This window comes from Melospiza georgiana, chromosome 5, assembly GCF_028018845.1.
Source record: "Melospiza georgiana isolate bMelGeo1 chromosome 5, bMelGeo1.pri, whole genome shotgun sequence".
Lineage (NCBI taxonomy): Eukaryota > Metazoa > Chordata > Aves > Passeriformes > Passerellidae > Melospiza > Melospiza georgiana.
This window is the reverse complement of record NC_080434.1, coordinates 67161743-67229493: the sequence shown is the minus strand read 5'-3', so window position 1 is coordinate 67229493 and position 67751 is coordinate 67161743. Positions and strand designations below refer to the sequence as shown.

Sequence of the window (67751 nt, the reverse complement as noted above, 5' to 3'; positions counted from 1 at the left end):
GGGACAGGAGCCAGGGAATGGCTCCCACTGGGAAAGGGGAGATTGGGCTGGGATCTTGGCACGGAATTGCTGGCTGGGAGGGTGGGCAGGGGCTGGGCTGGAATTGCCAGATTTGCTGTGGCTGCCCCTGGATCCCTGGCAGTGCCCAAGGCCAGGTTGGATCCACCTGGGACAGTGGGAGGTGTCCCTGCCATGGCAGGGGTGGCACTGGGTGGGATTTAGGATCCCTTCCCACACAACTCAAACCATTCCAGGATTCCCTGATCTGATCTGGTCTCAGAAATGGAAGTTGAAGTGCAGATTACAACTTACACCATCCCATGGCTAGGATAAATCAGCTCAGGCTGTGGCTCCTCTTCTCAGGCCTTCCCACCTCCCACAATCCAGTTTTACCTGTTTATCACAGCATCAGCCTCCTTTGGGATGCAGGGATCCAGTGCCACCCCTGCCCTGTCCTACCTGGCCTGGAGCTGGAATTTGCTCCTTCCACTGCCTTGGGATCAGGAGGGATGGAATTGCTGCCTTGCCTCTGGAATTCTGTTCTGGGGCTGGAAATGAGCTTGGTGTGAAGCAGAAGGTGCTGAGTGTGCTGGGGCTGAGCTCTCTGATGGATCCTGAGACACACAGGACAGATTTGTTCCCTGGGAGAAGAGACTGGGGGTGCTGGAGCCCCAGCGAGCTCCTGCCTCACTTGGAGCTTGCTCAAGGCCACTCCTTATTTGTGCCTTTAAGCTTTCAGTGAGGAGATGAAGGGAGCTGGAGGGGCCTTGTGCTCCAAAATCCCCCTGAGATCCAGCCCAGTGTTCCCCCAGCACTGCCAGGGCCCCAAACCCCTCTGAGATCCAGCCCAGCACTGCCAGGCCACCCCTGAGCTGTGTCCCCAGGTGCCACATCCACAGCGCTGTGAAATCCCTCAGGGATGGGGGCTCCAGGGCTGGACAAACCTTCGGGGGATGGAATTTCCCCTAGAGCTGCTGGTGAGGGTGTTCCCATCCCTCCTGCCCTGACTGATGTGTCCCTGGGGATGCTCCTGAGCTGCTCCAGGGCTGTCCCTGCCCTCCTGTGCATGCAGAGCTCCCTTGCAGTGTCTGCAGCTCTGGGAAGGAGCTGTTAACATTTGCAGCCACTGCTTCCAGCACACCAAGCTGCTTTCCAAACACTCAGGAAATTGTGCTTGTCTTGTGCTGGCTCCAGAGTGGAGTCATCCCCTCCAAATCCACTGCACTCAGACTTCTGGGGTGAATCCTGCAGAGCTCTGGGAGGGGAATTGGGGCAGGACTGGTTTTTGTCAACACTCTTGGAGCAGATTTGTGTTTCAGTGATTCAGAATTGCCCTTTGATCAGCAGCACCCCCAGGGATTGCTGTGTAGGACAGATGTGTGTCCACAGCCTGACCTGCAGCTGGGAAACCTCCTGGATCAGATGGAAAAGGAGGAAATGGAAAAGAGGTGCAAAAATCCACTTTTGCTTTTGAAATGTGCTTTATTTCAAAATGAGAGGCTTTTTTCCCTTCAGAAGCACCTTCCATTTCTTCTTTTATCACCATTTCCACTCATTCTTCCTTTATTCTGTAAATTCCATCCCAAGGCAATCAGTCCTGACCCTCCTCTGTGGGGGCAGCCCTGTGGGGGTTTTGGGGGTCCTTCCTATGGAGAACCCCTCTCCAGCAGGTTTGGGTGTTTTGGGAACCCCTCTCCAGCAGGTTTGGGTGTTTTGGGAACCCCTCTCCAGCAGGTTTGGGTGTTTGGTAGCCCCTCTCCAGCAAGTTTGGGTGTTTTTGGAACCCCTTTCCAGCAGGTTTGGTGTTTTGGGAATCTCTCCTATAGAGAACTCGTCTCCAGTAGGTTTGAGTGTTTTGGGAACTCCTCTCCAGCTGCTTTGGGGTGTTTCTGGAACCCCTCCCATGGGGAACCCCTCTCCATCAGGTTTGGGTGTTTTGGGAATCTCTCCCATGGGGAATCCCTCTCCAGATGGTTTGTGTGTTTCTGGAGCCCCTCTCCAGCAGATTTGGGTGTTTCTGGAACCCCTCCCATGGAGAACCCCTCTCCCATCAGGGGCTGAGGGGCTCATGACACGTTCTGGCACTGCTGGCATCTGGAAGGGTTTCCATGGAAATGCCTTGCAGTGCTGATGTGAAACACAGCTCAAGTGCCCCATTAAAGGAAGTTCCCAAATCTGCAGTCACTGTTGTCCCTCTGCCTGTCCAGCATGCTGGGGACTCCTCCCAGGGTTTCTCTTGGCCCATTTGTTTTGTCACTGAGAGCACCACGGGAAGCCTTTGGAGAGGAGAAGATGAAGGATTTGTGCCAAAGCAGGTGAGGAAAACTCTTCTAGAATTCCAGGATGGTTTGGATTGCCAGAGACCTTCAAGACCATGCAGTCTACCCCTGCACTGGCACCTGAAATCAGATGGATTATGGATTATTATGGGCTTTATATCAGCCTTCCTCAAAGTCCATCTCATTTTTTCCATGAGTGCATCCTGGATTATAATTCACTTTTCCTGAAACAATTCCCTGAGGAAGAAATGACTTCCTGAGTGGCTGTTCATTAGTGCAGATCCCACTTGAATCCAGTGGAGCAGATTTTAAAATATTGTTTCCTTTGTGCTGCCTCTGTGAGCCCCCGGCTGCTCCTGGGGCCAGGGCAGGAATTCAGCCTGGGGCAGGAATCTGGCTGGAAATGGGAAAGGCCCGGCTCTCACACGAGCAAGGTTTGAAAGTCAAGCTTTTAGTAATATTTTTCTCCCTACATCAGCAGATAAAGTGAGTTCTGCTGCCAAATGGGACCCTGCGGGAGGGTGAGCGACCTCGGCGTGACAAATGGGAGCCACGCTGATTAATGCTGCTGGGAGGAGCTCAGATTCCAGGGGGATGAGGCACTGGGAGAGCCTGCCTGCCTTCCTGGGGACAAGGGGCTTTTCAAACCACTCTCATTTTATTCCCGTGCCCACGTGCTGCTGTCCTGCTGCTGCACCAGAGGCTCCTTCCAACTCCAAAGGCAGAGAGATCCGAGCTGTTCCCCCCAGGCTGTGCTGCTCCCCCACCTGAGATGGGTTCAGAGCATCCCATGAACTGTCCCGGCTGCCTCCTGCCAGCCCTCCTGACTCATCCACTGAGCAGCCAGCCCTGACCTTCCTCTGGCCAGGGAAGAGCCCCTGGGACTGACTGAGAGGGGACACAGCTGAGGAGTTGTGTGACACCACTGTGAGCTCTCCCTGGGGTGGCACTGGGGGCACATCTGCTCTGGGGGGGCTCACCTGGCTCTGCCAGGGTTGTGTGAGCAGCACAGAGGTGTTTGACTGGAACAGAGCTGGGAAGGGGCTGCACAGTCCCTGAGGGAGCTGGGAAGGGGCTGCACAATCCCTGAGGGAGCTGGGAAGGGGCTGCAGAATCCCTGAGGGAGCTGGGCAGGGGCTGCACAATCCCTGAGGGAGCTGGGCAGGGGCTGCACAATCCCTGAGGGAGCTGGGCAGGGGCTGCACAATCCCTGAGGGAGCTGGGCAGGGGCTCAGCTGGAGCAAAGGAGGCTCAGGGGGCCCTTGTGGCTCTGCACAGCTCCTGCCAGGAGGGGAACAGGGACAGGAGCAGAGGGAACGGCCTCAGGGGAGCTCAGGGTGGGCATTGGGGACATTCCTCATGGAAAGGGGGGTCAGGCACTGGAAGTGCCCAGGGAGGTTTGGAGTGCCCATCCCTGGAGGTGTCCAGGGAAGCCCTGGAGGTGGCACTCAGAGCTCTGGGCTCAGGACAAGGTGGGAATTGGGCAGAGGTGGGACTGGTGATCCTGGAGATCTTTTCCCACCCCAGCAATGCCCTGATCCTGGGACTGTCACACCCGAGGGTGTCCCTTGCAGCGGGACCTGGGCCAGGGTAGGGGTGATGGAGTTGGAGTTGAGCAAGCCCCAGGCTGTGGCTGCCCAGGGTCACCCTCCTGTGCCCGTGTCCATGGCTGGGGACAGGGCGTGCCTGGGAGGGGGAGCAGCCAGAGCCCCAGGGCCTCTCCTGTCTGGGACCCCAGCTCTGGGTGACCCCCAGTGTCAGTGTCACATCATTTATGAAAAATCCTTTCCTTAGGATTTTTCCTCCTGAGAAGCTGGGAGGCCTCAGGAACAAAATGTAAACAATGGTTATCTGCTGCTGTGGAATGCAACAGGTGCATCTGTGATTGGTCTCATGTGGTTGTTTCTAATTAATGGCCAATCACAGTCAGCTGGCTCAGACTCTCTGAGCCACAAACCTTTGTTATCATTCCTTCTTTTTCTATTCTTAGCCAGCCTTCTGATGAAATCCTTTCTTCTATTCTTTTAGTATAGTATTAATGTAATATATATCATAAAATAATAAATCAAGCCTTCTGAAACATGGAGTCAGATCCTCATCCTCAGACCCCTGTGAACACCGTCACACCCCAGCACTCCCCACGTGCTGCCCTGGCCTCTCTGCAGCCCCAGGCTGGGTGCAGCTGCTGGCTGTGCTGCTGACAGGGGATGGGGCCAGCGCCTGCTCCTGCCCACACAAAGGCATTTATAGCTCTGCAGCCTCCCCAGCTGCTGCTGCCAGCCTGGGCAGGGCCATCCCAGAGCCTGGGACATTGCTGGGGGAAGCAGAGACTCCTGTCTGTGCCCTGGGATCTGTCTTGTCTGTGTCCTGGGATCTGTCCTGCTCTGTGCCCTGTCTGTGCCTTGTTTGTCCCTGTCTGTGTCCTGGGATCTGTCCTGTCTGTGCCCTGGGATCTGTCCTGCTCTGTGCCCTGTCTGTGCCTTGTTTGTCCCTGTCTGTGCCCTGGGATCTGTCCTGCTCTTTGCCCTGGGATCTGTCCCTGTCAGTGCCCTGGGATCTGTCCTGTCTGTGTCCTGTTTGTGTCCTGTCTGTGCCCTGGGATCTGCCCTGTCTGTTCCCTGGGATCTGTCCCTGTCTGTCCCTGTCTGTGTCCTGTTTGTGTCCCTGTTTGTGCCCTGGGATCTGTCCTGCTCTGTGTTCTTGTCTGTGCCCTGTTTGTGTCCCTGTCTGTGTCCCTGTCTGTGCCCTGTTTGTGTCCCTGTCTGTCCCTGTCTGTGGCAGGCTGCTGATCCCCAGCCATGCTCTCGGGTTCCCCGCACGCTCCCACGTTCCCTCTTGGCAGGGATGGGTTTGGAGCATTCTCCTCTGTGTGTCCTCTCCTGGAGCTGGCAGGACCTGCAGGGTGGGGTGAAGCTTCAGTGGGGCCTGGGGCTGTGCAGAGGGACCCAGGAAAGGCAGAACTCCATGGAATCCCACCCAGTGCCACCCCTGCCATGGCAGGGACACCTCCCACTGTCCCAGGCTGCTCCAGCCCCATGTCCAGCCTGGCCTTGGGCACTGGATCAGCCCCAGCTGCTCTGGGCACATGTGCCAGGCCCTCAGCCCCTCACAGGGAGGAATTTCTCCCCAAAGGCTCCCTGAGGTGCCTGGGGAGGGCTCGTGGTGGCAGGAGGGGCAGCTCAGTGCCACTGACCCTCCTGGGGAGGGCTGGAGGCTGATGGGGAAGCTCTCAGCTCCATCCAGATGTTTGCAGCTGCAGGGTGCACCCCAGGGCCCCCTCCCAGCACCCCCGATGTTAGGTGCCAGCAGGGCTCTGACTCGGTTGCCACAGCTCTGCTCTGTTTGTCCCTTGTGTCAGGAAACCCCAGGCAGGTCCCCTGTGCCTTCCTGTCCCCAGATGTCCCCTCGGGCCACAGCTCCCTGGAGCTCTCTGGGTAGGGGGCCTGGCAGCTGTCCCCGTTTTCAGGATAAATCATTTGCAAAGCTTTAATTACTACTGCTAATCAATATTGCTATTGGGATTTTAATAACTATTGCTGAATCCTTGCCCTGAATGTGGCAGGAGAGCTGGCTGGCCCCAGGGAGGCAGCCAAGGGGCTGGGAGTGTGTGCAGGCAGGAAGGGAGCATCCCCTCATCCCCACACTCCCTGCTCCTGCTCTGGTGGGTCTGGGGTGATGATGGCAATAAAATCCATCCCTGGATGTGCCCAAGGCCAGGCTGGAGCACCTGGGACAGTGGGAGGTGTCCCTGCTAAGGCAGGGGTGGCACTGGGTAGGATTTGAGATCCCTTCCACTCAAACCATTCTGTGATTCTGCAGTTAGCAACATTTTTATTAATAGCATTAACATTTTTATTAGTAGTATTTATATTAATGAATATAAAATACTGATGTTAATAATCAATATAATCAATATTAACAATAACAGCAACTGTGGAGCAGATTTAAGGTCACAGAGGTGTCTCTGGGGTGGGATATGTGCAGTTATTGAATTGCTGTAATCAATTTTGCCCATCTCCTTGTGCAGGCAGCTGTGGGAACACCCCAGGCATTCCTTGGGGAGGAGAGAGGAGGGAAGTGGTGGTGGGGATGGATGGATGGATGGATGGATGGATGGATGGATGGATGGATGGATGGATGGATGGATGGATGGATTGTGGATGGATGGATGGATGGATGGATGGATGGATGGATGGATGGATGGATGGATGATGGATGGATGGATGGATGGATGGATGGATGGATGGATGATGGATGGATGGATGGATGGATGGATGGATGGATGGATAGATGGATGATGGAGGAATGGATGGATGGATGATGGATGGATGATGGATGGATGGATGGATGGATGATGGATGGATGATGGATGGATGGATGGATGGATGGATGGATGGATGGATGGATGGATGGATGATGGATGGATGGATGGATGGATGGATGGATGGATGGATGGATGATGGATGGATGGATGGATGGATGGATGATGGATGGCTGAGGGCTGATGAATGATGAATGATGGATGGAGCCGCGGCGGGCGGGGGAAGCCTGGGAGCCGCCGAGCCGCGGGTCTGTTTCTCATTAAGCGGCCGGGCCGGGCCAAGAAACACAGCAATAAATAAGGGCGAACAAAGCCGCCCCCTCCCCGCCGCCCCCCGGCCGGGCCGGCCGCGCTCGGGGCTCGGCGGCGGGGGAGGGACCCGCGGCATAAAGAGGAGGAGGTCGGGCGGAGGCGCCGAGTCGGGGCGGTGACAGCCCGGGAGCGGCGGCATGGCCGGGCCGGGCCCCCCCGGGCCCCGCCGCGGCTCGGCCTCGGGCTGGGGGCTGCGCCTCGCCCTCCTGGGGGTCCTGCTGGGGCTGCCCCCGCGGGGCCGGGCGGGGCCGGCAGGTAACGGGGGCTGCGGGCCGGCGGGACGGGGTGCGATGGGATAGGGATGGGGATGGGATGGGGACGGGATGGGGGATCCGGGCTGCGCTCGCTGCCCCCGGGGAGCCCCCAGAGCCCGCGCTGCGGCTCCGCTCCGCTCCCGGAGCTCCCGGCCCGGCCCCGCGGGTCCCGCTGGCCGCGGAGGAACCGGGCACCGGGCACCGGGCACGGGGCCGCTCTCAGCCCCAGAACACGGGGAGGCACCGGGCACGGGGCCGCTCTCAGCCCCAGAACACGGGGAGGGTCCGGGCACCGGGCACGGGGCCGGTCTCAGCCCCGGAGCTGAGGGTGAATTCAGAGCCCCCGTTCCGAGCCAGCCGCGGCTCTGAGCAGGAGCGCGGAGTCCGCCCTGCCCTGCGGGTCTTGCCCTGAAACGTGGCTCGTTCGGTCCGTGAGGAAATCCAGACTTTCCCCGGCGCTCCCATCGCTTTTTAGATGGGAGCCGGAGGAGGAGAGGGGCTGCCCGTTTCCCTTCGCCCCCCTGTCGCCTCTTCCTTATCCCTGTTTCCTTCCCCAGCCCTTCCAAGAAGTCAGGGCTGATGTTCCTCCAGCCAGAGCACATTTTTTCCTTGCAGCATTTTTCACTTCCGAGCTTTGCCGGGCTCTCGGCTGCTGCTGAGAAGTTTTCCAGCAACTGCAAGAGAGCAGCTGGGAGGGGAGCGGGAGGGCGGTGGGGCCGGAGCTGTGTTTAGATAGGGAGCAGAAGGGAAAGCTGCCAGCTCTGGGGGGACCCGGGCTCTGCGGGGCTCCCCGGGCTCCCCCAGCCCCGCAGCTCGGGGTGCCACCATCCCAATCCCCACAGCAGCGCCGCTCCCCACAGCGCTCCCTAAAAGGGCTGGGATCGATGTTTTCCAGGAAATCCAGAGGAGGAGGGGTGTGGGAAACCCTTTCTGCGCTGCCTTTGAGTTTATTTGAGTTCCATTTCGGAGGCCCCGTCTCGTGCTCCGAGTCTCTCAGATTCCCAGCAAAAGCTACAAACAAAACAGTGGGAAATTTAAAATATCGTAACTGAAATCTCATCTCCTAAATCTCCCTGCTGAGGGATTTTTGGGACGCGGCCGAAGCCCGGCCCAGCCCCTGGTGTCCCATCCTCTCCCCAGCCGTGGGAGAGAGCTGGGGCCGGCACAGCTCCCTGCCCTGCTCCAGTGGGAATTGAAGAGGGATTTATTGCTTGGCTCTGGAATGGGAGGCACCAAACCCCGAAATGGGAGAGCACCAAACCCGCCGGGGCTGCTCCCGTGCCTCAGTTTCCCCGCGGACAATGAGCTGATGCGAGGCCGGGGTGCAGGGCCTGGCTCCCGCGTTGGGAGGAGGTGAGGAGAAGGAAGCTGGGATGGTGCCACCCCTTATCTGCAGCTATTCCTGGAATCTGATCCCAGGCTATATTTAATGGCACTGATTAAATACCTCGGGCGATAGCGCCCGGCGCTCCCGGGGGACAAAGGTGGCCGGGCGGGGTGACCCGAGCCCATCCAGCCCCGGCAGCAATTCCCAGCCCACAGCTCCACCTTTGTTTTTCCTTTGTCTTTCCAACAACTTCATCTTCCCTCGAGCCAAAGCCCCGGAGCTCAGCACGGGGAACCAAAACAAGCTCTAAAACCAGAGAGCCCTGAGCCCTGTAATTCCACTCTCTGAGTAAATAACCTCGCTGGGGAAGATAATTCCACCCAAGCTCTCCTGACAACGTTTGGCTTGGCAAGGTGGCCCAACCCTTGACATTTTTGTTCAGCCTCGTCCCCTCTCTGCAGCAGCCTCAGATTTTCGTTTTTTGTTCTGTTGTCATCCGGGCTTAAGTCATCAGTGGCTGCTCCCTGTGCTGCAGTCAAATCCAGCCACATTGTTTAGGAAAAAAATAATCTTAGAAAGTCTGTCTGCCTTGGCTGGAGCCAAGGAATGGCTTGTGCTGCCTGCCCGGGGGGGCTGGGATGGCTCAGCAAACCCTGACAGGCACGGCCCTCGGGATCCTGCTGCAGCCCAGCCCTGGGGCACAGAGCTGCATTGGGGTGATGGAACCACCCTGCCTGCTGAGCACAGAGTCATGGAGCTCTTTGGGTGGGAAGGAACCCCAGAGCCCACCCAGTGCCACCCCTGCCATGCAGGGACCCCTCCCAGCGCCCCAGGCTGCTCCCAGTGTCCAGCCTGGCCTGGGACACTCCAGGGATGCAGAGCAGGCACAGCTCCCACAGGGCAGCTGCATCTCCAGGGGCAGATTTAGGGATTTGGGGCCCTGGGGCCTGGGTGGGAGCAATGGGACTGGGAGCTTCCAGGACCAAGGCTGAGCCAGCAGTGAGGGGTTGGGCTGGGGAGGGGGTGACACTGTCCTGGGGCTGGGTAGGGGATGACACTGGGGAGGAGGTGACACTGGGAGTGGCACTGGCTCGGGGCTGGGTCCATCCCCTGGAACACCCGTGAGGAGGCTCTGGGTGTGGGTGCCCATCTCTGTCCCTGTGCTGGGGCTGTGCAGGGCTGCAGCTCTCTCAGGCTCTGCTCAGCAACTCTCTCCTCTCTCCTCCACTGTCCCCAGGGTCCCTGTCCCATGGAGAGAGGGTCACCCCCCACTGGCTGCTGGGGGGCCGTGCCCGCAGGGCTGTCAGCCTGCAGGAGCAGGTAAGGGTGATCCCAAACCCCTCCTTCCTCCTGTTTCCTTCCTTCCTCCTCCCTCCTGCTTCCTCCCTCCTCCTTCCTCCTTCCCTGCTCTGCCCACAGCCTTCCTGCTGGGACACCATGGAGCCCTTGGGCTGCAGCATCCATGGGCAGGGTGTGGATTTCAGGATCCATGGGCAGGTCGAGAATTTCAGGATCCATGAGCAGGGTGTGGATTTCAGATCCATGAGCAGGGTGTGGGATTCAGGATCCAAGGCAAGGTTGAGAATTTCAGGATCCATGAGCAGGTTGAGAATTTCAGGATCCATAAGCAGGTTGGGGAGTGTCAGGATTCATCATCACCCTCAGGTGGTGAAGAGGTAAAGCAGAGGATGCAGCAGTGTGTTAATTAAACATGGTGTTAATGAGTGCTGGGCAGGAGGAGGATGGCCAGGAGCTGCAGGGTGAGTGGATGGGAGCTGGAGAGCTCAGAGGGAGGAGATGGAGGTGATCTGTCAGCTCCTGGTTTGGGATGGGAGGAGCTGGAGGTGATCTCTCCTGATTTGGCTGGGGTAGGAGGAGCTGGAAGTGATCTGTCAGCTCCTGGTTTGGGATGGAGGAACTCAGGTGATCTGTCAGCTCCTGGTTTGGGATGGGAGGGGCTCAGGTGATCTGTCAGCTCCTGGTTTGGGACAGGAGGAGCTCAGGTGATCTGGCAGCTCCTGGTTTGGGATGAGAGGAGCTCAGGTGATCTGTCAGCTCCTGGTTTGGGATGGGAGGGGCTCAGGTGATCTGTCAGCTCCTGGTTTGGGATGGAGGAACTCAGGTGATTTGTCAGCTCCTGGTTTGGGATGGAGGAGCTCAGGTGATCTGTCTGCTCCTGGTTTGGCTGGGACAGGAGGGGCAGCCAAGGGAAAGTGCTGCAGGTTTGGGAGCAGGGCCCTGCAGGGAGCAGAGGGCATCTCCTGCCAGGGCTGTCCCCCTCTCCCTGCTGTCCCCACATCCCTGGGGGGCCGGGGGCTCCTTAGGCAGCTCCAGCCTCTCCCAGCTCTGGTTCCGAGGGCTCCGAGGGGCTGAGAGCGCTGCTGGGAGGGGCCTCCGGGGCCATCTCACCTGAGATGCTCCAAACGAGCCTTCCTTGCCACAGGTGGAACCGGCCGGGCTCGGGAGGGGGCTCTGGGCTGCCCTGGTTGTCCCAGGGGAAGGAACCCGGGCTGGCTGCTCCTGCTGGAGCTGCAAGGGCCCGTGTGGGTGCTGTGCTCGGCCTGGGGAGATGTCCCTGACCTGGAGAAATGTTCCCCGGCCTGGGAGATGTCCTTTCCCTGCAGAGATGTCCCCAGCCTGCAGGAATGTCCCCTCCCGCTGGCAGCCCCGGCCCCGTCTATATTTAAATTGAAGCCACTTGAGACAGGGAACGCGTGGCAGGGCAGGATTATTGGGCAGGATTATTTCTGCTCCTTTATTTATGGGTGCCTCGGTGGTACCGGCGGTGCAAACGGCGCCCGGGGGGGTTTGGGGCTTTTAAAGGGTTTTGGGATTCCGAGGCTCGGGGCTGGGGTGTCGGGCAGGTCCCTGTGTTTGCTGCCATCCTCTGCGCCGCAGCCCCGCCGGGCTGGACAAGGAGCTGAGCAAGGAGCTGGACAAGGAGATGAGCAAGGAGCTGGACACGGAGCAGGGAGGGAGCGGGGCTGGGCAGAGCTGCAGGGAGAGGCTTTGGGGAGGGATGGGGACAGCCAGGCAGGGACAGACACAGCCCCGGTACTGCTGAGGCTCATTTTTAGGATCAATTTAGTCCGTTCAGTCCCCACCCCGTCTCCTGCCGCCCTCCAGCAGGGATTCTGGAAATAATCGCGTCTGTGGGGATGCCAGCTGTGCCAGGAGGCAGCATGCCAGCCTGCCGGGTGGTGGCTTCCAGCCCAGGCATCCCCAGAATCCTCCATCCCTGCCCGGGGCTGCTCCTCCTGCCCCTGCCCAGGATGGGGGCAAGGGCTGCCCGGGCTGCCAGGGGCTTTTCCAGACCCCAGAGATGGGAATGGGGCTGGAGCCAGGGATGGGAATGGGGATTGTACCCAGAGATGGGAATGAGGCTGTACCCAGAGATGGGAATGGGGGCTGTACCCAGAGATGGGAATGGGGCTGTACCCAGAGATGGAAATGGGGATGGAGCCAGGGATGGGAATGGGGATTGTACCCAGAGATGGAAATGGGGATGGAGCCAGGGATGGGAATGGGGATTGTACCCAGAGATGGGAATGGGGCTGTACCCAGGGATGGGAATGGGGCTGTACCCAGAGATGGGAATGAGGCTGTGCCCAGAGATGGGAATGGGGATTGTGCCCAGAGATGGAAATGGGGATTGTGCCCAGAGATGGGAATGGGGATTGTGCCCAGTGATGGGAATGGCTGCTGTACCCAGAGATGGGAATGGGGCTGTACCCAGGGATGGAAATGGGGCTGTACCCAGAGATGGAAATGGGGCTGTATCCAGCACTCCACCCTGGGCATCCCACCAGTATCCAGCCCTGGGGAAGGGCTCGATATGCCCTGTCCCAGCCCAGAGCCTGCTCAGCCTTGGGGCTCCCCCTGCCTCTTTCCCTTCCATTTGGAATTGCTTTCTCCAATTGGAGCAGGAGGAGAGGGGAGGATCAGGCTGCTCACAGTGGCTGGGATGTGCTGCGGTGCTGAGGGCACTTCCCTGCGCTGCTCCCTGCAGGGAAGCCCTTTTCCCCTTGTTTCCCCCTTGTTTCCCCCTTGTTTCCCCCTTCTTTTCCCTGTGCCAGATGTGGCTGCACTGAGCAAACCCTGGCAGTTCTGTTCTGAACCAGCCCAAACCCTGCCCTGACCCCTGGGCCTGGCTGCCCTGCTTCCTGACTCCCAGGGATGTTCCTGCCTCCCAGAGGTGTTCCTGACTCCCAGGGATGTTCCTGACTCCCAGGGATGTTCCTGACTCCCAGGGGTGCTCCTGGTTGGATGTTCCTGACTTCCAGGGATGCTCTTGACTCCAAGTGATGTTCCTGGCTGCCAAGGGTGCTCCTGGCTCCCAGGAATGCTTTTCCAGAAAGCAGTGGGTGTAAGAGCTTCCTTCCTGGATGCTGCTGGCATTGGCCAAGTGATGCAATCCCGAGCTGTGTTCCTCAAGCCTCAGTGCTGGCCCCTCCTCAAGCCTCAGAGCTGGCACTGGCTGCCTGGGGAGGCCCTGGTGCAGCCCAGCTGCTCCAGCAGCTGCAGATCCCATCAGCAAATCCTCCTGGAGCACCCCTGGTAGCCTCCATCCTCTCCTCCCTGTCACATCCGGGCTCTGGGGGCTTCCCTGGGAGCTCAGGGCCTGGGGGAGCAGCCTGAGCAGATGGCTGGGCTGGGAGCTGAGCTCTGGGAGCTGGCCTGGGTGATTCCCAGGGAACTCTGAGCTCCCTGAGCCTGCTCCTGAGCAGGAGCTTCCCAGCAGGGATGGAGGCAGCTGGATGGGCTGGGAGCTGTGGGCAAACGGGGAAGGGCAGCTCAACCCCCTGGCCCTCTGCACAAAGCACTGGGGTTTGTCTCATCAATGGAGTGAAAAGTTAAACCAGACTCCAGCTGGGCCTGCAGGGTCCCTGGGCTGGTCACAGGCTGGGGCCTGGCCAGGCTGAGCCATCCCAGCTGCAATTCCATCACTGCAGCCCCTCCCAGCCCCTGGGGACTGGCTGTGCTGGATGGCCTGGACAGGGCCACCCCCTGCACCTGCAGCAGGGCTGAGAGGGGATGCAGGGACTGGGGGGGACTGGGGCACTCCTCTGTTCGTGGTGGGGACTGGAGAAAGAGACTGGGGAGCAGGAGGAGCCTGTGAGGATGCTGGGACCCGTGAGGATGCTGGAGCCTGTGAGGATGCTGGAGCCTGTGAGGATGCTGGGATCTGTGAGGATGCTGGAGCCTGTGAGGATGCTGGAGCCTGTGAGGATGCTGGGACCTGTGAGGATGCTGGAGCCTGTGAGGATGCTGGGACCTGTGAGGATGCTGGAGCCTGTGAGGATGCTGGAGCCTGTGAGGATGCTGGGACCTGTGAGGATGCTGGAGCCTGTGAGGATGCTGGAGCCTGTGAAGATGCTGGAGCCTGTGAGGATGCTGGGACCTCTGAGGATGCTGGAGCCTGTGAGGATGCTGGAGCCTGTGAGGATGCTGGAGCCTGTGAGGATGCTGGGACCTGTGAGGATGCTGGGACCTGTGAGGATGCTGGGACCTGTGAGGATGCTGGAGCCTGTGAGGATGCTGGGACCTGTGGGGATGCTGGAGCCTGTGAGGATGCTGGGACCTGTGAGGATGCTGGAGCCTGGGGTCACAGTGGAGCCCAGGATGAAATTGGAACTTGCAATGTGCTGGAGCCCAGGGTGGTGCTGGAGCTTGGAATGTGCTGGAGCCTGGGGTGATGCTGAAACATGGAATCCCATGTTGGATTCTTGGAATGTACTGGAGCCTGGGATGATGCTGGAGCCCAGGATAATGGACTCTGGGATGATACTGAAGTTTGGGATGTTGCTGGAGCTTGGAAAGTGCAGGAGCCCAGGACAGTGCTGGAGCCTGTGAGGATGCTGGGACCCAGGAGGATGCTGGAGCCTGGGGTCACAGTGGAGCCCAGGATTAAATTGGAACTGGGGATGTGCTGGAGCCCAGGGTGATGATGCTGGAACTTGGAATGTACTGGAGCACAGGACAGTGCTGGAGCCTGGGGAGATGCTGAAATATGGATTATATTGGAGCCTGGGATGATGCTGGAGCCCAGGACAATGCTGGAGCCTGGGGAGATGCTGGAGCTTGGAATGTACTGGAGCCTGGGATGGTGCTGGAGCCCAGGATGATGGAACCTGGGATGACACTGAAGTTTGGGATGTTGCTGGAGCTTGGAATGTGCAGGAGTCCAGACAGTGCTGGAACACAGGATTATGCTGGAGTTTGGGATGATGCTGCAGCCTGAGACAATGGCAGAGCCCAGGAAGATGCTGGAGTTGGGAATCTCCTGGAACCTGGGATGATGCTGGAATGTTCTGGAATCCAGGATGATGCTGGACCTTGGGATGATGCTGAAACCTGATAAGTTGCTGCAGCCCAGGCTGATATTGGAGCCTGGGATGATGCTGGAGCTCTGGAGGATGCTGGGCCTTGGAATAATGCTGGAGCCAAGGATGATACTGGAACCTGGGATGGTGTCGGAAACGTTCTGGAATCCAGGATGATGCTGGGCCTTGGAATGATGCTGGAGCCAGGGATAATATTGGAACCTGGAAGATGCTGGAGGGCAGGAGGAGGCTGGAGCCAGGAGGAGGCTGCTCCTGGATCATTCCCAGTGTGCAGATCCTGTCAGGAGCCCCGGGGCAGCTCCCTGCCCGCCCGGGGCACGAGTAGCAGCGGTCAATCAGCGCCATCACCCTGCCTGCCCTCGGAGCCTGGCTCCTGCCTGGCACAGGGCTGCCCACATTCCCTGCTTTCACTGTGCTGATCCCTGCAGGAGCTGAGCTGGGCCCATCCCAGCTGGAACCAGGATCCATCCCTGCTCCCCGCTGCCCCTCCAGGAGCTCCCAGGGGAAACTGAGGCACGGGGGGAGGAGAGCTTGTGGTGCATCCCCTGCCGGGGAGGGGATACATGTCCCACAGCAGCTGCTTGTTCTCCAGCCCCTGGGAGATGGGATGGGATGGGTGGGATGGGATAGGATGAGATGGGATGGGATGGGATGGGATGGGATGGGATAGGATGGGATGGGATGGGATAGGATGGGATGGGATGGGATGGGATGGGATGGGATGGGATGGGATGGGATGGGATGGGATGGGATGGGATGGGATGGGATGGGATGGGATGGGAGCTGCCGGGGCCGGGATACCCCGGACACGCACGTTCCCTTTAAGACGGCAGCTGGGAAAGAACATTCTGCAAGTAAGGGCTCTGGAGGCGAGGCAGGGAGTAATTGCTGGGGAATTCTAAACCGGGAATGAGCCGGCCGGGACCTGGTGGGGAGGAGGAGGAGGAGAGGGCTGCAGGGAGCGGGTGCTGGGGAGATCAGAGACGGGGAGAGAAAAAGGGAGGGCAAGAGGCGGGGGAAAGGAGGGAAACGGCGAGAAAAATGTACAGACCATGTTTGGCCAGAGAGCGATGTTTGTACAAGATCGTGTTCCAAAAATACCGCCCGTTCCCAGCGCCGCCGAGCGGGGATGGAGCCGCTGCCCGCCGGGACCCGCTCGGTTCGGCACCGGGCCCGGCTCGGTTCGGCACCGGGGCCCTCTCGGTTCGGGCACCGGGACCCGCTCGGTTCGGCACCAGGCCCGGCTCGGTTCGGCACCGGGCCCCGCTCGGTTCGGCACCGGGCCCCGCTCGGTTCGGGCACCGGGCCCCGCTCGGTTCGGCACCAGGATCCCGCTCGGTTCGGGCACCGGGCCCCGCTCGGTTCGGGCACCAGGATCCCGCTCGGTTCGGCACCGGGGCCCTCTCGGTTCGGGGCCAGGCCGGGCCGGGGGAGCCGCCGGGAGGTGCCGGGGCCGGGCCGGGCCTCCCTGCGCTGCGGGTTTGTGCTCTGACAGTGCCGGGGCTGCTCGCCTTTTTTGGAGCTGGGCACATGGAGCGGGAGGCGGAGGCGGAGGGAGCTCAGCCAGCCCGGCTGCAGCTGCAGCCCTGTTCCCTGCTCCATTCCCGGCTCCATCCCCGCTCCCGGCTCCATCCCTGTTCCTTGCTCCACCCCCGCATCCCGGCTCCATCCCCGCTCCCGGCTCCATCGCCGCATCCCTGCTCCAGCCCTGCTCCCGGCTCCATCCCGGCTCCATCCCCATTCCCAAGTCTATCCCCATTGCCGGCTCAAGCTGTTCTCAGCTCCATCCCGGCTCCTTCCCCGTTCCCAGCTCCAGCCCCATTCCCAGCTCTATCCCGGCTCCAGCCCCGCTCCCGGCTCCAGCCCTGCATCCTGGCTCCATCCCGGCTCCATCGCCCCATCCCGGCTCCATCTCCGTTCCATCCCCATTCCCGGCTCCATCCTCATCCCCGTCCCCGGCTCCCTCCCGGCTCCATCCCCCCATCCCGCCCGGCAGGAGCCGCACCTCGCTGCCCTGTGCACCCGGAGCTCATCGCGGGGGCTCCTCGGAGCCGCAGCCACCCACGGGCACCCTGAGCACCCTGAGCTCTGTCTGGGACGGCCCGGCCCGGGGCTGCCTTCGGGGTGGGTGTGCAGGAACAGCCCCTCCGGCCGTACAGACCCCCGGCAGTACAGACCCCGCAGCCCGGGGGCAGCAGTGCCAGCACCTCGCTGCTCTGCACCCAAATGCTTTATCCCTTTGTCCCTTTGTCCCTCTGTCCCGAGCTCAGGGCAGGCTCCCCTGGGGCTCCCCTGGTGTCCCCCATAGCCAGGGCAGGGGGCCTGGGCTGGAGGAGCAGCAGCACAGCCAGCTCCACAGGAATTGGGGAATCCACAGGGAATCCAGCTCCACAGGAATTGGGGAATCCACAGGGAATCCAGCTCCACAGGAATTGGGGAATCAGGACTTAACCTCTGCTTCATCCCGGGCCGTGAATCACCCAGCTCCGCCCCTCCTTGCTGCATTCCTGTGTTCCAGCTGCAGGGATGGGATGCCAAGGGCAGCCAGAGCTGGGGCCTTGTGGGGATGGATTCTTCCTCTGTCCCCTTTCCCTGCAGAGCCAGGAACAGCTGCTTCCTCTGTCCCCTTTCCTTCCAGAGCAGGGACGGCTCCTTCCTCTGTCCCCTTTCTCTGCAGAGCCAGGAACAGCTCCTTCCTCTGTCCCCTTTCCTTCCAGGCCAGGGACGGCTCCTTCCTCTGTCCCCTTTCCTTCCAGGGCCAGGAACAGCTCCTTCCTCTGTCCCCTTTCCTTCCAGAGCAGGGACGGCTCCTTCCTCTGTCCCCTTTCCTTCCAGAGCCAGGGATGGCTCCTTCCTCTGTCCCCTTTCCTTCCAGGGCCAGGAAGAGCTGGCCAGACCCACGGCCATGGCAGTGATGGGGTCCTGTGGGCTGGCAGCCCACTGGGCTCCCTGTGTGCTCCATGGATGGGGACAGAATGAGGGGGACCTCAGAGCCCCGGGACAGACTGAGGGGGACCTCAGAGCTCAGGGACAGTCCAGACCATGGGCAGCAGGCAGGGCCATGCTTTCAGTGTCCTCAGAGCTGGGGACAGTGTGGGGACACAGGGAAGGGCAGCACTGTGGGCTCTGGCCCCTCCTGTCACACACAGCTGGGCTGGCTCCAGAGCCAGGTTCCCGTCCAACACCCTCCGAAGAGAGGGAATGAGTAAAGAATGAGTAAAGGCACCAGCATCCTGGGGAAGCTGAGTCAATGTTTCCTTTCTGTGCCGCCGCTCTGAGGTATTTTTAACGGCCCTCATCCGGTGCCCGGCGGGTATTGGTGGTGATTTCCATCCCCCCAGGGTACTGATGTCCCTCCCAGGGCTGAGGGCCCTTCCCTGGATCAGCCTCTGCACTGGGGCAGAGCTGAGCTGGGATGGAGCACACAGAGACCCTGCTCAGGGTGGTCCTGGTGCTGCTCCTCATCCTGGGGCCATCCTGTTCTGCCTTTCCCTGGGGGAGCTGCAACAGAGCTGGGGTCTGCTGCCTCAGCCCTGAATCTCCTGTGACTCCCCCATTATCCCTGCTGTAAATCCCCCATTATCCTCCTGTGACTGCCCCATTATCCCTGCTGGCTGGGAGTTCAGGGAGATCCCCTTCCCCAGGATGGAGAGGCTGGGATGCACCTGGAGCTGGAGCAGAGGAAGGTTCTGGGCACAGGGACCTTGTCTGAGCCCATCCCTCCTTTCCTTGCAGGTGGTGGCTCCTGCCCGGGCAGAGGTGGCTGTGACAGCTGAGGGCAGAGAGCTCGTGCTGGTGCTGGAGAGGAACCAGTGAGTGTGGGGCTGGGAATGGGGAGGGGGCATGGGGCACCCTGCCAGGGGCCTGCCTGGGCTGGGGAGGGGACATGGGGCACGGGGCACTCTGCCAGGGACCCACCTGGCCTGGCAGGGTTGTGGCCAGCAGGGGAAGGGACAGCCCAGTGTGGCTCCATTTGGGCTGGAATGCTCCTGTTGCCTCCTTGGTCACCTCCTTTGGGCTCCTGCTCTGGGTCAGTTTGGATGCATGTGGCAGCAGCTCCTGTCCCCTGTGCCCTGTGACACTCATCCAGCCTGGGACAAGGACACTCCCCTCCCCTGGGACACAGACAGAGCTTGTGTCCATCTGTCCTGCCCTCCTTGTCCCTCTGCCTGGGCCCTCGTGGCATTTTACAGAGCCCCAGAACCCCAGAGTTGTTTGGGCTGGAAGGGACCCTGAAGATGCAGTGCCACCCCTGCCATGGCAGGGACACCTGCCACCAGCCCAGGCTGCTGCAGGCCCCGTTCAGGGCTGGGGACACTGCCAGGGCTGGGGCAGCTCCAGTTCTCTGTCCCTTGATGGGTTTGTGTCCCGTGCTGAGCGGGGCAGAGCTGAGCCCTTCCTGCTGCTGGTGGGTACAAACCCAGCCCCACGGTGTCCCCTGGGCCCCAGTGACAGCTCCGGGTGTGCAAGAAGGGGAACTGGGGGTCCCTCTGCCCATCTGAGGGCTGTGGGCACTGGGGTTGGTGGTGGGGGATGAAATGTGATGGGCAGAGCTTGGCCTCGTGTCTGGCCGGTGCTCCAGGCCTGGCTACATTGAGTGTGCCCTCTGCCCCTTGTGCCACTGTGCCCTCTGGAGAGGGGCAGGAGGGACAGGGAGAGCACTGGGAGCTCTGGAGGGGGCAGGAGGGACAGGGGCAGCTCTGGGTGAGCTGGGGGACAGTGGCACAAAGGGGACCTGAGCACCCAGAGCAGTCCACAGCACCCAAGGCACCCCAGAGTGGCTGTGGGGACATTGTGGGGACGCAGTGTGGGGACACAGCATGGAGACACAGCGTAGGGACATCCAAACTGCCCTAGGGGTGTACACAGAGCGGGGACACAGCTTGGGGACAGTACATCCAAACTGCCCTGGGGGTACACGCATTGTGGGGACACAGCATGGGGACACAGTGTGGGGACACCCAAACTGCTGCCTCAGCCCTGTGAGTGAGCCCCTGGCCCAGTGAGCTGGGTTTGGCCTCAGACCTTCCTCCTGGCACTGGGAGCTCTGCTCGGTCCCCAGGAGCGTCCCGGGGTGTTTCCCTCACCCTGCTTGGTGGAGCAGGCTGGTCCTGCCCTCCCTGCCCTGCCTGGAGGGCACGTCCCTGCTGTGGGGCCAGCCCGGGCTGTGCCTGGCTCAGCCATCCCAGTCCATGGCAGGAGGATTTGCCATTCCTGTGTCCCCAGCCCAGCTGTCCCGTCCCTGTCCCCATGTCCCCGTGTCCCCAAGCTGGCCAGGCCCTGCCTTGGCAGCCACCCAGTGTCCCTGGCAGGAGGCAGGCTGAGCTGTGGCTGCTGTCTGGGCTGTGGCTGCAGTCCCTGGGGCCAGGCACCCACGGACAGGCTGTGGGGAGCCACAGCCGTGCCCACAGTGACATTTCTGGGGCCAGGCTGGCTGAAAGCAGAAAGGGAGAGGCAGGGGAGCTATTCTGGGAGTGCTGCTTTATTTTCTCTGCAGAATTTAACTTTTGGGATGGAGCCAAACCCCAAAAATGAGTCTAAACTGAGAGCAGGGGAAAACCTGGCCCCGTTTGTCCTTCTCTGGGTGGCTGAGCCCCACAGGAGTGCTGCCCTTCCATGGGGACCTGCCAGCCCAGGGGTGACCTGCCATCCCCACAGGGACCTGCCATCCCCAGGGCACTGCAGCCTTCCAGCAGATACCCATCACCCGGGCATCTGGGCAAGGTCACACAGATCTGGGCAATGCAGGAAAACCTGTCTTCTTTTTCTTCTTTTTTTTTTTTTTTTTTTTTTTTTCTTTTTTTTTTTTTTTTTCTTTTTCTTTTTCTTTTTCTTTTTCTTTTTCTTTTTCTTTTTCTTTTTCTTTTTCTTTTTCTTTTTCTTTTTCTTTTTCTTTTTCTTTTTCTTTTTCTTTTTCTTTTTTTTTTTAAATTTTTTTTCTTTTTTTCTTTTTCTTCTTTTTCTTCTTCTTCTGGATGGCCCAGCCTGGTTCAGGGGGCTCAGGGGATGTGTGGGTGGCTCAGGGGGTTCAAGGGGCTCAGGGGGATATATGGAAGGCTCAGGGGGCTCGGGGGGCTCAGGGGGATATGTGGATGGTTCAGAGGATGTGTGGATGGTTCAGGGGGCTCGGGGGGCTCAGGGGATGTGGGGATGGCTCAGGGGGCTGAGGGGATGTGTGGATGGCCCAGGCTCAGGGGCTCGGTGCGTTGCTGTGCCGGCAGCCCTGGAGGCGCTGCCCACTGTCCCCGCTGTGTCCCCGCAGGCTGCTGGCTCCGGGCTACACGGAGACGCACTACAGCGAGCAGGGCCAGCCCGTGACGGTCACCCCCAACCACACGGTGGGTGCTGGGCCCTCCCCTCTGGGTTTCGGGGTTCGGATGGAGCCGCGGGGCGCTCCCCTCTGGGTTTCGGGGTTCGGGTGGAGCCGAGATTCCCCGACGGCAGCGGGAATGCGGCAGCGCTCGACTGCTGCGGCTCCGGGCCCCGGGACAGCGCCTCGGGACACAAACACAGCAGGGCAGGGCCCTCCCTCCCCATGGCCCCACCGCCTTGTGTCACCCTTCCAGCGCCGCGCCGGGCGCCGGGCTCTGTCCCGGGCTGACCCCGTTCCATTCCCATTCCCGGTGCGGGGAACAGCGCTCGCCGGGCTGGGAAAAGAGATGGGAAATGGAAGTGGGGAGATGGAATAGGGGAAATTGAATAGGGGAAATGGAAAGGGAAAATGGAAAAGGGGAGATGGAAATTGGGAGATGGAAAAGGGGAGATGGAAATGGGGAGATGGAAAAGGGGCAATGGAAAAGGGGCGCTTTTCTGGGAGCAGCCCTCGGGCTGCTGGTCCCAGCCCGCTGAGGAAGGTCCCCCTGTCTCTCTCCAGGAGCACTGCCACTACCACGGGCACGTCCGCGGCCACCGCCGCTCCTGGGTCGTGCTCAGCACCTGCTCGGGATTACGGTATGGGGGAATGGGAATGGGGAATGTCAACGGGAATGGGGAAATGGGGAATGGGAATGGGGGAATATGGTATGGGGGAACAGGAATGGGGAATATGGGAACAGGGAATACGGTATTGGGGAATGGGAATGGGGAATGGAGGAACGGGGGAACAGGGAATGGGGAATGGGGGAATGGAGAATACAGTATTGGGGAATGGGGAATGGGAATGAGGAATGGGGAATACGATATGGGGGAATGGGAATGGGAAATGGGGAACAGGGAATGGGGAATGGGGGATGGGAATGGGGGAACGGTAAATGGGGTGATAGGCAATGGGGGAATAGGGAATGGGAAATGGGGGAATGGGGGAACAGGGAGTGAGGGAACAGGAAATGGGGAATGGGGGAACAGAGAATAGGGAGTGGGGAATAGGGGAACAGGGAATGGGGGAATAGGGAATGGGGAACAGGGAGTGAGGGAACAGGGAACAGGGAATGGGGGAACAGAGAATAGGGAGTGGGGAATAGGGGAACGGGGAATGGGGGAATAGGGAATGGGGAACAGGGAGTGAGGGAACAGGGAACAGGAAATGGGGAATGGGGGAACAGAGAATAGGGAGTGGGGAATAGGGGAACAGGGAATGGGGGAATAGGGAATGGAGGAAGGAGTAGGGAATGGAGGAAGGAATAGGGTATGGGGGAATCAGGGTTGGAGAAACACAGGGTTGGTGGATTGAGGAGCTGACAAAGGTGGGATGGATCCACTGCTCCCTCTCTCTGCAGGGGTCCCCTTTGGGACCACCCAAGCAGCACCAATGCTCCTGCAAGCCCAGCTCCAAATGCTTCATGGGCTGATTTTCCCATGACTCCTACCTTGTCCTTCCTCCTTCTCCCACCCTTCCCCCAGCCCCAGGACTGAGCAGGCTGGGCAGGGACGATATTCCTGGCAGTATGAGTTTATTCCCAGGAATTCTATCCCTGGAGGGGCAGGTCCCTGCACCCCAGAGCAGCTGTCCCAGACCAAGCTTTGGCCTGTGCTCTGAAGGGGGCAGGTTTGGGTGCCCAGGGTTTATTTGTCCTGGGGCTGTTTGAGCAGAGATCCCCAATTCTTGTCCCTGCTCCCAGCTTGAGTACAGACCAGGCTGGTGTGCCACAAGTCTGTGGGGCCTCAGGGGCTGGGGCAGTGCAGGGGGAAGCACCACAGGAGCCATCGGGGCTGTTCCCATCTCCAGGGGCCTCATAGTGCTGAGCAGCAACACCAGCTACTACCTGAGCCCCCTGGGGCCCCCCGAGCCCGGCCTACATCTCCTCCAGCGAGCAGAACACCTGCCTGTGCCAGGGGGCACCTGCGGGCACGGCCAGCACCTGGCAAGCACCGTGGCTGGCATGGCCCGGCTCTTCCAGCCACGGCACACACGGGTAAATCCTCAGGGGGGAATCCAGTTGGGTAAATCCTCATGGGTAAATCCTCACGGGTGAATCTCCATGGGTAAATCCGCTCAGGTAAATCCTCACGGGTGAATTTATTATGAATCCTCACGGGTGAATCTTCACAGGTGAATTTACCATGAATCCTCATGGGTGAATTCTCACGGCTAAATCCACCTGGGTAAATCCACTTGGGTGAATCTTCATGGGTGAATTTACTGTGAATCCTCACGGGTAAATCCTCACGGGTGAATCTTCACAGGTGAATTTACCATGAATCCTCACGGGTGAATCCTCACGGGTGAATCCACTTGGGTAAATCCACTTGGGTAAATCCTCACGGGTGAATTTACTGTGAATCTTCATGGGTAAATCCTCACAGGTGAATCCACTTGGGTCAACCCTCATGGGTAAATCCTTGTGGTAGAATCCTCACAGGTGAATTTACCATGAATCCTCATGGGTGAATCCACTTGGGCAAATCCACTCGGGTAAATCCTCATGGGTGAATCCTCATGGATGAATTTACTGTGAATCCTCATGAGTAAATCCTCACAGGTGAAACCTCACAGGTAAATCCACTTGGGTGAATCCTCGTGGGTGAATCCTTGCAGGTGAATTCTCAAGGGTAAATCCACTTGGGGAAATCCACTCAGGATCTGTCTGGGCACAGGCAGAGGGCTGTGAGGGGCTCTCCGCACTGCTGACAGCTCCCATGTCCCTGGCAGCTTGGCAGGCCGTGCAGGCAGGTGGGGTGAGAGGATCTCTGTGGGTGGCTTGTGTGGCTTGAATTTAGGCAGGAAACCCCAGGGGATGCTTGGGTTCGGTCTTGGTGCTGCATCCTATCATGGGGGATATGACGTGAGGTCATTTGGAGCCACCCAAACGTTCTCTGCCACCCTGTGCCTCAGTTTCCCCTCTGAGCTGTCCCTCCTGAGCAGCTCCATGGTGTCTGGAGGGTGCCCAGGGCCAAGGGCTGCCCCTCTTTGCTGAGCCCTGTGTCTGCCTTGCAGGCCAGAAGGGATGCCTGGAGGACCATGAAGTACATGGAACTCTTCATCGTTGCTGATCACACCCTGGTGAGCGCTGGGGGGCAGAAAACCAGGGTCCCTCTCTGTCTCTGCCCTGGATTGACCCCATGGGCCTCCCCATCCTCACCTGTCTCCAGTACAGGAACCAGAACCGCAACCTGGGCCACACCAAGCAGCGCATCGTGGAGATCGCAAACTACGTGGACAAGGTGAGGGACCTGCCAGACCCTTGTGTGGCCCCAGGGACTGTCCCCGTGTCACCAGGGCCAGGAATCACAGAATTATGGAACTGTTAAGGTCAGAAAGGATCTTTAAATCCTTTGAGTCCAGTCATTCCTCAGCACTGCCAAGGCCAGCACTGACCATGTCCCCAAGGGCCACATGCACGTGACTGTGAATCCCCTCAGGGATGGGGACTGCACCCCCGTCCTGGGCAGCTGTGCCAGGGCTTGGCCACCCAGGGAGGAGTTCAGGAGCTCTTTGAGCACACGGTGGGAAGGGCTTTGTCACCCGTGGGCTGAGCTCGGCAGGGAAGTGTTCACTGGCCCCTGCCTGGATCATTTTTGGATCATTTCCAAAGAAGGGACACACAGAGGTGTTGTCACTGAATGTCATCGTGCCCCCCTGGCTGCCCACACCTGTGCCTGTGGAGCCATGCTTGCAGGTGGGTATGGGACAGGTGTGTTCTGGGGTCACACAGCCACAGGGAAACACGAGGACCCCACAGCAGGGAGGGAGGGTGCAGGGAATTTTAGCCCCCATGCCCCCCTGGATGCCCTGCTGCAGTTTTACAGGCTGCTGAACATCAAGGTGGCCCTGATCGGGCTGGAGGTGTGGACGGAGCGGGACCAGTGCGCGGTGAGCAGCGACGCCAACGCCACGCTCTGGGCCTTCCTGCAGTGGAAGAAATCGCTGAGGGCGCGCAAGAGGCACGACAACGCCCAGCTGCTGACGTGGGTCTGGGGCTGGGGGCGCTGGGAGGGGGTCCTGGCTGGGGGTGGGCACTCCTGATCCCCAGTGCTGAGCTGGGCCCGTTCTCCTGCCCGGACTGGGGCTGGGCACTCCTGATCCCCAGTGCTGAGCTGGCCCCGTTCTCCTGCCCGGCAGAGGGAAGACCTTCGGGGGCACCACCATCGGGATGGCCCCGCTGGAGGGGATGTGCAGCGCCGACAACTCCGGAGGGGTCAGCGTGGTAAGGGGGGCTGGGGTCCCTGTGCCACCCCGGCCCGGGGGAGATCCCCCTGGGGTTGGAGGAGCAGCCCCTGAGGCTGGGCCAGCACCCCTGAGTTGGGCCTGGGGTGCAGCCTGAAGGTGATGAGGGGTGATGTTGTAGCCCTTGACCTGGGGGGCAGCCTGAAGGTGATGAGGGGTGATGTTGTAGCTCCTGACCCCCTCAGGTGCTGGCCAGGGGCACAGGGGTCAGGTGAGAAGGGGCTGCTGAAGGTCTCCCACCCCCAGCTCCCAGCTGGCACAGCACTCCTGTGCTGCTCCTGTCCCTCGGGCTGGAGAGCCCCTGCCTGTCCCTGCTTCTGCTCTGGATTTCTGCCCCCATCTCTGCCCAGATCTCTTCTGCTCCTCCAGATGGTGGCCCTGGGCATGATGGGGTGGCCTTGGTGACCTGTATTCCCTGGGCAGGGTGGTGGGGGGCACCCAGGTTTCTGGGTTTTGGGATGTACCCCGGGTTTTGAGCAGCTGGCCCCAGCCAAGAGCTTCCCACCAGTCCCACAGGGAAACATAGGAGACCAAACCCCGCTTGTGCCACCAACCTTCCTCCAACCTCTCCTCCTGCGGGACAGAGTGTTCCCTCCCATGTCCAGCCCCATTCCCTGCTGTGGGTGACCCTGTCCCTTGGTGCTGGCCCTGGTGACACGTCCCTTCCTGGCTGTGGGTGACCCTGTCCCTTGGTGCTGGCCTTGGTGACACATCCCCTCCCTGATGTGGGTGGCCCTGGTGACACGTCCCCTCCTGGCTGTGGGTGACCCTGTCCCTCGCTGTGGGTGACCCTGTCCCTCCCTAGTGGCCCTGGTGACACGTGCTGTCCCCTCCCTCAGGACCACGCGGAGCAGCCCATCGGCGCCGCCGCCACCATGGCGCACGAGATCGGCCACAACTTCGGCCTGGTGCATGACAGCCCGGGCTGCTGCACCGAGGCCACCCCTGAGCAGGGCGGCTGCGTCATGGCCGCGGCCACTGGGTGAGTGCTGCTGGCCCTGGAGTGTCCCCAGAGCCATGGATGTGTCCTGGGTGTGTCCCCAGTGCCCTGGATGTGTCCCCAGGCCATGGTGCTGGGTGCAGGCAGGGAATGCTGTCACCTCTGCTCTGGAGCCAGGCTGGCAGGGCTGGGAATGTTCCCCTGGCGAAGGGAAGGCTCCAGGCAGAGCTCAGAGCCCTGGCAGGGCCTGCAGGGGCTCCAGGAGAGCTGCAGAGGGACTGGGGACAAGGGACAGAGGGACAGGAGCCAGGGAATGGCTCCCACTGGGAAAGGGGAGATTGGGCTGGGATCTCGGCAAGGAATTCCTGGCTGGGCAGGAATTGCCAGATTTGCTGTGGCTGCCCCTGGATCCCTGGCAGTGCCCAAGGCCAGGTTGGACACTGGGAGCACCCTGGGACAGTGGTAGGTGTCCCTGCCATGGCAGGGTGGCACTGGGTGGGTTTCACAATCCATGTGGTTGGTGCCAGTTTCCTTTCCAGTCCTTCTCTCCCTTCTGAGGATGTCTCATCCCAGATGTCCCTGCCCCAAGGGAAAGTAGGGTTTATTCAGCTGTTCATTCCCTGTGTTTGAACCCACCTGCTCTTCCAATGAGGAAGGAACAGTGGGACCCCAGTTGTGCTTTCAGGGCTGCCAGACCCTGGTGTTGATCCCACAGGATTTAACCTCTGCCTGGGCGGGTTGTGGTGGGGAACAGCACATTTCTGGCTGTGTTTGCACAGCCATGTATATGAATATATATAAAAATACATGTGGGGTACATTGGCTTGCTCAGCCTCCGTAACCTGCAGGCTCTTACAGGTTTCCCTCCAGCTCAAGAGATTTCAAAACCAGTTTTAAAATATGTCCTCTGAGTCATCTTGAGAATGAGATGTCCTGGTATGAAATTTTTTTCAGCTTTAAGGGGAAATGAAACTCTTTTTCAAGAAGGAAATGCTTCCTTCTTCATAAACCACTGAAACCTCTGCAAACGGTGAAATTACAGAAGAACTTTGCTCAGAGGTTCTGTAGAAAATGAGTGTTTTTCCTGTTCCTCAGTTCCTTACACACTGTAGGCTCTGACTGTTTTATTTTTTGCTGCTCTCTGGGTAGTTTCTGGTATTTTTTTCTGTATTTCTTCAACTTTAGGTGATGTTCACCCATCTCAGCTGTGGGGCCCAGGTGGGTGTTTGCTGTGGGGTTCAGTGAGCACAGGAAAGGGTTTGCTGTGGCTGAGGGCAGAGGTGACACCTGCAGCAGTGCTGGGCTGGCATCAGTGAGAACAGGAAAGGGTTTGCTGTGGCTCAGGGGTGTCTGTGGTGCCCCAGGGCAGAGGTGGCACCTGCAGCAGTGCTGGGCTGGCATCAGTGAGAACAGGAAGGGGCTTGAGTGGGAGCAGAGGGCCCTGCAGGGGTGGGGACCTGCCCTGGGTGTGTCTGTGGTGTCCCAGGGCAGAGGTGACACTGTTTTGCAGAGATAATCAAAACTCCACAACTTCTTGTGAAAGTTGTAAAGCCAGTATGTGCTGGAGGCATGTGGGAATCCTTCTCTTCAAAATGAACATGGGTACTTCTGGGAACTTCAGGTCCTTTTTTATCCCCCTCTCAGATATATATGCATACAATTTCACAATAGGTTCATACATCTTCATTTTTACAAATTTTGCATAACATTTGCCGCTAGTTCTTCTTTATCAGAAAGAATTCCTAGGTCAGGTTGACCTCCTCTCACAGCAGTCTCTCTGTCTTTTTTTATCACACTCTGCCTCTTCTCTCTTCTCTTCTCTTCTCTTCTCTTCTCTTCTCTTCTCTTCTCTTCTCTTCTCTTCTCTTCTCTTCTCTTCTCTTCTCTTCTCTTCTCTTCTCTTCTCTTCTCTTCTCTTCTCTTCTCTTCTCTTCTCTTCTCTTCTCTTCTCTTCTCTTCTCTTCTCTTCTCTTCTCTTCTCTTCTCTCTTTCACTGAAGCAGTTTCTCTGAGCCTAGGCCTTGCAGTCAGGCTACATAGCTATGTTTGCTAACCACAGACTCAAAGATGTACATTTCACCTGAATCAAAATGGATTTCTGCTCTGGAGAATTTCCACTCTGTCTCACCTGGGTCACTGAGCAATGGGGATCTGCTCTGGGGAGGGTCTGTGCCAGTTGTCCATGTGCTGAATTCCCATTTCTCACCATTCCCCACCTCCTCTGGCCCTGCTCCCCTGTGTCCCCCCAGGCACCCCTTCCCGCGGGTGTTCAGCTCGTGCAGCAGGAGGCAGCTGGAGAGCTACTTCCAGAAGGGAGGGGGAATGTGCCTCTTCAACCTGCCCGACACCAAGGACCTGGTGGTGGCACGCAAATGTGGCAACGGCTTCCGCGAGGAGGGAGAGGACTGCGACTGCGGCGAGGTGGAGGTACAGGGGGGCTTGTGGGATGTGGGGGGACAGGGGGTCCTTTGTGGGATGTGGGGGGACTGGGGGTCCTTTGTGGGATGTGGGGGGACAGGGGGTCCTCCTGGGACCTGGAGGGACAGAGTGACCCTTGTGGGAGGTGGAAGGGCAGAGGGGTCCTCTGTGACGGCGTTCACAGGGGTCCCAGGTTGAGGGAAGAGATGAGGATCTGACTCCATGTTTCAGAAGGCTGATTTATTATTTTATGATATGTATTACATTAAAACTATACTAAAAGAATAGAAGAAAGGATTTCATCAGAAGGCTGGCTAAGAATAGAATAGGAAAGAATGATAACAAAGGCTTGTGGCTAGGACAGAGAGTCCAAGCCAGCTGACTGTGATTGGCCATTAATCAAAAACAACCAACATAGGCCAATCACAGATGCACCTGTTGCATTCCACAGCATCAGATAATCAATGTTTACATTTTGTTCCTGAGGCCTCTCAGCTTCTTAGGAGGGAAAATCCTAATGAAAGAATTTTCCATAAAAGATGTCTGCAACAGTCCTCCTCAGCTGAGAGAATTCCTGCACAGGGCATTTACAAGGGAAGGGTTTGCTGTCACCACAGGGACTCCATCCCAAGTGCTTTTCCCAGTCCCACCTCCCTGAATCCATCTATCCCAGTCCTGACTTTCCCCTGAGTGCCCATTCTCCCCCCTGCCCTCTGTGCCTCAGTTTCCCCATTGCAGGATGAGCAGGGTGCTCTGAGACGGGTGTGGCAGGGACTGGGGCAGTGCTGGGGAAGGCATGGAGCCCCAGCCCATGGATGGGTGTGGCAGGGACTGGGGCAGTGCTGGGGAAGGCATGGAGCCCCAGCCCATGGATGGGTGTGGCAGGGGTGGGGCGGTGGTGTGGCAGGGATGGAGCCCCAGCCCATGGATGGGTGTGGCAGGGGTGGGGCAGTGCTGGGGAAAGGATGGAGCCCCAGCCCATTGATGGGTGTGGCAGGGGTGGGGCAGTGCTGGGGAAGGGATGGAGCCCCAGCCCATGGATGGGTGTGGCAGGGGTGGGGCAGCAATGGGGCAGGGATGGAGCCCCAGCCCATGGAGCTCTGTGCTCCCCACAGGAATGCACCAACCCCTGCTGCAACGCTCACAACTGCACGCTCAAGGAGGGGGCCCAGTGTGCCCACGGTGACTGCTGCCACAGCTGCAAGGTGAGACCCAGCCTGAGCACCCTGTGCCACCGCCTGTCCCCAGTGTGTGCCCATGTCAGTGCCACCTGTGCCCAGTCTGTGCCCGTGTCAGTGCCCCCTGTCCCCAGTGTGCCCCCATGTCAGTGCCCCCTGTCCCCAGTGTGCCCCCGTGTCAGTGCCACCTGTCCCCAGTGTGTGCCTGTGTGTGTCCCCCCAGTGTCCCCATGTCACTGCCCCCTGTCCCCACTCTGTCCCTGTGTCACTGCTCCCTGTCCCCACTCTGTCCCTCTGTCCCCAGCTGAAGGTGGCCGGGACTCTGTGCCGGGAGGCCGCTGGCTCCTGTGACCTGCCCGAGTTCTGCACGGGAGCGTCCCCGTACTGCCCTCCCAACGTGTACCTGCTGGACGGCTCCTCGTGCGCCCAGGGCCAGGCCTACTGCAGCAACGGCATGTGCATGACCCACCAGCAGCAGTGCGTGCAGCTCTGGGGGCCAGGTCAGTCCCAAACCTCCCTCACTGCAGCAATGGGGTGTGCATGACCCACCAGCAGCAGTGTGTGCAGCTCTGGGGGCCAGGTCAGTCCCTCACTGCAGCAATGGGGTGTGCATGACCCACCAGCAGCAGTGCGTGCAGCTCTGGGGGCCAGGTCAGTCCCTCACTGCAGCAACGGCATGTGCATGACCCACCAGCAGCAGTGCGTGCAGCTCTGGGGGCCAGGTCAGTCCCAAACCTCCCTCACTGCAGCAATGGGGTGTGCATGACCCACCAGCAGCAGTGCGTGCAGCTCTGGGGGCCAGGTCAGTCCCATCCCTCACTGCAGCACCAGCCTGGGCTGCCTGTGGGGCTGCAGGTGCTGCATGGGGGCCCTGGCACAGCCACAGCCACACCAACGGCCAGGGGACAGTTCTGAACCCCAAATCCTTGGGAATGGGGTGAGGGGGTTTCCAGAGCAGCTGTGGCTGCCCCTGTATCCCTGGAATGCCGAAGGCCAGAGATGGGGGATGCCCAGAGCAGCTGTGGCTGCCCCTGGATCCATGGAATGTCCAGGGTTGGACACTGGGGCTGGGAGCCACCTGGGACAGTGGGAGGTGTTCCTGCCCTGGGTGGAACTGGGTGGGTTTAAGGTCTCTTCCAACCCAACCCATTCTCTGACCAAAATCCTCCACAAGCCTCCAGAGAATGGGGAAGTTCATCCCTCCTGTCCCTGGCCTGACACCCACAGCAGCAGCTCCTGGGACAGCTGTCCCTGGTGTGTTCTCCCTGAGCCCCGTGTGCTGCTCCTGCTGTGGGTCCCTGCCTGTGCCAGGGTTCCCAGAGCTCTCCCCTGTGTGCAGGAGCGTGGCCAGCCCCTGATGCCTGCTTCCAGGACGTGAACATGGCAGGGAACACCTACGGCAACTGCGGCAAGGACAGCCAGGGCCGCTACGTCAAGTGTGACAAGAGGTGGGCACAGCGCTGGCATTGGGTGCTCTGTGTCCACTCCTGTACCCCTGCCACCCTTGTCATGCCACTGGGAGGGCCCTGCATCAGCCCTACCCTCGGGAATCAGCCCTGGTTTGTACCCCAGAAAGCCACCAGGTCCTCCTGAGCTCTGTCCCCATCACTGCTGGGAGGTGGGACCTGGAGATCTTGAGGTGTTTTCCAGCCTCAATCCTGTGATTCTGCTGTCCCACCACCAGCAGCTCCCAGCCCAGCCTGCTGGGCAATCAAAGCCAGTGCCAGATTTAGGGAGTTGTGCTCTCTGTGTTCCAATGCCCCATTTAGGGAATTGTGCTCTCTGGTGTCCCAGTGCCACATTTAGGGAGTTGTGCTCTCTGTGTTCCAATGCCCCATTTAGGGAGTTGTGCTCTCTGGTGTCCCAGTGCCACATTTAGGGAGTTGTGCTCTCTGTGTTCCCAGTGCCAGATTTAGGGAGTTGTGCTCTCTGGTGTCCCAGTGCCCCATTTAGGGAGTTGTGCTCTCTGGTGTCCCAGTGCCACATTTAGGGAGTTGTGCTCTCTGGTGTTCCCAGTGACCCCAGGGATGTCAGGGCCTCTCCTCCCCTCCCCTGCCCTGGCTGTTTCCCTCCACCATTCATGTGCTGTCCATGATTTACCCACTGAGCCTCTCCAGCATGGCCATAACCCCATGGGAATGACCCCCAGGTGTGGGATGCTGGGGCTGGGGGGCTGAGGGGGCACCACTGCCCGCTGTCCCATCTCCTCCCGGCCGTGCCCGCTGCAGGGACGCCATGTGTGGGAAGATCCAGTGCCAGAGCTCTGCCAAGAAGCCTCAGGGCACCAACACGGTGTCCATTGACACCACCATCCGCCTCAAGGGCCGCGAGGTCAAGTGCAGGGGCACCTTCGTCTACAGCGCCAAGGACGACCAGGAGGACCTGTCCGACCCAGGGCTGGTGCTGACGGGCACCAAGTGCGGGGATGGCATGGTGAGTGTCCCCTCTGCCCCGGGCTCTGCTCAGGGACACCTGACCTGGGCTCTCACCCAGCTCCAGGAACCTTCTGTGAGCTCTGACCCAGCTCCAGGGCTCTCACCCAGCTCCTGTCACGTTCTGTGGGCTCTGACCCAGCTCCAGGCACCTCCTCTGGGCTCTGACCCAGCTCCAGGCTGCACATGGCCATTCCCTGTGTCACAGCCAGACCCTGCAGTGGTTCCTTGCACACCTGCAGGTGTTCTCTCAGTGTCACCTCTGGCTGCCACCAGGTGTTTGTGGGCCACCAGGTTCTTCTCACCCTGGGCATTTGTGGGCATCACCAGATGCTCAATCATGTTTAGGCCACCAAATCATTCTTTCTGCCCTCCAAACTTCTTCACCAAATTGGTTCAGAGTGGAGCAACCCCAGCAGGAATTGCCCCAGGATTTGATTGAGGATTCCTCCTATGAAGAGATTGTTTCCCAGAGGAAACAGGAAATCTCTGCCAGGAATCCATGTGACAAAGCCAGTGCTAACTGGGCATTGCTGTCTGCAGCTCCTGCATCTCCAAGAGCTTTGGAGGGGGCCAGTGGAGCTGAGAGAGGGCAGAGGCTGCTGGAAGCCAGGGCAGCAGGGATGTGTTCCAGAGAGGGCTGGCTGTGGAGACACAGCCTTCCCAGTTTGGCATTTTAACAGTGAAATCTTCACTGGGGAGGCCAAAGCAGTGACATTTCCATGAGGAAATGTGGCCAGTTTTAGTTTTGAAATGCCGCATTGTTTATTCTGGCCAGTGCCTGGGATTTCGGGCCAAATGGGAAATGTTTTCCCTTGGTTTTGGTGCCAAATGGAAATGGTTTCCCTTGGTTTTGGGGCCAAATGGGAAATGGTTTCTCTTGGTTTTGGGGCCAAATGGAAATGGTTTCTCCAGGAGCTGGCAGGGGTCTGTGTGGAGGGGGTGGGAGTGGAATCCCTTGGCTGGAACCATGTGATTTCACCACCTGCATTTTCCAGCACTCCAACCCTCTGGAGCACCCCCAGCTGTGCCTGTCCAGGTCCCTGTGTGACCTCAGCCTCTCATGTGTCCCCCCAGGTGTGCAAGGACCGGCGGTGCCAGAACGCGTCCCTGTTCGAGCTGGAGAAGTGTGTGTCCCGCTGCCACGGCCACGGGGTGAGCTCTGCTGGGAGCCCTGGTGCCAGGGGAGGGCTGGGAGTGTCTGCCACAGGGATGGGACCTGCAGGGAGTCCCTGGCATCAGGGGAGGGCTGGGAGCCAGCCCCAGTGTGTGCCATGAGGATGGGACCTGCTGGCACCTCCAGGGAGCCCCTGGCATCAGGGACAGGGCTGGGAGCCAGCCCCAGGGTCTGCCACAGGGATGGGCCCTGGGACCCAGGGGATTTGTGCCTCTCAGACCTGTCCCAGGCAGGGCTGGGACCTTTGCTCAGCCATGTCCCAGCGAGAGGAACAGGATTGATTTTGGTGTCAGGGCCATCTGCAAAGCTTGGCTCAGGGTCTGGTTTGGGCTGGAGAGTGTTTGGAGCTCAGAGCAGGTGCAGGGTCCCCCTGAGAGCAGAACAAGTGCTGGAAGGAGAAGTGGACAGCAGAAAGGCAGGGCAGTGGCTCAGGGAATGGGAGGAAAGCTGTTCTCCAAAGCTGCACAGTTACAGAAGTCTGAGCTCTGAGAGCAGAACAACAAGAGCTGGAAGGAGAACTGGACAGCAGAAAGGCAGGGAGGGGAGGGCACACTGCTCTCCAAAGCTGAAAGGTTACAGAGGTCTGAGCTCTGTGCATGCAGGGCTCTGTCAGATGGGGCAACAGACACTGCTGGGTTCTGGATGTGACAGATAAAACACCTGATTGACCCTTCTGTGACAGGTAAAACATCCACACCTACCCCTTGTTCTGCCCAGCATGGCTCAGGCTCTCAGAGCTGCAGTTGGTCAGCCTGTGGGTGAGCAGGTTCTGGGGGGACCTTCTGGCACCTTCCAGCACTAAAAGGGGCTTATAAAGAAGAGGGAGGGTGACTTTTTACATGGGCAGATAGGGACAGGAGCAGGGGGAATGGCTTCAAACTGAAAGAAGAGATGGAGATAGGATATTGGGAATTGGGAATTGTTCCCTGGCAGGGTGGGCAGGGGCTGGGCTGGAATTCCCAGATTTGCTGGGGCTGCCCCTGGATCCCTGGCAGTGCCCAAGGCCAGGTTGGACACTGGGGCTGGAGCAGCCTGGGATAGTGGGATGGGATGGGATTTAAGCTCCTTCCCTGATCCCAAACCATTCCAGGATTCTGTGATGCCCAAGCGGGAGCATTGTCAGGGGTGAAGCTCCTTCAGCCCAGACTCGTGTCACCATCTCTCCATTGCTGCCCCGTGGACCCCCATTGCACACATGCCAGCCCTGTGCTCTGTCCCCAGGTGTGCAACAGCAACAAGAACTGTCACTGTGAGCCCGGCTGGGCCCCCCCGTTCTGCGAGAAGCCGGGGCTGGGGGGCAGCGTGGACAGCGGCCCCGTGCAGAACCACAGTGAGTCACAATTGTCCCTGTGCCCTGAGTGTGTCCCCATGCCCTGAGGGCTCCTGGGCTGCAGCAGGGCCCAGGGAGGGCTGGGGGCTCCCAGAGGGGCTGGGGGGCAGCGTGGACAGCAGCCCCGTGCAGAGCCATGGTGAGTGTCACACTGTCCCCGTGCAGAGCCATGGTGAGTGTCACACTGTCCCCGTGCAGAGCCATGGTGAGTCCGAGTCACACTATCCCTGTGCAGAGCCACCGTCAGTCAAACTGTCTCCGTGTCCTGAGCGCTCCTGGGCTGCAGTGGGTCCCAGGGAGGGCTGGGGGCTCCCAGAGGGGCCTGTGCAGGTGTGACAGTGTTCAAAGGGGTTCTTGGATGAGGGAAGAGACGTGGATCTGACTCTGTTTCAGAAGGCTTGATTTATTATTTTATGATATATATTACATTAAAACGGTACTAAAAGAATAGAAGAAAAGGTTCTCATCAGAAGGCTGGCTAAGAATAGAATGGGAAAGAATGATAACAAAGGTTTGTGGCTCGGACAGAGAGCCTGAGCCAGCTCCTTGTGATTGGCCATTAATTACAAACATCTAACATGGGCCAATCACAGATGCACCTGTTGCATCTCACAGCAGCAGATAACCATTGTTTACATTTTGTTCCTGAGGCCTCCCAGCTTCTCAGGAGGAAAAATCCTAAGGAAAGGTTTTTTCATAAAGTTGTCTGTGGCACGCAAGCAGCCCCACAGTGTGTGCCCAGCTCTGGCTGTTGGTGGCACCCACTGCCACCAGAGGCCACCGAGGGAGGGTCCCTTCCCAGAGTGGCGCCAGCAGGGATGTGCCAGCTCTGCTGACCAGCAATGGACAATGGGGTCACCACGAGCAGGGCTGGGGGCTGCTGTCTGTCCCAGCCCCTCAGTGGCCCCTGTGCTCCCCTGGCAGCCCACGAGTCCATCCTGATCGCCCTGGTGGTCATCTCGCTGTTCCTGCTGCCCGCCCTGACGCTCAGCATCTGCTACTGGTACCGCCAGGAGAACTCCCTGCTGGCCAGGTGGATCCAGGAGAGCAGGGTCCGGGCCCACGGCGCCTGCAGGTGGGCACACCCCCAACCCTTCCCTCCCTGCACCCAGGGCAGCCTGGGCTGGTTTCACCCTGCCTGGCAGGGGCTGGGGCTGCACAGCCCCTGTTGCAGTGTGAGACTGCTCTGGCGGCTGGACAGACTGTGCTGGGAAACCCAGAGCTTCTGCTCTGCTGTGAGACTGCTCTGGGGGCTGGACAGACTGACCTGGGGAACCCAGAGCTCTCAGCAATTCCCTGAGCCCAGGACACCGATGGTCCTCTGGGCAGGACAGTCCCAGGGAGGGGAGGAGGTGGCCTGGAATCAATGAGAATTCTTTCCTTGCCCATCACACACTGACCATCCTTGTCACACACTGACCATCCTTGTCACAGAATGACCATCCCTGTCACAGAATGACCATCCCTGTCACACACACTGACCATCCCTGTCACACACACTGACCATCCCTGTCACACACTGACCATCCTTGTCACAGAATGACCATCCCTGTCACACACTGACCATCCCTGTCACAGAATGACCATCCCTGTCACACACACTGACCATCCCTGTCACACACTGACCATCCCTGTCACAGAATGACCATCCCTGTCACACACTGACCATCCCTGTCACACACTGACCATCCCTGTCACAGAATGACCATCCCTGTAACACACTGACCATCCCTGTCACACACTGACCATCCCTGTCACACACACTGACCATCCTTGTCACACACACTGACCATCCCTGTCCCACACTGACCATCCCTGTCACACACTGACCATCCCTGTCACACACACTGACCATCCCTGTCCCACACTGACCATCCCTGTCCCACACTGACCATCCCTGTCACAGAATGACCATCCCTGTCACACACACTGACCATCCCTGTCCCACACTGACCATCCCTGTCACAGAATGACCATCCCTGTCACACACACTGACCATCCCTGTCCCACACTGACCATCCCTGTCCCACACTGACCATCCCTGTCACAGAATGACCATCCCTGTCACAGAATGACCATCCCTGTCACACGCTGACCATCCCTGTCACAGAATGACCATCCCTGTAACACACTGACCATCCCTGTCACACACTGACCATCCCTGTCACACACACTGACCATCCCTGTCACAGAATGACCATCCCTGTCACACACTGACCATCCTTGTCACACACTGACCATCCCTGTTACACACTGACCATCCCTGTCACAGAATGACCATCCCTGTCACACACACTGACCATCCCTGTCCCACACTGACCATCCCTGTCACAGAATGACCATCCCTGTCACACGCTGACCATCCCTGTCACAGAATGACCATCCCTGTCACATAATGACTATCCCTGTCACACACTGACCATCCCTGTCACACACTGACCATCCCTGTCACATAATGACTATCCCTGTCACACACACTGACCATCCCTGTCACACACACTGACCATCTCTGTCACACACTGACCATCTCTGTCACACACACTGACCATCTCTGTCACACACTGACCATCCCTGTCACACACACTGACCATCCCTGTCACACACTGACCATCCCTGTCACATAATGACTATCCCTGTCACAGAATGACCATCCCTGTCCCACACTGACCATCCCTGTCACACACACTGACCATCCCTGTCACATAATGACTATCCCTGTCACAGAATGACCATCCCTGTCACACACACTGACCATCCCTGTCACAGAATGACCATCCCTGTCCCACACTGACCATCCCTGTCACACGCTGACCATCCCTGTCACAGAATGACCATCCCTGTCACACACTGACCATCCCTGTCACAGAATGACCATCCCTGTCACACACACTGACCATCCCTGTCACACACTGACCATCCCTGTCACACACACTGACCATCCCTGTCACACACACTGACCATCTCTGTCACACACTGACCATCCCTGTCACACACACTGACCATCCCTGTCACAGAATGACCATCCCTGTCACACACACTGACCATCCCTGTCACACACTGACCATCCCTGTCACAGAATGACCATCCCTGTCACACACTGACCATCCCTGTCACACACTGACCATCCCTGTCACACATTGACCATCCCTGTTGCCCATCACGCACTGACCATCCCTGCTGCCCAGCAGCGAGGGCTGGCTGTTAATGAGGTGTTAATTGATACAGGAGCTGATGGGCAGCGTTTTTGGGGCAGTTGGTGCTCCCCTGGTTGCTTTATTTTGCCGTGTCCCAAATTCCCAGCAGGAACAAGTCCGTGGGTCGGAAGTCAAGCAGTGCCCATGCCAAAGCTGCTTTCACCCTGAGGAACATTTCAGCCTCCAGCCACCCCTCTAAGGTCAGTGATAACTCAGTAGGGTCAGGGATAACTGACTAGGGTCAGTGATAACTGACTAAAGTGAGTGATAGCTCAGTCAGGGATAACTCAGCTGCCAGGTTTGATTCCCAGCTGGGATGTGAAGTCTGTGAGTGTCACATCTGCTCCCAGGAACTGGGCAAGCCCTGGTGCCCTGTGCTGGTCCTGCCCTAGGTCTGCACTGAGCCCCTGGCCAGGTGTGCCCATCCCTCCTAAAATTGAGTTTGTTGAGCTCAAAGTCCCCTGGTGATCACCAGGAGCCTCCACTGGGAAACTTCCCATATGGAAAAGGGATAGATGGGAGTGAGGGATGATCACAGCCTATGTTGGGGGTATTTTCTGATGTTAATGAGCCCAAAATTCAAACACAGTTGGTCTTTGGCTTTGTAGTTTGATTTATGGCGTCCTGTTCTTCCTTCTTGGGTCACTGCTGCAGATTTTGGTGGTTCCTTCATTTGGCTATTCCCTCATTTTCCAGTTCTTTTATTTATTCTGTACCACACTTCAGTGAATTTTTAACTTTGAACCTGCATTGGTGCTTTTTGGGCACCAGGGCTGAATTCAGGAAGAATTCAGGTTTTTTTTGATGATGTCTCCCACCTGCTGGAAATTGGTGTGCATTCAGCAGAGCTGACCCTGCTCTGGTCTCCAGCCCCTTTCTCACCCTTGTGTGTTCCCATGGGGTTGGTGAGGAGCAAACCCAGAATCACAGGCTCAGGAAGGATGGAGATGCCCTCCAGTGTCCATCTCCAAGCCCATCAAACCCACCCATCAGCGCTGCCAGGCTCAGCACTGACCATGCTCAGCGTTTGGCTGGGCTGGTGACAGTGCTGGCCCCACAGGGGTCCCAGAGCTCCTCCTGCAGCTCCCTGGAGCCCAGGCCTCAGGGACACAGCTGCTGTTGAGCACCTGGAGCAGGCACCCCAAGTGATGTTGGCAAGGGGGGCTATTTACAGACATGAACAAGACGGGGCTGCTGCTGAAAGCACCTCGAGCTGCTTTATTTTTCAGCATCACTCTCATTACATGGTTATGACAATGGGAAGATGCTAGCAGCTCACATTCCAGGCAGCAGACACAGAACTTAATGTTACAACTTACTTTATAAGGTTCTTGACCAATCACACAAAGCAAAAGCACATTGACAGTATTTATATCTGTACAGTATATGTTCTATATTGACAGTAGTTCTATTCAATCACCATAAGCACACGTACCTTTTGTTAAAACAATGCTTGCTTATTTTGAATACAATACCTGCTTGTGAGCCTTAAAACACAATGCACAGAGCTCCATTATTAAGCTTTAACCTTCCTAATATCTTGCTAGATGAACTTTTCTGTAGCTTACAGAGCTATTCTGACAAGTGTTAATACACAGACCATTGTTCTATTTGCCCTTGCTTTTCTACAGTTTAAATACTTCTTCTGCTGACCTAACTCATGGCTGCTACTTTAGCTCTACTCACAGTTCTGCTGTATCCGAGGCCTGCCTTTTGCAGCTTTCCCCTCTAATTTCCCCTCTAATTTTGCGGATTCCCACAGTTCCCCCTGTCTGTGGGGACACACACCCTCCAGTGTCCATCTCCAAGCCCATCAAACCCACCCATCAGGGCTGCCAGGCTCAGCACTGACCATGCTCGGTGTTTGGCTGGGCTGGTGACAGTGCTGGCCCCAGGAGGTGTCCAGAGCTCCTCCTGCAGCTCCCTGGAGCCCAGCGCTCAGGGACACAGCTGCTGTTGAGCACCTGGAGCAGATACCTCAAGGATGCTCCCCCAGCTGTGCTTTTCTCTCCTTTTTCCCTTTCTCCCTCTCTCAGGGCCCTCGGAGCGCGTTCCTGCCCCGGCCTGCTGCTGCCCAGCCTGGCTCCCAGCCCATCAACGTGGTGCACCCGCTCCGCCCGGCCCCCCTGGGCATCCCCCCCCGGCCCAGGGACCCCCGACCCGCCCGGCCCCCACCCCCGGCCGCCAAATCCCCCCCGGGCCCCGCCAAGGCCGGCGGCGCCCCCCAGGCCAAGCTGCCGCCGCCCAGGAAACCTCTGCCCTGCAGCCCCGTCAGGAGCCCACAGGTGAGCTCTGATGGGGGGACACAGGTGAGCTGTGCTGGGGGACCCCACAGGTGAGCTCTGATGGGGGGACACAGGTGAGCTGTGCTGGGGGACCCCACAGGTGAGCTCTGATGGGGGGACACAGGTGAGCTGTGCTGGGGGAGACACAGGTGAGCTCTGCCCTGCAGCCCTGTCAGGAGCCCACAGGTGAAATCTGATGGGGGGGACACAGGTGAACTGTGCTCAGGGACCCCACAGGTGAGCTGTGTCCCCCCTCCCAGACACAGGTGAGCTCCTGGCCTCTCTGGGTCGGGCTGGGCTCTGTTCAGGATCTGTCCCCGCCCCCTGAGGCTGCACCTGGGCTGACATTGCAGGAGCCCCATCACACCTAGGGTGCTTTAGGGGTTTTTTGGGTGTTGTTCTGTGCTTTTAAGGCTCTCACCTCTGTGGGGAGGGAGGTCTGTAGGGTTCCCTGAATGCTCCCCTAAGGGCTCTGTCTCTGCTGTGCCCTCTGCCATGCCAGGTGGCCCCAAGGGTCTCCCTGGCTGCCCCCTAAGGGCTCTGTCTGTGCCCTCTGATGCCAGGTGCCCCCCAAGCACGGAGCCCCGCGCCGGCCGCTGCCGGGCAGCCCCCTCCTGGCCAAGGAGCTGCCCCCTGCCCCCGGACAGACCCTGCTGGTCATGGTCCCTCCCTCCAGCCCCAGGGTGCCCAGCACCAGCGCCTCCAGCCCTGCCATGAGGCCAATAAAGTGAGTGAGGGCAGCTGGGGGGCACCCAGGGCTGGGCTCTGGCTGTGGGCATGGTGGGGGCCGAGGGAGGGACACTCCAAAGGGCTGCAGCAGGTCCATGGGGTGGCCAAGGGGGGACCAAGGTGCCAGAGAGGGAGGGAGGGAGGGAGTGCCAGCCCTTGGGAGTGCCCCTGGCCTGGGGGGAGCTGTGGGACTGCTGGGGATGAGGGAGTGCAGGGATGGACACTGGGGATGAGGGAGTGCAGGGAATCAGGGAGTTCTGGGGACGAGGGAGTGCAGGGATGAGGGAGTGCAGGGATGGATGCTGGGGATGAGGGAATGCAGGGATGGACACTGGGGATGAGGGAATGCAGGGATGGACGCTGGGAATGAGGGAATGCTGGGGTGGATGCTGGGGATGAGGACTGTTGGGGATAAGGGAGTGCAGGGATGGATGCTGATGCTCTCTACGCTGATGCTCTCTCATCTTTCCCCCTGCAGACCGATGCCACCTCAAAGGTGAGTGAGGACATTCACAGACCCCTGTGCTGGGCTGGGAAGACCCCTGTGCAAGGCTCCTGGATGGGACATGGTCCCTCTGGGCACTCCAATGGGGCACCTGTGTCCCAGAGGATGAGGATGTGGGGTTTGTTTGGAGTTGGGGGATAAAGCCAAGTCCTTGACAGTGCCACTTGTGCTCCCAGCTCTCCTGCACTGCTGACTACTCTGGGCGTGGGGCAGGGGAGCCTCAGGGGACCCTCTCCTGACAGGCAGGCTCATGTGCCTGGAGAATTCCTGACCAGGGGAGGGGGTGCTGGGGCTGGTGGGTGTCTGGTGCTTGCACTCAAACCTGTTGTCTCCTTTCTCTTTCCTCTTGCTCCAGGCCAGTCCCAGCCATCAAAGCCCAGTCAACCTCCTTCTCCTCAAAGAAGTGACAGTCCCAGGACACCTGGGACAATCCCTGACCTCCCTTCCTGAGCTGGCTCTCCTGATTTGCACTGCTGTGGCCACAGGGCTCTTGTTTTAGTAACCCTTTTGATACCAGAGGACTATTTTTGTAAGACAGAATTTGTATTCAGCACACAAACTGTAGCGGTGGGGTGAGAGGGGACATTGGTACACAGCTGGACCAGGGCTGGCTGAGGTTGTGTTTCCACGATGGAGATCCCACCACGGCTGGACCAGGGCTGGCTGAGGTGGGATGTCCATGATGGAGATCCCACCACGACTGGACCAGGGCTGGCTGAGGTGGGGTGTCCATCATGCAGATTCCACCGTGGCTCTTGGCACTGTTTCCTGGCCCATCTCCCTCCCAGCTTCACTTCTCTGGACATTGCACACGGGCTGGGAGGGGGTGGCTGGGGCAGTGACCATCCCCACCGATGGAAGATGCTGGTGACAGCGTGATGTCCTTGCAGCTACCTCCTCCTCCTCCTCCAGGCCTGCAGCCCCCAGCCTGCAGCTCCACGCTGGGCACCTCTCGGGGGGATGTTTGCCATGACAGAACCCTGGTGCCCAGTTTGGGCTGGGCCACGCAGTGCTGGGACAGTTCCATGAAGGATCCAAGTTCTCAGGCTCCCCTGACCTCCTGTCCCACTGCACAAGGAAAGGCAGCTCCAGGTGACAATCCCAGGCTCACCTGGAAGGAGGAACTGTCTGGGAGTGTCTCAACACCCAAAGTGCCCATGGCAGCTGCTCCCAGGGTGCTCCTGAGGGGCTCAGGATCCCTCACAGCGCTGCCTGTTCCTGCCAGGCCCAGCAGAGGCTCCAGGAGCTGCTCACACTGCCAGGGGAAGGAGCCATGAGCAGGAACCAGAGCAGGAAACTCCTGCCTGTGCCGGTGGCTTGTCCCCGCCCTGGCCAAGCCTCTGCATCTCTCTGTGCCTCAGTGCCCCTCTGGGGGTGTTTCCTACCTCACAGGGCTGTTGTGAGGTGTGACAAAGGGGCTCTCCAGGGCTCCCACCCCTCTGTCCAAGGTGCTGTTGACCTGCACAGTTGGTGCCACTTTCCTGTGACTTGACCTGCGGCTCGATCAGGGTCTGAGACAACAACAAAGACTTGGAAAAGTCCCCTGGCTCCTCTGGCTCTTTTCTTGCTCCCTGTCCCCTGAGCCTTCAGGCACCAGGGCATCTCCAGGGCTCTGCCCACACCAGGGCAGGCAGATCCCAGGGTCTTGTAACCTGGGATCCAGCTGGGTGTGACCTGTCAGATCCCATCTGACCTGGGGAAAATCCTTTGGGATGTGTCCAGCCATGATGTAGTTTCAGGGAGAGCCCTCAGGCAGCTGCTCTGGGCTTCCATTGTCCCCAGTGTCCCCATTGTCCCCAGCCTGTGGGTGAGGCTGCCTTAACCCAAGCTGTCCTTACCTTGGGCTGTGTTCTGGAATTGTTGGGTCACACCTGGGTGCTCCCTGAAGCATCCTCAGGAGGAATTTCTCCATGGAAAGGGTGGTGAGGCTTTGGCAGGAGCTGCCCAGGGCAGTGTGGGGTCCCCATCCCCAGAGGTGTCCAAGAAAGGGCTGGAGGTGGCACTCAGGGCTCTGGACTAGGGACAAGGGGGGAACGGGCACAGATTGGGCTGGGTGACCTTGGAGGGATTTTCCAGCCTCAGTGATCCTGGGGTTCTGTGACCCCTGGTACCCCCATATCTTTCGTGGTTCATGGATATTCAGCTGGGATCAAGGATTCAATGTCTCTTAGTCTGATAACAAAATCAGAAAACCAGTGTCACTGAGGATGGAAGGGACGGGGGCTGGAAGGGAAGGGGGTTGGTTGGGGGTGATCTCGAGATCAGTGTCCCTGGGCTGGGACTCTGGCCCACCAGTGCCACCTTCCTGGCCATCACAGGCCCTTCCTCTGGCCCTGGTGTGGAGGCAGGGCTGGGCAGTGCCCCCTCCATGCTCCCCCAGCAGTGCAGGACTGGGTCACTCTGTCACATCGGGCCACACTGGGTCACACTCTGTCACACTGTCACATGGGGTCAGGGGGCTCCGGCTGTGTTCTTCAGGCTGGGAAGGGGTTGGCAGAGCCCATTTGTACCTCAGGGCTGCTGCCCAGCGGGGCTGGCCCAGGGCCCATTCCATCCCCTTATCCCATCATCCCATCCCATTATCCCATCCCATTATCCCATCCCATTATCCCATCCCATTATCCCATCCCATTATCCCATCCCATTCTCCCATCCCATCCCATCCTCAGGCAGGAGTGTGGGATCCGTTCAGGGCTGCAGCTCGATGCTCTCTGCTGGCCCAGCTGTGCCCAGGTGTGCCCAGCTGTGCAGCTGGGTGTGTCCATCCTGCCACACCCACTGCGGGACGGATCCAAGGGCCGGGCAGTGCTCGGGTTTGGGGTCCGGGAGGGTTTGGGTGCCCGCTGGCACTAGATGGCAGCAGATGGCAGGGAATAGCAGCGGATGCCAGGAACCCTCTGCTCGGGCTCCTCCGATTGCCGGGATCGCCTCCCCCAGCGCGGCTTTTCTCCTTCATCTTCCTCCCCTGCCCCGTCATTTACAAACCCATTAAAATCATCCCCTGGGCAGGAACCTGCTGATGGCTCCTGATGAGCTTCAGCTTCTCCCTGCGGACCTTTCCCTTTATCAGTGGAACAGGTGAAGGGCTGGGAATGCTCCCCTGGAGAAGGGAAGGCTCCAGGCAGAGCTCAGAGCCCCTGGCAGGGCCTGGAGGGGCTCCAGGAGAGCTGCAGAGGGACTGGGGACAAGGGACAGAGGGACAGGAGCCAGGGAATGGCTCCCACTGGGAAAGGGGAGATTGGGCTGGGATCTTGGCAAGGAATTGCTGGCTGGGAGGGTGGGCAGGGGCTGGGCTGGAATTCCCAGATTTGCTGTGGCTGACCCTGGATCCCTGGCAGTGTCCGAGGCCAGATTGGATTTACCTGGGACAGTGGGAGGTGTCCCTGCCATGGCAGGAGTGGCACTGGGTGGGACTTAGGATCCCTTCCCACCCAGCCCATTCCAGGATTCTGTGCCTGCACCCCCTGGCCATTCAGGGCTCTCTGTCACCCACCCCTGAAGTTGTTCAGCATCTCTTGACCTCAGGCAGGTGTTGTCTCTGTCTCCCTGCCTTGGTTCCCCTCTCCACACCTTGGCTCCCCTTTTCCAGGCCCTGGCTCCCCTCAGATGTCAAACGGAGCCTCCAGCCCTGTCCCAGCTGTGCTGGCCCCACCAGGGAGCTGTGACAGCCTTGAGCCCCTCAGGGTGTGCCCGGGGTCAGGAGGCACAGGTGACGGAGGGGACAGACAGGGGGTCCCAGTGGCTCCCAGGGCTGCAGCAGCTGGAGCCTGTGGTATTTTTGGGGTCCCCTGTCATGGGAAGGAAAGGTGAATCTGACTCTATGTTCTTAGAAGGTTAATATAATATAATATAATATAATAAATATAATATAATAAATATAATATAATATAATATAATATAATATAATATAATATAATATAATATAATATAATATAATATAATATAATATAATATAATTCTATACTAAAACAATACTAAAGAATAGAGAAAGGACACAGAGAGAAGGCTTAACAAGATGCTAATGAAGAACTCATGACTCTCTCCAGAACCTCCACACAGCTGGCTGTGATTTGTCATTAAGTTAAAACAATTCACATTAAACCAATGAAACAATGACCAGTTGGTAAACAATGTCCAACTCACATCCCAAAGCAGCAAACACAGGAGAAGCAATCAGAGAATTATTGTTTGCATTTTTCTCTGAGGCTTCTCAGCTTCCCAGGAGAGGAAATCCTGCAAAGGGATTTTTCAGGAAATGTGACAGTGACAGGAGCCCTTCCTGGGCACTCTGGGGGAGCCACCTGGGGACAAGACGTTCCCTCCTTGGCTCCCTGGAGCCCCAGCTGGAGGTGCCCCAGTCTGCCCAGTCTGCTGTGGTGGCCTGGCCTGGCCCAGGCTCTGTCCCCTGGGCTGCAGGACAAGGTGACAGTGCTGATGTGAGCTGTAAAACACAGAATATCCTGAGCTGGGCACACCAGGATCATCCAGCCCTGCACAGGACTCTCCTACAACCCCACCCTGTGCCTGAGCATGCTGCCCAATTATTTTTGAACAATTCATTTTTTTTTTCTCATCCTTTTTTTTTTTTTTCTTTCTTTTTAACTTTCTCTTCCCTTTTATTTTCTCCCTTCCTGCAGCATCCTGGGCTGGAGGAGAGGAGATGAGGGGGATGGACACCTGGAGCAGGAGCAGCAGCCCCAGGCAGGCAGCACAGCACATCCTGGGCACTCGGAGCTGCAGGCAGCCAGACATGCTCAGAGCCAAAGGGAAAATCAAAGAGGAGAGGGAAAAGGCAGTGGAGCAGTTAATGAAGAAGCTCCTGCAGCAGGAACTCGGGCCATTCATCATCCTGCAGCCCTGCTCTCTCTGCTGTGTGGCTTTGGCAGGAGGGGATGGCTCTGTCCAGCCATGCCTGGCATCCAGGGCTGCACCTCCCTGCTTAGAGCCACCAATGGGTCTGTCAGAAATGGGATTACAGAGCACAAACATGGAATTACAGGGATTGAGTGCTGTGCATCAGCTCCTCTGTGTGCACGGGGAGCAGGAGAACAATCCCACTCACAGCAGGGCACAGGGGACAGTGCAGGGCAGGGTGTGTGGCTGTGACAGTGCCAGGGAGGGTCTCCAGGGCAGTGGTGACAGTGCAGGGCAGGGTGTGTGGCTGTGACAGTGCCAGGGAGGGTCTCCAGGGCAGTGGTGACAGTGCAGGGCAGGGTGTGTGGCACTGACAATGAGGGAAGCAGGGCAGAGGTGACAGTGCAGGACACGTGGCAGTGGCAGTGAGGGTCTCCAGGGCAGAGGTGACAGTGCAGAGGTGGCACTGCAGGACAGGACCTGTGGCAGTGCCAGTGAGGGTCTCCAGGGCTGGGGCTCCTTCAGGGCCTGTGCTGAGGAAGGTCCCCTGGGATGGTCAGGGCTGAGTGCATCCAGCAGCTCACACTCACAGGGCAGGGTCCAGGTGTCACCCAGGGACGTGTGACAGCAGGGACCTGCTCTCCACTGGCCTGAGGTGACCAAAGCCACTCTGCTGGCTTGGCCTGGTAAGCCCAGAGCAGCTGTGGGTGAGCAGCCTCAGTTTCTGCCCATCGCACAAATCCAGGCGGGTTTTTCTGCTGTTTTCTTCTCCGTCCTGCTGGGTTTGTGCCCCTGGCTGCCCTTTGCAGGAAGGAGAGCTGTGGCTGTGAGACAAAGCTTGGGCATTCTTTGGGCTCCAAACCACTCCTGGCAGGGCTTCCCAGGCTCCTCAGCAGAGCCTTTCCCGGGAGGGTGCAGCTTTTGTGCTGCAAACACCCCGGGCCTGAGCCAGGCCCTCTGCAGGGCTCTGTTCCCAGCCCTCCATTATCATCACTGCTGCAGTTTGTCTGTGCATGTTTGCCTTTTCACAGCAGTGCAAAAACAGCTCAGCTCCTTTGATGTTCCCTTGGCTGGAGCTCTTTGGGGTTTTTTGTTGTGTGCTTTTCTTCCCTTCCCTTTCTGAGCAGGAGCAAAAGAAAATCAATTTGAACAAGGAGCAGAAAGGCTCCAAAGGCAGCACTGATCGTCCTGGGGAGAGCTCAGAGCCAGCCCAGCCTGGAAGGGAGGGAAAAACAAACAAAGAGCCGTGGAGATGGGACAGCCCTGGCAGGGAGGGTAACAACAAACAGAGCTGGGACAGCCCTGGCAGGAGGGACAGGCCCAGGGCTCAGGGACAGCCCCATGGTGGCTGCAGAAACTCCTGCCCTGAGCCTCCAGCACCATGGAGCTGTCTGGGATGCGAAATGTCCCTGCCTGGGTTGGGAATGGGCCCTGGAGTGGGGATGGATGGATGGATGGATGGATGGATGATGGATGGATGGATGGATGGATGGATGGATGGATGGATGGATGGATGGATGGATGGATGGATGGGAAGGGACCCTAAATCCCACCCAGTGCCACCCTGCCATGGCAGGGACATCTCTCACTGTCCCAGGCTGCTCCAAGCCTCAGTGTCCAACCTCGCCTTGGACACTGCCAGGGATCCAGGGGCAGCCCCAGCAAATCTGGGAATTCCAGCCCAGCCCCTGCCCACCCTCCCAGCCAGCAATTCCTTGCCAAGATCCCAGCCCAATCTGCCCTTTCCCAGTGGGAGCCATTCCCTGGCTCCTGTCCCTCTGTCCCTTGTCCCCAGTCCCTCTCCAGCTCTCCCGCAGCCCCTCCAGGCCCTGGCAGCTGGAGGAGTCCTGCTCACCTCTGGGATGACACAAGACACCTGGTCCAGGTGACTGAGTGGAGCCCTGGCTGTGCCTGGCTGTGACAGGAGCAGTGACACTCTGGCTCTGGAATTCCTGTGCTCCCATCCAGGGGCTCCTGCCCCAGGGATCCAGCGTGGCTGGGAACAGAGAGGCTCTGGCAGGGCAGCAGGGCAGTGCCTCCGTTTTTGTGCTCATTCAGCCTTGAAGAAATAACTTCTGCACTGCTGGGCACCTCTGGGGCCGGAGGCACTGCTGGGACAGCTCAGGAGGTGACAGCAGCTCTGTCACCCGGGCTGGGCACGGGGGACACCAGGGGCAGCTGGAGAGCCCAGAGCTGGCCTCTGCCCTGTGCAGGGCACCCATTGTCCAGGGGATCCATGGTCCAGGGGATCCATTGTCCTGTGCAGGGGATCCATTGTCCAACGCAAGGGATTCATTGTCCAGGGGATCCATTTTCCAGGAGATCCAAGTCCAGGGGGGTCCATAGTCCAGGGGAATCAATTTTCTAGGGGAATCCATTGTCCTGTGCAGGGGATCCATTGCCCAGGGGGATCCATTTTCCAGGGGATCCATTGTCCTGTGCAGGGGATCCATTGCCCAGGGGGATCCATTGTCCAGGGGATCCATTGCCCAGGGGATCAATTTTCCAGGGGATCCATTGTCCAGGGGATCCATTTTCCAGGGGATCCATTGTCCTGTGCAGGGGATCCATTGTCCTGTGCAGGGGATCCATTTTCAGGGGATCCATTGCCCAGGGGATCCATTGCCCAGGGGATCCATTGTCCTGGGGATCCATTGTCCAGGGGATCCATTGCCCTGTGCAGGGGATCCATTTTCAGGGGATCCATTGCCCAGGGGATCCATTGCCCAGGGGGATCCATTTTCCAGGGGATCCATTGTCCTGTGCAGGGGATCCATTGCCCAGGGGATCCATTGTCCTGTGCAGGGGATCCATTGTCCTGTGCAGGGGATCCATTGTCCAAGGGATCCATTGTCAGGGGATCCATTGTCCTGGGGATCCATTGTCCTGTGCATGGGATCCATTGTCCTGTGCATGGGATCAATTTTCAGGGGATCCATTGCCCAGGGGATCCATTGCCCAGGGGATCCATTGTCCTGGGGATCCATTGTCCAGGGGATCCATTGTCCTGTGCAGGGGATCAATTGCCCAAGGGATCCATTGCCTGGGGATCCATTGTCTGGGGGATCAGTTTTCCAGGGGCATCCATTGTCCTGTCCAGGGGATCCATTGTCCTGTGCAGGGGATCCATTGCCCGGGGGATCCATTGCCCAGGGGATCCATTGCCCAGGGGGATCTATTACCCTGTGTGGGGGATCCATTGCCCAGGGGATCCATTGCCCAGGGGATCCATTGCCCAGGGGATCCATTGTCCTGTCCAGGGAGATCCATTGCCCAGGGAATCCATTGCCCTGTGCAGGGGATCCATTGCCCAGGGGGATCCATTTTCCAGGGGATCCATTGCCCTGTGCAGGGGATCCATTGCCCATTGCAGTTCCAGGGCAGTTCAGGGCAGCTCCTCACAGGACAGGGTGTGCTCTCCCTGCAGAGCTGCCCCAGTGCCCAGGGAGCTGAGCCCAGCCCTGGTGCCTCTCCTGCGGGCTGTGATCCCCTGTCTTTGCCCCAGCAATGCTTCACTCCTGTTTCCCCCTGTGCCCCATCCTGCAGGAGGAATCACCCCATGGCTGGTTCCAGGCTGTTCCTCCCCAGCTGCTCCTCCTCGCTGCCCCGTGCTGCAGCTGGGGCCTTTGCTTCTGCTTTGTCCTCACCTTCCAGACTCCTCTGGAGCCTCCAAGGGGAATCTTCCCCCTTCTCTGTCCTTATCTGCAAGGTGAAAGGAGGGAGAAATTGTCTCCTGCCTCGGGGAAGATAAGTCACGTTGGCCTCTCCTTCTTTAGAAAACTCTCTAATGCCATTTATCAATTAATTACTGGGTTGCATTTCTGTCCATTAATTCCCCCTGCTGTCTCTCCGTTTTGGAAAGGTCTGTGATGTTCAGGCTCTAATTGTCCTGTTCTCAACCTGCTTTCTTTCTCATTTTCAAGTTAAGTGGATACCAGAGCCTTCTGTATCTGCTCCTTTCTTTCCCCTGCAGATTTCCCCGCCCCCCTTCTCCTCTTCCCCATTGTGTTCCAAAAGGATTTCACTGGGTTTGGGGGGGGGTGGATTAACCTGTGTGGCCCAGGCTGTAAATCCTAATTCTGCTCAGGAATCAATTGTTGTGGAGCCAGGAAAACATTTTCACTTGGAACTTTTTACACTGGCAGATCCACTTTCAGGTCACCTGCAACATGCTGTGGTTCTATATCAATCTCAGTCCCTTGTTTGGGTTGAAATAACCAAGCCAGACAATTTTGAAGGAGAAAAGCTTCAATTTACCTTTTCCCCCCAAGAAAAACCATTTGATGTCTCTGTTTGAAACAATATTTCCCTTGTTTCACTTCAGCTTAAAACACAAAAGTATTTATTTTAAATGGGAAGCAGTACCCACGTAAACAAAATGTGTTCATTTTGTTCCAGTGATGTGCCAGTGACAAATGGAAAAGTACAGCTTTGGGATGGGTCCAGAGGAAGATTTTCCCTCAGTTCAATCACTTAATCACAGAGCTTTGCTCACCCTCCCCTGGCCCAGGATGCCCATCCCTACTGCCATGGCAGGTGCAGAAATGGACCTGTGAGCCCTGCTGGAATTGATTTCCTGGTGCTGGGATTGATCCCTGAGCCAGGTATGCTCACCTGGGCCCTGCTGGGATTAACTGGTGCTGGGTGTGAGCACTGAGCCAGGTGTGCCCAGCTGGGCAGGCTCAGGTGCTGTGTGTGCCCGCTGTGCCCCCCTGGGCAGGCTCAGGTGCTGTGTGTGCCCCCTGTGCCCCCCTGGGCAGGCTCAGGTGCTGTGTGTGATCCCTGTGCCCACCTGGGCAGGCTCGGGTGCTGTGTGTGATCCCTGTGCCCACCTGGGCAGGCTCGGGTGCTGTGTGTGCCCCCTGTGCCCACCTGGGCAGGCTCAGGTGCTGTGTGTGCCTCCTGTGCCCCCCTGGGCAGGCTCAGGGCCCTGCAGAAGGTGCTCAGGGTGGAACTCAGGCAGAGCTCAGCACCCAGGTTCCTTTCCCAGGGTTCTGGAGGATTCTGGAGGCCATCCCAGAGACCCAGCCAGAACAGACTCCTTTACAAACCCCAGCTTTGGTCAGAAGGGAAGGGAGATTTCCCCACTGCATCCAGAACCCCCTGGGTCCCACTGAGCCATGCCTGGTGCTCAGGGTGGGTTCTTGGGGTGGCCTGGGCAGCAGCTGGGCTGATGGTCCCTTGCATACCCCCCAGCTCAGGATATTCCATGGTTTCCTGATCCAGAGAGGTGCGGCTGTGTCTGGTGGGCATTGCCCCCATTGCTGGGGGGTTAAAGCTGTGGGAGCTCTCCAGGTCCCATTCACCCCCAGAGGTTCACCCCCAGCCCAGTCCACACCTGCCTCAGCTGTTTGCTCCTCCTCAAAGCCTTGGGTTTCCCATCCCCATCCCCTCCTCCCCCAGGTTGCTCTTTTCTCTGTCCACGGGAGGGTTCCTGTGCTCCCATCCCACCCGGGGCACCAGCAGCTCCCTCTGCACCCCAGGCCCCTCCCTGGCTGCTGCTGGCTCCTCTCCTGCTGGGAATGTTTCCCTGGATGGATGGAGACCCTCAGAACACCCACAGCACCCCATAAATGCCACCCTGCTGTTGTTTTTTAATGAGACAGAATCTGGTGTGGCATGACAGTGTTCACAGGGATTCTTGGATGAGGGAAGAGATGAGGATCTGACTCCATGTTTCAGAAGGCTGATTTATTATTTTATGATATATATTACATTAAAACTATACTAAAAGAGTAGAAGAAAGAATTTCATCAGAAGGCTAGCTGAGAATAGAATAGAAAGGAAAGAATGATAACAAAGGCTCTGTCTCAGACTCTCTCTGAGCCAGCTGACTGTGATTGGCCATTAATTAGAAACAACCACATGAGACCAATCACAGATGCACCTGTTGCATTCCACAACAGCAGATAATCAATGTTTACATTTTGTTCCTGAGGCCTCTCAGCTTCTCAGGAGGAAAAAATCCTAAGGAAATTATTTTCCATAAAAAGATGTCTGCAACAGTGTGGTGTGGAACTGAATCTGGTCCCTGCTCTGGGTCTCCTCACTGGTTGCATTCCGGTTTTTCTGCTGCCTTTGTGGAGAACAGATCCATTTCCTCAGCCTGGTGGGGCTGAGCCGGGAGAGTTTCTCTGTTGGAGCAGGAGAAACAAACCCACCCAGGTGTCTGTTCCTGCTTTCCCCGCAGCCAGGGAGGTGTGAGAAGAGGGTGTTAATTGGTGACAGCTCGGCTCCTCGGGCTGCAGTGAGAACTGAAGTCACCCTGGCAGGATGAGGCTGGAAAGGAGCCACAAAGAGCCCTGAAATCTCCTTGGCTTCTCCTGACACAGTGGAACAAAGAGTGGACACAGCACAGAAATCCAGGTCTCACCCCTGGAAAATTGATTTCCTTCTGGTGATGCAGGATGTTTGAAAATGGCAGCTCAGGCAGGATCAAACTGAGGAGGAAAAATGGGGAATACGCCTGGATTTCCTTTTATTTCCCACCTGCCTGGGGTGCCACGGTGGCAGAAGAAAGGACAGAGGGAGGAGGGGAAGGGGAACCTGTCTGAGACAAGGGGGTGCAGCTGGACCATGGGATGGATTTAGCAAAACCTGGCCTTTAAAAATCAGATCCACAGAAAAGCACCAGTCCCAGAAATGTACAGTGCAGCTGTGTCTGGTGAGGAACCTCTGGGGGACACGGAGGGAGGCACAGAGAGAAATTTGTGGGGCAGATTGTGGAAGGAGAAGAGTAAAGAGAAACATGGAATTGGTTTGGTTGGAAAATCCCTCTGAGCCAAACATCAAATCCAGCGTTTCCCCAGCACTGCCCCCTGTCCCCAAGTGCCACATCCACAGGGCTGAGAAATCCGTCAGGGATGGGGACTCCAAACCTCCCTGGGCACTTCCAGTGCCTGACCCCCCTTTCCATGGGGAAATTCCTCCCAATGCCCACCCTGAGCTCCCCTGAGGCCGTTCCCTCTGCTCCTGTCCCTGTTCCCCTCCTGGCAGGAGCTGTGCAGAGCCACAAGGGCCCCCTGAGCCTCCTTTGCTCCAGGCTGAGCCCCTGCCCAGCTCCCTCAGGGATTGTGCAGCCCCTTCCCAGCTCCCTCAGGGATTGTGCAGCCCCTGCCCAGCTCCCTCAGGGATTGTGCAGCCCCTTCCCAGCTCCCTCAGGGATTGTGCAGCCCCTTCCCAGCTCCCTCAGGGATTGTGCAGCCCCTGCCCAGCTCCCTCAGCGATTGTGCAGCCCCTGCCCAGCTCCCTCAGGGATTCTCCAGCCCCTGCCCAGCTCCCTCAGGAACCAAAGTTTGGCTTGGAAGGGACCTCAGAGCCCAGCCAGTGCCACCCTCTGCCATGGCAGGGACATCTCCTGCTGTCCCAGGTTTGTCCAAGCCCTGTCCAGCCTGGCCTGGGGCATTTCCAGGGATGGAGAGCCCATCCTGGTGTTCCATGTGTGCAGGTGGGAGGGTGTCACCTGAGGAATCCCCACCTGCCTGGGCACAAATTCCCAGCCTGGAGGGGTGAGGAAGGCGATGCACACCGCACAGAACTCCAGCCAGGGTGGTAAGGAGAGCCCTGAGCCCCAAACCCCAAGTGCATCCAGCCCTGTATCCCCTCAGCTCCAGGCTGTGTGTGGATCCCAACCTCACCCCCAGCACCCCAAACAGCATTTCAGGAGGGCACCCCCAAACAAGCAGCATTTCAGGAGGGCAGAGATGTTTGTTTTCCTCAGGAAGCTCAGCAAGACCAGGTGTCACCTTTGCCAGGCTGCTGCAGGCTGCCCTCACCACCTGGACTTTAATTTTCTTTTCCTGACCCTCAGCCAATGGCTCCTTCCTCCCTCCACGTGGGGAGGAAGGCCAGAGAGCTCAGTTCATCCTTCCTGCTGGCTGCTTTCCATCCCTATTTCCAGCAGCAGCTGTTGCCCACTCTAGTGCACAAAGCTTTGCTCCCTTCTCTCTCCTTCCCCTTCTCCCTCCCTTCCTGAGCCTTCCTCCTCCTCCTCCTCCTCCTCTGGCCCCTTGCTGATGCCAGCCCAGACTCCAGACAGCCCAAGGGCACTGAAAGGGTGTCCCTGGTCAGGGCACTGCTCTGTCTGGGCTGGCTGAGCACAGGCACAGCAAGGAAGGGGGGAAGGAGGGAAGGAGGATTTGTAATTTGTGGTTTGTGATTTGTGGTTTGTGAGTTGTGAGTTGTCATTTGTGATTTGGGATTTGGGATTTGGGATTTGGGATTTGCGATTTGTGATTTGTAATCTGTGATTTGGGATTTGGGATTTGTGATTTGTAATCTGGGATTTGGGATTTGGGATTTGTAATCTGGGATTTGGGATTTGGGATTTGTGATTTGTGATCTGTAATCTGTGGTCTGTGATTTGGGATTTGTGATTTGTAATCTGGGATTTGGGATTTGTGATTTGTGATTTGTAATCTGTGGTCTGTGATTTGTGATTTGGGATTTGTGGCTTGTGATTTGTGATCTGTGATTTGGGATTTGTGATTTGTGATCAGTGATTTGTGAAGCTCATGACTGGTTTAGGGAGGGAATGTGCTGGGTTTGCTCCTCCAGGGCTGGAGGGCTGGGATGTGGTGATGCAGGATGTTTGAAAATGGCAACTCAGGCAGGATCAAACTCAGGAGGAAAAATGGGGAATACGCCTGGATTTCCTTTTATTTCCCACCTCCCAGGGGTGCCACGGTGGCAGAAGAAGGGACAGAGGACAGAGGGAGGAGGGGAAGGGGAACCTGTCTGTGACAAGGGGGTGCAGCTGGACCATGGGATGGATTTAGCAAAACCTGGCCTTTAAAAATCAGATCCACAGAAAAGCACCAGTCCCAGGAATGTACAGTGCAGCTGTGTCTGGTGAGGAACCTCTGGAGGACAAGGAGAGAAACTTGTGGGGCAGATTGTGGAAGGAGAAGGGTGACACCACTCTGGGGTGTGTGGCCTCCCTGGGGAGGTGGCCCAGGGAATGGGGATGAGCCTTTGTGGGACGGGTGAACTTCCATCAGCTCCACCTGTGAGAAATGACACTCACCTTCAAAACATTTAGGAGGTTTATTAAAACCGTATCAAAAATACAGCAGAAGACTGAATAAAGAAAATAATACAGCACCAGGAGCAAAGGATTCAGGCACCATGTGATGATCAAAATGGGTATTCTGCCTTTTATACTTCAAATCCCTCCCAAAGTGATGTCAGTGAACTCCTTCACTGTGCAGGGGTGGAGATCAGCTCCTCACAGCCTCATTGAGGGTCAGGGGCTGCCATGGTGACAATGCCACCCTCCCAAATGTCCCAACTGCCCAACGGGAATGGAGAACTGACAGGAATGGGAACAGGAATGGGAATGGGAACAGGAACGGGAACAGGAACAGGAACAGGAACAGGAATGGGAATGGGAATAAGAATGGGAATGAAGAATGAATGGGAACAGGAATGGGAATGGGAAGGGGAAGGGGAAGGGGAAGGGGAAGGGGAAAGGGAATGGGAAGGGGAAGGGGAATGGGAATGGGATGGGAATGGGATGGGAATGGGAATGGGAACGGGAACAGGAATGAGAATGGGAATGAGGAATGAATGGGAACAGGAATGGGAACAGGAATGGGAATGGGAACGGGAATGGGAACAGGAATGGGAATGGGAATGGGAATGGGAACGGGAATGGGAACGGGAATGGGAATGGGAATGGGAACAGGAATGGGAACAGGAATGGGAATGAGAATGGGATCAGGAATGGGAACAGGAATGGGAACGGGAATGGGAACGGGAATGGGAATGGGAATGGGAATGGGAATGGGAACGGGAACGGGAATGGGAACGGGAATGGGAACAAGGAGCTGAACAGGAATGAGAGTGAGGAGCAGGGTCCCTGCACCCCAAGCTCCAGGAGAGGCTCCCCCACAGGCAGAGGGGAGGGTGCAGGAGCCGGCTCTGGCTCCTGGCAGTGCAATCACAGTCAGCTCCTTCCCCAGAAGAACTTGTTACCTGTGACAAGACACGAACTGCACATCACCAGGGATGCTGAGAGCTTTAATTGCTGCTGAGAGGAGACAGTGACAGTCATTTATCCCAAAAAAGAATCCATTGCTCCTGAATGAAATGTTTAGCTGAGAAGTGAATGGCAGCTCTGAGAGAGGAGCAGGAGAAAAGTCAGCCAAAGAGGTAAAACAAAGGATAGCAGCCAGTAAATACCTGGCACAGGCGAGAGGTTCAGGTTCTGATCCCAGCGTGGGAGGGCTCTCACTGTCATGGGAAGATGCTCTGCTTCTCCAGGAGGAATCCTTTCCCAGATCCATGGGCTCACAGGCACAAGTGGGGTTTCCACTCTTCCCCCAGAATAATAACCAACAAAAAAATAGAATTAAGCTTCAGATGGAAAGCTTTGTGTTTTGTCAGGATTCACAGACAATAAGATGTGCTTTCAGTTGGGCCTCAGTTGAATTCCCCTCGTTTTTAAATGGTGAAAAGGTTTCTTTGAGGGAGAAAGTGGAAGGCATAGCAGTCATATTTGACTTGCAAGAGTTGTCCTGAATACTTCAATAGTTCCAAGGACAAGAACAAGAAAAGATGAAATAGAAGAGCTCTCTCAAGCAAACAAAATCACACCAAGAAGTTTCTTTTCAAACACCAGTGTGTTTGCATCTGAAATTCTATTTGGCTCCACCAGACTGACAGATCCTTCCTCTGCTCCTTCCCATGCTTCAGCTCATGTTTCCCTCTTGCCCTTTTGATGGAGGAACTCTGTCATAAATATTTCACTCAGTTGTGTCCCAGCCCAATGGGTTTCCAGAGGACTCTTTGATTTGTTTGGTTTATTTTCCTTCAGCTCTGCAGGAGCTAAGGGTTGTTCCATGGCCCGTGCCTGCACTGCTGACAGCTGGGAAAAGGGCTTGGAAATATGAAGGAAAAAACAATGCAGGTGCCCAGATGTACCCCCAGAATAGATTTAGGCTCCTTAGGTCATTTCTGTGCCCAGGCCTGCTAAAAACCCTCTGTCATGTGCTGCCTCCCCCTGTGAACCCCAGATGCCCCTCTGCAGCACCTGGTCCCGTGCTGTGTCAAGGCTCTGTGTCCAGCTCCATGTCCAGGTTCTGCGTCCAGCTCTGTGTCCATCTCTGTGTCCATCTCCATGTCCATCTCCATGTCCATCTCTGTGTCCAGCTCTGTGTCCATCTCTGTGTCCAGCCCTCTGTCCATCTCTGTGTCCATTTCTGTGTCCCATCTCTGTTTCCATCTCCATGTCCATCTCTGTGTCCATCTCTGTGTCCAGCCCTGTGTCCATCTCCATGTCCATCTCCTTGTCCATCTCTGTGTCCCATCTCCATGTCCATCTCTGTGTCCATCTCTGTGTCCAGCCCTGTGTCCATCTCTGTGTCCCATCTCCATGTCCATCTCCGTGTCCATCTCTGTGTCCAGCCCTGTGTCCATCTCCATGTCCATCTCTGTGTCCATCTCTGTGTCCAGCCCTGTGTCCATCTCTGTGTCCATCTCTGTGTCCATCTCTGTGTCCAGCCCTGTGCCCATCTCTGTGTCCATCTCCATGTCCATCTTCATGTCCATCTCTGTGTCCAGCTCTGTATCCAGCCCTGTGTTCAGCCCTGTGTCCATCTCCGTGTCCAGCTCTGTGTCCATCTCTGTGTCCATCTCCATGTCCATCTCCATGTCCATCTCTATGTCCATCTCCATGTCCATTTCTGTGTCCATCTCTGTGTCCATCTCCATATCCATCTCTGTGTCCAGCCCTGTGTCCATCTCCGTGTCCAGCCCTGTGTCCATCTCCATGTCCATCTCCGTGTCCATCTCTGTGTCCCATCTCTGTGTCCATCTGTGTCCATCTCCGTGTCCATCTCTGTGTCCAGCCCTGTGTCCATCTCCATGTCCATCTCCATGTCCATCTCCATGTCCATCTCCATGTCCATCTCTGTGTCCATCTCTGTGTCCAGCCCTGTGTCCATCTCCTGTCCCCATCCCTGAGGGATCTCACAGCCCTGTGGCACTTGGGGACAGGGTCGGTGGTGGCCTGGGCACTCCTGGGGCTGGTTGGACTGGCTGATCTCAGAGGGCTTTTCCAACCTGACCAATCCTCTGATTCCAAGCCTGCAGTGGGGATCAGCCCCTTGGATACCCCTGGGGATGTCCAAGGGTGGGCACCGGGTTAAACCCCCCGTGGGAGCTGTGCTCAGCCACTCTCACCTGCCCTGGCAATTCCCGTTGCTGGGCATTCCCTTTTGGGGCAGGAAGGGAAGGAACAGCCCCATCTCTCTGCCCCATCTCCCCTTGCAGGCAGGCCAGGCTCAGCCCCAGGGTTGGCATCCCCCAGGCAGCTGAGACGGAGCACAATCCTGCAGCAGCCCCAGACACAGCTGGGCTGGTGTGAGGATCAGTGCCCAGAGCTGCCTCAGCTGGCACGGGTGAGTTTGGAATTCCAGAAACCTGCAATGGTTGGGCTGGAAAGGTCCTGAGATCCACCCAGTGCCACCCTGCCATGGCAGGGACACCTCCCACCGTGCCAGTGTCCAGCCCAGGGTGCAGCCTGGCCTTGGGCACTGCCAGGGATCCAGGGGTAGCCACAGCAAATCTGGGAATGCCATCCCAGCACTGTCCCACCCTCCCAACCAGGAATTCCTAATTCCCAACACGTCAAATGCACACTTCCCTTCCTCAGGGCATTCTCAATCTGCAACGCTTCCCTGAAATCCTCTGCCACCCATCCTTGGCACCCTCTGGGTGTTCCCCAGCTGTTCCCTCTGTGACACACCTCTGCCAGCAGTGCCAGCTGTGCCAGCAGCAGTGCCAGCTGTGCCAGCTGTGCCCCCCCTGCCCCGGTGTCCTGCAGAGCACCCGGGCCCAGCTCCCTGCAGGAGCATTCCTGCCGTTCATTGCCAAAGCTCCCTGCAATTTGCTGCTCATTATTTCTCTTTGCTCCCCTAATTAAGGCTGGTTTGTGCTCTCTCTGCTGCTTGCAGGCTCTCAGTCTCTTCCCCAGCTCAGCCTCTTTGCTGCTTTCCCTCTCTTTCCCTCTCTTTCCCTCTCCCTCAGCATTATCTGTTTGCCCTCCTGGGGGGTTCCTTTCCAGCTAAATGCTGCCATTTCCAGCACACACATTTTTTTTCCACATCTGCATCTCTTCTCTTTTTTTTTTTTTTTTTGGTTGTTGTTGTTGTTGTCATTTTGTTTGCTTTCTCCCCAACTGTTTCTTAAAAACTCCTTGCATTTCTGAGTGTGCAGAAATTGCCCAATCTGCTCTGATTTGCACTCGGGTTTGCATTTATAGGAATTACCCCTAGTTTTGGGGTGGTTTATTTGTGCAGAGACTTGTGGTTGGTGGTGTTTCAGAACAGGGATGAAGAACCTTGGCCATGGAACACGAGAGTGTTCAGAGACAAAAATGTGTGATCCTCTCCACAGTGTGGATGTGACAGCTGGATGTGGAGCCCAGGATCCAAAAGCACACTGACCACTTGGAAAGCATCCCAAAAATGCCTCTGCAAACCCAACTATGACAGGGTCACTGCCCAGGGGACTCCTGGGGGCCAGTAGGGACGGCACTGTCACTGCTCCTGAGAGGGCATTGTCACTGCTCCTCACATGGCACTGTCACTGCTGCTCGGATGGCACTGTCACTGCTCCTCGCTGGAGCCAGCTCCACACAGCCCCAGGGCACGCGTGAGGCATGTTTGGCAAACTCGGGGCTTTCCCAGCTTCTGGAGCTCAGCAGTGCTCCAATGCAGCCTCGTGGGCTCAGACTGGCCTGGGCAGCTGGGCTGGGTGTGAGGAGTCCTTCCCTTCCCTTCCCTTCCCTTCCCTTCCCTTCCCTTCCCTTCCCTTCCCTTCCCTTCCCTTCCCTTCCCTTCCCTTCCCTTCCCTTCCCTTCCCTTCCCTTCCCTTCCCTTCCCTTCCCTTCCCTTCCCTTCCCTTCCCTTCCCTTCCCTTCCCTTCCCTTCCCTTCCCTTCCCTTCCCTTCCCTTCCCTTCCCTTCCCTTCCCTTCCCTTCCCTTCCCTTCCCTTCCCTTCCCTTCCCTTCCCTTCCCTTCCCTTCCCTTCCCTTCCCTTCCCTTCCCTTCCCTTCCCTTCCCTTCCCTTCCCTTCCCTTCCCTTCCCTTCCCTACCCTACCCTACGTGGCACCGTGGGCCGTGGCAGCCCCAGCTTTCCCCTGGGCAAATGTTCTGCATTCCCATCTGCTCCTCTACAATAATGCAATTTAGCCTCATTTTTGGTGTCAAGACATTTGGTTAGGGAAATTACATTCTGTCACCGAGGTGTCAGCCTTGGCTGGGGTTCAATAAAACAATGGCACCCCCTGGGAGCTGGGAATGAGCCTGGAGTGCTCCAGCCTGGCTCAGGGCAGGGACCTGTGCTGGAGCAGAGATGTGTCCTGGAGCAGGGATCTCTCCCTCCTGGCTCTGGGATCTCTCCTGGAGCAGGGATCTCTCTCTCCTGGCTCTGGGATCTCTCCTGGAGCAGGGATCTCTCTCTCTTAGAGCAGGGATCTCTCCTGGCAGCCCTGCAGGAGCCCAGCAATCCCCTGTGGCTCAGAGTGCCCTGCACAGCCTGGCAGCCCTGGCACACAAAGTGTTCAATCTGAAGAAGGAATAGAAATTAAAGCAGGTTTTGATACAGAAGAAAAGAATTGCTGAGCCTGTATCACTGGCTAACCAAGGAGGCAGAGGGTGTGTTAGTTAGAAGGGGTTTTTATGGCTTAGAGCAAAGGATAAACCCACCCCAAACAAGGAGATGTTTTTACCAAGCAGAAAGAGAGCACAGGCAAACAAGGCAGCAAATGTGGCAAGTAGAAAAAAGGCCTCAGAATTTTCCACTGCAAGAAAACTGAAAAACAACTTCTAGCTTAAACTGTAATGTACTGACTTTTAGTGACTGGAGAACAGTAACATGAATATGGTAATTATAGCAGTTATGATAGGCTAGAGATAAAAATTAAGGTATAGATTGGTTCTACTGTATGAAGATGCTCAGTAAAGAAAAATATAGAATGCATTGTAACCAAAAGAAAAGTATATAATGCATTGTAACCAAAACCAAAGGGTCTCCAGGCCTGCCTGCAGCTGGAGCTGACAGCTGTGGGCACAGCTCTGTCACCCACAACCCTGGACTGCTGTAAGGTCTTGGGTACAATAAACTGCATTTTGGAGAGCCCCTGGAGTCCCACATCTCTCATTTAGGCTCTTACAGGGAGAGGAGCCCTGAGCAGGGTGAGGATTTCTGATCCCTGGCAGAGCCGTGCCCATCCTGCTGCTCGTGCCCATCTGCTGCTCCCCAGGGTGCCCCTGATGCAAATCCTCCCTCCCATAAAACACCCCGTGTGGAGAAGGAGCATATGGGAAATAAACTCTGATTGCCCAAATGCAGATTTACAGCCTGCTCAGAGCCAGGCCAGCCCCTGCTGCTCAGCACTCTGCATTGTCCCATGGGGCTGGGCTGCTGGGGCTCTGCAGGGCTGGAGAAGGACCAAACTTCCTCTTCTTCATCCTCATCCTCCTCATCCTGGGGCTGCTGGGGCTCTGCAGGGCTGGGGAAGGACCAAACCTCTTCTTCATCCTCATGCTGGGGCTGCTGGGGCTCTGCAGGGCTGGGGAAGGACCAAACCTCTTCTTCATCCTCATCCTCCTCATCCTGGGGCTGCTGGGGCTCTGCAGGGACAGGGAAGGACTAATCCTCCTCTTCATCCTCATCCTGGAAAGGACCAAACCTCCTCCTGCTCATCCAGGGGCTGCTGGAGCTCTGCAGAGCTGGGGAAGGACCAGCCTTCGCTGCTCCTCTTCCAGGGGCTGCTGAGCCCGTGCTCCAGAGGATCCAGAGGCTGTGGATGGGGTTTGTCCCTGGGGACATCCCCCAGTGCTCCCTGGAGGGCTCCGTGGACAGTGCCCAAACAGGCTCATTTTTGGAGAGGATGTTTCTGTGTTACTTGAGCTCTGGCTTTGCCATGACCCCTCCTAAATCCAGGATTTCCAGAATTGCCCCAGAGCTCCTAAACCTGGCCCAGGACTCCTGGTTCCATGGGAAAGACAGATTTCCATCCCAGAATGGCCCTTTCCTGAGCAGGGGCCCTGTTCCCAGCTAACTCTGCTCCTGCCAGCTCTGTCTGAGCCCTTTTTCCCTTCCAGCCTTCAAACCTGGCAGGTCAGAAGTGACAGGAACATCACTGCTTAGGAATATCACCCTGGGATGAGCCCCAGGATGCAAAGGGAAATAACCTGGGAAGGATTTCAGAGTCCCCCAGGACTGATCCTGTAATTTACAGTATCTCCCATTCTTTCCATCTTTTCCTTGTGCCTATTCTGATACAGATCCCTCAAGGAAAAATGGAATAAAACACACCCACGTTACAGGGCCTGTTGCATCACCAGTGCTTAGCTTGCTCAATTGACTGGAAAATTCAAAATTCACATCCAATTTCACCACTGAAGGGGAAAAACCCATCCCTGTCAAGGGCCTAATGCTGGTTAATATTAGTTTGAAAATTGGCTTGGTAAACAAATCAGCAGTGGATCTGCAAGGTGCAGGGGGCACTTCCTGCAGGGGGAACCACAGATCTGTGTCCCTGGTCAGGTCCTGGGGGGGATGCTTGGCTTCTTTTATCTCACCCCATATTTTATCCCACCCCAGATTCTATCCCACCCCAGATTTTATCCCACCCTTGGATTTTATCCCACCCCAGCTTTTATCCCATCCCCAGATTTTATCACATCCCAGATTTTATCCCACCCCATATTTAATCCCACCCTGGATTTTATCCCACCCCCAGCTTTTATCCTACCCCCAGCTCCTATCCAACCCCCAGATTTTATCCCACCCTGGATTTTATCCCACCCCATATTTTGTCCCACCCCCAGCTCCTATCCCACCCCCAGATTTTATCCCACCCTTGGATTTTTTCCCACCCCAGATTTTATCCCTCCCTTTTCTTTTATCCCACCCCAGCTCCAGGCGTGCACACTGGTTGTTCCCCCTGTCCTGGCTCCTTGGCCTCCCCAGGGCACTGTGACCCAGCACAAACCTTTCAGTTGCCCTGGGTTGGCCCTTTGGGGTGAGGACAGTGGCCCTGGGGGCCTGTGGGGTCCCAGAGCTGATGGAAACCCCTGGACACCACAGTGGGTCAGTGGGGTATCAGGGCACTGGCACCCAGGCAGGGATGTGCTGATTGGGGGGTCTGAGCTGCCCTTCCCGGGGCTGTCCCTGTGTCCCCCCTGTCACAGTGCCACCAAGGCCACCCCCAGGTGCTGCACAAAGGCCCCAGGTGCTGCTGGCTCCTGGCAGGGAATGGCTGCACTCAGTCTTTGAGGTCCTTTCCAACCTGAACAATTCTGTGATCACACCAAATGGATTCAAAGTGATTTCACACCAAATGGATTCAAAGTGATTTCACACCAAATGGATTCAAAGTGATCGTTTCCTTTTCTCTCATGTCCCAAGCACTGCAGGGGAGATGCAGCTCAGAGTCCCACCCAGCAGAGGTGTCCATCCCTGGGCCAGGCATGGAGCTCCTGCTGGACTGTGCTGGAGGGGTTGGTGTGGCCCAAGGAATCTGGGGAGTTCTGCTCCAGGGAATCTGGGGAGTTCTGCTCCAAGGAATTTGGGGAGTTCTGCTCCAGGGAATCTGGGGAGTTCTGCTCCAAGGAGTTTGGGGAGTTCTGCTCCAGGGAATTTGGGGAGTTCTGCTCCAGGGAATCTGGGGAGTTCTGCTCCAGGGAGTTTGGGGAGTTCTGCTCCAAGGAGTGTGGGGAGTTCTGCTCCAGGGAATTTGGGGAGTTCTGCTCCAAGGAGTTTGGGGAGTTCTGCTCCAGGGAATTTGGGGAGTTCTGCTCCAAGGAATTTGGGGAGTTCTGCTCCAAGGAATCTGGGGAGTTCTGCTCCAAGGAGTTTGGGGAGTTCTGCTCCAGGGAATTTGGGGAGTTCTGCTCCAGGGAATCTGGGGAGTTCTGCTCCAAGGAGTTTGGGGAGTTCTGCTCCAGGGAGTGTGGGGAGTTCTGCTCCAGGGAATTTGGGGAGTTCTGCTCCAAGGAATTTGGGGAGTTCTGCTCCAGGGAGTGTGGGGAGTTCTGCTCCAAGGAATCTGGGGAGTTCTGCTCCAGGGAATTTGGGGAGTTCTGCTCCAAGGAATCTGGGGAGTTCTGCTCCAGAGAATCTGGGGAGTTCTGCTCCAGGGAGTGTGGGGAGTTCTGCTCCAGGGAATCTGGGGAGTTCTGCTCCAAGGAATTTGGGGAGTTCTGCTCCAAGGAATCTGGGGAGTTCTGCTCCAGGGAGTGTGGGGAGTTCTGCTCCAAGGAGTTTGGGGAGTTCTGCTCCAGGGAGCGTGGGGAGTTCTGCTCCAAGGAGTTTGGGGAGTTCTGCTCCAGGGAATTTGGGGAGTTCTGCTCCAAGGAATCTGGGGAGTTCTGCTCCAGAGAATCTGGGGAGTTCTGCTCCAGGGAGTGTGGGGAGTTCTGCTCCAAGGAGTGTGGGGAGTTCTGCTCCAGGGAATCTGGGGAGTTCTGCTCCAAGGAGTTTGGGGAGTTCTGCTCCAGGGAATCTGGGGAGTTCTGCTGCCAGGCTCAGCTGGGTTCCTCCCCAAGCTCCAGAGAGTGTTTGTCAAGGGCTTGTTTCGTTGCCTGACAGGCAGATGTGGGGATTTGGGGTGTCCAGGGCTGTCTGACCTGGAGGGTCCCTGCATGCAGAGAGTTACAGGGGGGATTGGCGCAGGAAATCTGGAGAGGGGTTTTGGACAGGGCCTGGAGAGAGAGGAGTGGCTCCCACTGCAGGGTCAGATGGGATTTGGGCTGGAATTCCTGCCTGGCAGGGTGTGAGGCCCTGGCACAGGTGCCCAGTGCAGCTGTGGCTGCCCCTGGATCCCTGGCAGTGCCCAAGGCCAGGCTGGATATTGGGGTGCCCTGGGACAGTGGGAGGTGTCCCTGCCATGGATGGGTGGGATTAAATTGTCCTTAGGGCTCCAGAGCCCTCTGTGCCTGCAGCCCATGGCAGCTGTGCCCCCCTGTGGGTGATGTGCAGCCCCTGCCCTGTCCTGGGTCACCTGCAGCCCCCTCCCACAGAAATGCTCCTGCTCAGGGGCTGGGCTCCATCTGCCAGAGCTGACACTGAAGTGAGGACTGGGAAATTCCACAGGGGATTTTGTGCTGTCTGGCACCTCCAGCCCACACTTTTCTTGGGGGGAAGACACCCAAGGACAAGGTGTGACCACCAGAAGGGACCTTTTCCCATCAAGGAGCAGCTGTGAGCAGCAGCTGTGCTGACAAAAGGCTGTTTGAGTCCATAACTGTTCCCATCTAAATGCAAATGCTGCCACAGCCCTGGGCTGGCAGGGAGTGCTGTGTGCCCTGGTGTTGGAGAATTTTGCTCAGAAATGGCTTATAGAGTTTTGTTCAGACATGCCATAATCATATACAGCTGATGGAAAGGTAGAAGGCAGCTGTGAGGAGCGGATTCTCACAGCCTGTTTCTGTAAACAACAAAAGTTCTCAGACATGTTCATGTAAACAGCAGAAGTTCTCAGGTTGTTTTTAATAACAAGTAAACCTTGTCCTTGGATAAGTTTTGGGAAAGCAAAAGTTGACAAACATGGAGGCCTTGAGAACTTTCATATCAGGGTGAGAACACAAATCTTGGTTTCAATAACAAACCACAGGTATTGAAAGCAAAAGGAGGGGTTGGTGTTCAATCTGTGACCTATGATGAGCTCGGATTTTGCAATATGCATGAGCTTAATTAACACCACTATAAAAGTGTGTGAGTGGGATCAATAATTCGGAGCTCGATGCTGATCAACAAAGATGGGTTGTCTCCCTTCACTTCAATACCCTGGCTCAGGCTGGCACATCCTGCTGGATGCTGCTCCTTCCACAGCCTGGGGACACCCAGGGTGGGAACATGGGTCATGGAGCATCCTACAGCTGTGCCTCACAGCATCCAGAGTGGGCACACAGGTCATGGAGCATCCCCAGCTCTGCCCCACACCATCCAGAGTGGGCACACAGGTCATGACAAAGGTCATCACCCTTGCCTGACCCTGCAATGGTGTGCTGCCCTGCCAAATTCACTGCAGCTCCTTCCCTGTCCTGCTGCTCCTCCTGGCCCTGCTATCCTTGTCCCTGCTGTCCTGTCCCCTGTCCCTGTCCCCTGGGGGCTGTCACTGTCCCGTCGGGCTGGCTGTGTGTGCCCACAGCTCCCTGCTGTCCTGTCCCCTGTCCCTCTCCCTGTCCCCAGGGCTGTCTCTGTGTCCCAGCTCCCTGTCCCAGTCCATCACTGTGGGCTCATCCCTTTGCTCCCAGCCTGGTTCCTGCTCTGCTCCCCAGGTCTGTCCCACAGGAGCCTGGGGCTCCCTCCCTGTGTTGCAGGGCTGCCCCCACCCCTGGCTGCTCCTGTTATTGCCCTGCCAGGGTGCCCAGTGTCAGTGTCACATCTTTTATGGAAAATCCTTTCCTTAGGATTTTTCCTCCTGAGAATCTGGAGGCCTCAGGAACAAAATGTAAACAATGATTATCTGCTGCTGTGGAATGCAACAGGTGCATCTGTGATTGGTCTGTGTTGGTTGTTTCTAATTAATGGCCAATCACAGTCAGCTGGCTCAGACTCTCTGTCCGAGCCACAAACCTTTGTTATCATTCTTTCCCATTCTATTCTTAGCCAGCCTTCTGATGAAATCCTTTCTTCTATTCTTTTAGTATAGTTTTAATGTAATATATATCATAAAATAATAAATCAGCTCCTGAAACATGGAGTCAGATCCTCGTCTCTTCCCTCACCCTCAGACCCCTGTGAACACCGTCACAGTGCCATCTCTGAGCTGCAGGCCCAGTGTCCCTGGACAAGGGAAGGGGCAGGGCTGGCCTGAGCCTGTGCCCATCCCTGCTGGGGTTTGTTCAACACACACCTTGTGTTTGACCTGGGATGCAAATCCTTACCCAGCCCCTCTCCCAGCTCAGCTTTCAGCCATTCCTGTCCATGGCAGGGTTTGTGAGGGAGCTGGGATTGTTCTGCTGCACACACAGAAACACAGATAACACTGCTGCATGTTTGGCTTGGCAAACACTCAGCACCTCAGCGGGAAAATTGCCTCAGCAGGCAGAGCCAGGCTGCTCCAGCAGCCCATTGCTAATTCACCAGCACGGATTCACCTCCCTGGGATAATCAGCAGCCTCCAGAAAGGAGTTTGTGAGACACTGGGTCCCAGGGATTATATTTATCTCCTGAGCACACGCACACACAGGCACAAGGTGGTGTTTAACCAACTCTGTCAGCCCTGCTGCTCCTGGGTGAAATGGGAAGGG

At 57.4% G+C, this 67751-nt stretch overlaps 1 protein-coding gene across 1 annotated transcript; it reads left to right on the top strand.

The window, feature by feature from the left end:
* Positions 1 to 7049: 7049 nt before the first annotated feature.
* LOC131083915 (disintegrin and metalloproteinase domain-containing protein 33-like) lies at positions 7050 to 43097 on the top strand. Its single transcript, XM_058024919.1, has 24 exons — positions 7050 to 7167; positions 9731 to 9813; positions 18573 to 18649; positions 21100 to 21175; positions 21712 to 21788; positions 23002 to 23188; positions 24211 to 24276; positions 24366 to 24437; positions 25015 to 25181; positions 25336 to 25420; positions 26280 to 26422; positions 28629 to 28806; positions 29913 to 30002; positions 30280 to 30475; positions 31315 to 31423; positions 32204 to 32408; positions 33485 to 33562; positions 34806 to 34914; positions 35839 to 35989; positions 38215 to 38308; positions 40145 to 40393; positions 40957 to 41120; positions 41601 to 41618; positions 41983 to 43097. Exons 1-24 carry the CDS (start codon positions 7050 to 7052, stop codon positions 42032 to 42034), a joined length of 2844 nt encoding a protein of 947 aa, XP_057880902.1. The 3' UTR covers positions 42035 to 43097.
* The last annotated feature ends 24654 nt before the right edge of the window (positions 43098 to 67751 follow it).

What these genes read in the sequence shown, in the direction of transcription:
- LOC131083915 (XM_058024919.1), top strand. Translation starts at nt 7,050, where the DNA reads ATGGCCGGGCCGGGCCCCCCCGGGCCCCGCCGCGGCTCGGCCTCGGGC. An exon ending in ACTCCGGAGGGGTCAGCGTG is followed by an intron (nt 25,421 to 26,279) that starts GTAAGGGGGGCT and finishes CCCCTCCCTCAG; the next exon opens with GACCACGCGGAGCAGCCCAT. An exon ending in GCGACTGCGGCGAGGTGGAG is followed by an intron (nt 28,807 to 29,912) that starts GTACAGGGGGGC and finishes TGCTCCCCACAG; the next exon opens with GAATGCACCAACCCCTGCTG.